The sequence below is a fragment of the Momordica charantia genome, assembly GCF_013281855.1.
Source record: "Momordica charantia cultivar OHB3-1 chromosome 2 unlocalized genomic scaffold, Mcharantia_2.0 BLBB01000002.1, whole genome shotgun sequence".
Lineage (NCBI taxonomy): Eukaryota > Viridiplantae > Streptophyta > Magnoliopsida > Cucurbitales > Cucurbitaceae > Momordica > Momordica charantia.
In genome coordinates this window covers 13648489-13720577 of record NW_028275160.1, presented here as the reverse complement: position 1 = coordinate 13720577, position 72089 = coordinate 13648489, and the positions used below count along the sequence as shown (strand labels likewise).

At 42.0% G+C, this 72089-nt stretch overlaps 4 protein-coding genes across 4 annotated transcripts; all 4 read right to left on the bottom strand.

The window, feature by feature from the left end:
- Positions 1-28420: 28420 nt before the first annotated feature.
- LOC111013456 (Plant invertase/pectin methylesterase inhibitor superfamily) lies at positions 28421-31397 on the bottom strand. The gene is made up of 2 exons (XM_088121296.1): positions 30072-31397; positions 28421-29253 (listed from the first exon to the last, which is right to left on the bottom strand). The coding sequence occupies exons 1-2, from the start codon at positions 31069-31071 to the stop codon at positions 28511-28513; spliced, it is 1743 nt and encodes a 580-aa protein (XP_087977422.1). The 5' UTR covers positions 31072-31397; the 3' UTR covers positions 28421-28510.
- Positions 31398-43342: 11945 nt separating this feature from the next.
- On the bottom strand, positions 43343-47621 carry LOC111025502 (uncharacterized). The gene is made up of 4 exons (XM_088120407.1): positions 47438-47621; positions 44010-44198; positions 43610-43942; positions 43343-43356 (listed from the first exon to the last, which is right to left on the bottom strand). Exons 1-4 carry the CDS (start codon positions 47619-47621, stop codon positions 43343-43345), a joined length of 720 nt encoding a protein of 239 aa, XP_087976533.1.
- A 5191-nt stretch (positions 47622-52812) lies between these two features.
- On the bottom strand, positions 52813-54743 carry LOC148212862 (uncharacterized). The gene is made up of 3 exons (XM_088120406.1): positions 54395-54743; positions 53548-54137; positions 52813-53355 (listed from the first exon to the last, which is right to left on the bottom strand). Exons 1-3 carry the CDS (start codon positions 54741-54743, stop codon positions 52813-52815), a joined length of 1482 nt encoding a protein of 493 aa, XP_087976532.1.
- On the bottom strand, positions 54740-55105 carry LOC148212861 (uncharacterized). The gene has a single exon (XM_088120405.1). The coding sequence runs from the start codon at positions 55103-55105 to the stop codon at positions 54740-54742; it is 366 nt and encodes a 121-aa protein (XP_087976531.1).
- Between the last annotated feature and the right edge of the window lie 16984 nt (positions 55106-72089).

Genomic DNA, 72089 nt, shown 5'->3' with positions numbered 1-72089 from the left:
AATCCGGGACTACGTGAAACAATTCTCTGCCGTGATGCTGGATATTCGCGACATGTCAGAGAAAGACAAGGTGTTCGTCTTTATCGAAGGATTGAAACCGTGGGCCAGAACCAAGCTGTATGAACAAAGGGTACAAGACCTTGCCACCGCCATGGCCTCTGCCGAAAGATTGCTAGACTATAGCAGTGAACCATCCCACCCAAAAAAGAATGCTACAAACCCCACTGGGGGAAACAAGACGTTCAAACCCTTTACCCCAAAGAGTGGGGGAGCTGACAAGAGACCTCAAGGCCCGAATCCCGGTCCTTCCCGAGGACCCTATCCACAAAGTCAAAACGCTCAAAGGCTGATATCATGCTTCTTGTGCAAAGGTCCCCACCGGGTAGCTGAATGCCCACACCGAGCTGCCCTTACTGCCCTTCAAGCATCCGTTCAGTCGTGCAATGAACCTGAAGTTGGAACGGATTGTGAGAAGGAAGAAGACGAAGAAACACCTAGAATGGGGGCGTTAAAATTCCTATCTGCCATTCAAAAGAGGGTCAATGGACCCAAAGGAACGTCCGGAAAGGGGCTTATGTTCGTAGATGCTACGATCAATTGTAACCCTGCAAAGAGCACCATGGTGGATTCGGGTGCAACCCACAACTTCATATCAGAACAGGAAGCCCGCCGACTGAAATTGACTATTGAGAAGGATACGGGTAAGATGAAGGCCGTCAACTCCGAAGCTCTACCCATTGTGGGAGTTTCTAAAAGAGTGATGTTAAAATTGGGGACGTGGACAGGCAGTGTCGATTTCGTAGTAGTTCGCATGGACGACTTCGACGTTGTACTGAGGATGGAGTTCCTCATCGAACATAAAGTCATACCGATGCCTCTGGCCAAGTGTATGATTGTCACTAGTAATAGTCCCATTGTGGTCACAGCTAGCATCAAACAACCTGGTGGCATAAGGATGATATTCGCGTTACAGTTGAAGAAAGGCCTCAACCGGGAGGAACCTACTTTTATGGCCATTCCGATGGTCGAACAGCCGGTGGAGACAAGAGATGTCCCACCTGAAATTCAAGTTGTCATGAGAGAGTATGTTGACATAATGCCAGATAGTTTACCGAAGACCTTACCTCCTCGACGAGGGATTGACCACGAAATCGAGCTCATTCCAGGAGCTAAACCTCCGGCAAAGAATGCTTACCGGATGGCTCCACCGGAGTTAGCCGAACTTCGAAAGTAAATAGATGAGTTGTTAAACGCTGGGTTCATCCGCCCAGCTAAAGCTCCCTTCGGAGCCCCTGTGCTGTTTCAGAAAAAGAATGATGAGACGTTGCGTCTGTGCATTGACTATAGAGCCCTCAACAAAGTCACGGTTCGCAACAAGTATCCCCTCCCAATCATAACCGACCTGTTTGATCAATTACATGGAGCTAAATACTTCACGAAATTGGATCTCAGGTCGGGCTACTACCAAGTGCGTATTGCAGAAGGTGACGAGCCTAAAACTACTTGTGTGACGAGGTATGGGGCTTTTGAATTCCTCGTGATGCCTTTTGGATTAACGAATGCCCCTGTCACGTTCTGTACTATGATGAATCAGGTCTTTCACGAATATCTCGATCAGTTTGTGGTAGTCTATCTAGACGATATAGTGGTATACAGTCCGACGCTGAAAGAACACCAGATCCATCTCAGGTTGGTCTTCGACAAACTAAGGCAGAATCAGCTATACGTAAAGAAGGAAAAGTGTGCGTTCGCACAAAAGCGGATCACGTTCCTTGGCCACGTGATCGAACAAGGGCAAATCAGTATGGACACAGATAAGGTAAAGGCGATCCAAGAATGGAGAGTCCCTACCTCTGTGACCGAGTTGCGCTCCTTTTTAGGGTTGGCCAACTACTACCGACGATTTATCGAAGGATTCTCAAGGAGAGCCACCCCAATGATAGAGTTACTGAAGAAAGGAATGACCTGGATGTGGTCGAAGGAAAGTCAGGATGCCTTCGAAGATCTAAAGGCGGCCATGATGAAAGGCCCAGTATTTGGGCTAGCCGACGTGACGAAGCCGTTTGAAGTAGAAACGGATGCTTCAGACTACGCTTTAGGTGGTGTCCTTCTCCAAGACGGTCACCCGATCGCTTACGAAAGTCGCAAGCTAAATACTGCGGAACGACGTTATACCGTATCAGAGAAAGAAATACTAGCAGTCGTTCACTGCCTCAGGTCTTGGAGGCAGTACTTGTTGGGCTCATATTTTAAGGTAAAGACAAACAACAGTGCAATTTGCCACTTCTTCAATCAGCCTAAGCTAACATCCAAACAGGCCAGGTGGCAGGAATTGTTAGCCGAGTTTGATTTTAAGTTTGAACACAAGGCAGGAAAGTTCAACCAAGCTACCAACGCTCTTAGCCGTAAAGGAGAACATGCGGCCCTGTGCATGTTAGCCCACATTCACGCCAGCAAAGTGGACGGGTCGATCCGTGACCTCATTAGAGAAATCTTCAAAGAGACCCCTCCGCCCGAACTGTGGTCGAGCTGGCTAAGACCGGGAAGACCCGCCAGTTTTGGGTTGAAGGGGACCTATTATTTACAAGAGGAAACAGATTGTACGTGCCAAGAATGGGAGACCTGAGAAAGAAGCACCTACATGAGTGTCACGATACTCTATGGGCTAGTCACCCGGGGTGGCAACGGACTTGCACCTTGCTGAAAAAGGGGTACTTTTGGCCAAATATGCGGGAAGATGTGATGCAATACACGAAGACCTGTCTTATCTGTCAGCAAGATAAGGTAGAAAGGACAAAAATAGCAGGGTTGCTTGAACCCCTACCAACTCCTACGAGACCATGGGAGAGTGTGTCGCTCGACTTCATCTCTCACTTGCCCAAGGTAGGAGAACATGAAGCCATTCTTGTCGTTATCGATCGATTTTCCAAATATGCAACTTTCATTCCGACTCCCAAGACGTGTTCCGCCGAGCTGACGGCGCAGTTGTTCTTTAAACATATAGTAAAGCTATGGGGAGTTCCGACGAGCATCGTTAGCGACAGGGATGGCCGATTTACAAGAACCTTCTGGACGGAACTTTTTTCTATTCTGGGTTCAAGCTTGAACATTTCCTCGAGTTATCACCCACAGACCGATGGTCAGACAGAGAGATTCAACAGCATGCTTGAGGAATACCTGCGTCACTTCATCGATGCCAGACAAAAGAACTGGGTCCAGATGTTAGATGTGGCTCAATTCTGTTTTAACGGCCAGACAAGTTCTTCAACAGGAAAGAGCCCCTTTGAGATTGTGTGCGGAAGACAGCCGTCTATGCCACATATTCTTGACCACCCGTATGCGGGGAAAAGTCCTCAAGCCCACAACTTCACAAAGGAATGGAAGCAGATGACAGAAATTGCTCGAGCATATTTGGAGAAAGCTTCCAAGCATATGAAGAAATGGGCCGACCGCAAGAGACGCCCTCTCGAATTTCGAGTAGGCGACAAAGTTCTTATCAAGCTGAGGCCAGAACAGATTCGTTTCCGAGGACGCAAAGACCAGAGACTCGTGAGAAAGTACGAGGGACCCGTGGAAGTCGTTAAGAAGGTGGGGAGTGTCTCGTATAAGGTGGTGTTACCCGCTTGGATGAAGATTCACCCGGTGATCCATGTGAGCAATTTAAAACCTTACCACCCCGACCTTGAGGATGACGAACGCAATGCTGTTGTGCGGCCCGCCATCGAGTTCAAACGGAAGGAAGACAAAGAAGCAGAAGAGATCCTTGCAGAGAGAACCATAAAGGTGGGGAGACCCGTTCGAAAAGTTTGAGAATTCCTCGTCAAATGGAAGGACCTACCTGATGCAGAGACCAGCTGGGAACGAGAAGAAGACCTTGAAGCCTGGAAGACGAAGATCGAGGACTTCAAGCTGCAGCAGTTGACAGGGACGTCAACCGTTTAAGTGGGGGAGAATGTTGTGGGCATGCTTGTCCAGGTGTTACCCATGGCCGCATGTCCAAACCATCCTCACCACTCGCTTTCCTTTCATGTCTTTAAAGCTTTCTAGTGTAATTTTCTTGTATCGGGTTTTTGGGGTTGTAGGTGGAATTTGGCCGAGCGGCTTTGGAACTAGGTGTGTATTAGTAAGATATGTAAGCACGTCAAATTTCAAGCCAATCGGAGTTCACACGGGCCCTATAGGCCACCGAGTGACTCCTCGCCACTTAGGACGTCTACACCTGCCACACCAAAAATGCCTTATAATGTACCTTAGGGGGGACCAAGTAGTCATCAAACCTCCCCCCGACCAAGTGTTGTATACTTTCTTGCAATCAAAGCTTTTTTGCATCCAATGTCTACAATGCTTGTTTTAAAGATGTTTTCAACTGTTTTTCTCTCTCACGTTTTCTAAAACCAATTTTCTCCTAAAACGTGAGCGGAGGCTAGACCCACGACCGAGATTGTCCGCAACTTACAGTTTTTCCCGGCTGACTTGCTCGTTTGAGCTAGAGCAAGTGCCGCACAATCGCTCGAGTTGCTTGAAAAAGGTGCGATTGTGACACGTTGCATGCGACTTCAATAAAAGGAAGTCGCGTCAATCGTATGCGACTTCCACGTCAACGACAACCCACCCGCCACATAGACAATACACGTTGCACGGAAGTAGCGTCCATTGTATGCGAGTTTTGACTCCTCCTTTGACCTAACCTATTTTTGTCAATAGTTTCAAAAACCTAAGTTACTTTTGTATTTATTTATTTAATTTACATTTATTTAGTTATTATTTTTAAAGTAACATTATTTTTGTAATTTCTTTTTAAAATGTCATTATTTTAAAACTTAATCCCATTTTTTCTTTAATTTTTTTTAATGCAGCGTTATTTTAAAAATAAATTTAAATAAAAAATTATTTTAAAAAAAAAATCTCTTGTGCGAGATCTCGACTATACAAACTTTCTGATTAATTTTCATCCGTTGGATACATAAACAACACCAGCTCACTAAACTTGCAACACCAAATTCACTTCTATTTTTAAATCTCAACCATTGATCCTCCATGATTTGATCTTGACCATTCCAAATTCTGAGCTCACCAAAAATAAAATTGAAGCGGCATGCAGGATGATCTGATTAATAACAAAAACTAATAAAACCTTATTTTACCCATCAGTTACTCAAATTAACTTATATTCGGATGGAAACAAGACCATCGTGCTCATAATTTTAGTCCCTACCACACAACACTAAAATACTAAAATTAGTTACAACTAAGTGTATTTTTTTATCAATAGATTATAATTAATTAACGAGATTACATGTTCAAAAAACCAAGACATATATGTGTGAGAATGACTTGCATACTCATTCAATAAGCCTACTATATATATGACTGAATAGGGACACTGAAAACATAATCTCATGAGATAAAATTTACTTTCTTCTCATTATAGGAAGTGAATGAGTATTTCCCTAAAGTAATAATTTTGAAACTTGAATAATAGGTCTCACCTCTCACTAGCGTGAGACGAACTTTGACTATGATTGGATCATAAACTAAAAATTGATTTAGAGGATTAGTTATACTGAAGGTATGAGATGTAATTATATGGGTAGAGGGGACTTTTTACATGTTTTGGGGAAAAAATGTTGTGGACACGTGGATGACGCTCAGTGGTGCTTAGAAATAAAAGAATATTCCAAGTCCACCTCGAACCTGTCGAGGAGACCAAATTTGTCCATATACAAGGCTAAGTGTAAAAAGCCGGGGTTCGACCTGAACGGGTTCGATCTGCTCAAACCCGACAAGTTCGACATGATAAAAAACAAGGGTAGCCGCCGGTCGTCAGTGCTATCGGACCCACCACCTATAAATAGAGGGTCTCATTTCACACTCAGGTATGGAATCTCACCTCGAACTTAATATTGAGCCCGACCTATACTAACTTGATCGTCGGAGAGTTTGCCCTCTTGTGCAGGTTCACTCCAAGGTTCAGGTTGAGCCAGAGATTGGGCTCGAGCTAGATTCGTGAGTAGTGTTGTGCAACTCTTTGCATAAACATTTGGCGCCGTCTGTGGGGAGGACAATTTAAGTCATCCCGATCTAAGAAATATACACAAAGATGGTTCAACCAGCAAACTCAACCAACACAGCAAACCGAAGAGCACTGGCTGTTAACAATGGCCTACAGAGAGAGGTCAAGGCAAAAGTGGCAAATGATCAAGTTTAGGAAGGCCTAGGGACCGAACAGCTCCGTAGGTCGGCACGCATCACCACACCTGTTCTGCCACCAACACATCCTAAACCAACTAAGGCCAACCGTGGCAGAGGTGGTGCCTCTAGAAGAACCACTCGAGGAACAGCTCCAGCTCCTACTAAGGAGAATTTTGATGCCCTTCAAAAAGAAATAGAGGCAATGCGCACCCAGATGCGCACCATGGAAGAGACGTATAATGAAATGGTGCAAGCTGCTGGTGTCAGGTCTCGATTTGAAGACCAAACGGTCCACGAAGAAGTGCACGAACAAGAGGATCTTCACCTCGACCCAATCGACGAAGAGTACCCCGGAGGTGATGAAAATGTGGAGTATAGTCGCCAGAAGAACGATCTCCGCGACCATCTTAATAGAAAAGAAGCTCGTCCCACCGAGGAGGACGAACTCCAACATGCTCGCACAAGAACTCCAACCAGCAGGTCGAATCCTCTTATAACCCAATAGTTCCTGAAGGAATGATTACGAGGGAGGAGTTCGACCAACTCAAGAGCAAATTTGATGCTCAAGTTGAAGCCTTAAAAGCAAGGTGCGAGGAGAAGGAGAGCGCATTTGATGATGGTGACTTGGGAGAATCGTCATTCACCTCGGATATCTTGGAGGCTCCAATCCCTCCAAAGTTCAAAAATACCACTATGAAGCCATATGATGGGTCTAAGGACCCAAAATATTATGTTGAGGTCTTTGAAGGCCTCATGGATTTTCAAATGGCAACAGACGCCATAAAGTGTCGCGCCTTCCCGGTCGCACTTACCGGCAGCACACGCTTGTGGTACAGGAGATTGCCGGTTAGGTCGATCTCGACCTACTCTCAACTGAGGAAAGAATTTATTAGTCAATTCTCTTCTCGGCACTATGACAGAAAAATAGCAACTCACCTCGCCACCATCAGACAGAAGGAGGGTGAGATGCTTAGAGAATACGTCACCAGGTTCCAAGAGGAGCAGCTGAAAGTCGCGCACTGCTCCGATGACTCGGCCATGTGTTACTTTCTCACCGACTTGGCCGATGAGACCCTTACCGCGAAACTTGGAGAGGAGGCTCCAGCTACCTTCGCCGAGGTCCTGCAAAAAGTGAAAAAAGTTATTGATGGGCAAGAGCTTCTCCGGACCAGGACTGGCCGATCAGAGAAGAAGATCGACCAAAAGAAGTCCGGCCAAGATAAAAGTAAGGCTGATTCCAAGTCCAAGGACAAGGGGTCATCCTCCTCCAACAATCGGACTAATTATCGCAGGTCGGACAGCGGTTCCAGCCGAGGCCAACCTTACGAACGATAGATTCCAACCACAATCCCCATCTCAGAAATACTTTCAAACATTGAAGAGACTGGGATGGAGAAGCTCCTCAAGCGACCTGAGAAGCTCCGAGGAGACCCAGAAAAACGCAACAAAGATAAATACTGTCGTTTTCATCTTGACCACGGCCATAATACATCGAGTTGCTGGGAACTCAAACGCCAGATTGAAGACCTCGTTCAAGATGGCTATTTCAAAAAATTTGTTGGCAAACTGAGGTCCAACTCGGTAGAGAAAAAAGATGAAAGGAAGCGTTCAAGGACGCCACTTTGTCGAGATGACCGACCTGCGGTCATTAATACTATCTTTGGAGGCCCAAGTGGGGGCCAATCTGGAAACAAAAGGAAAGAATTAGCTCGAGAAGCCAGGCTCGAGGTGTGCGTCATTAGGGAGCACAAACCGACCTGCTCCATCACCTTCAATGACTCTGACCTGGAGGGAGTCCACTTGCCCCATAATGATGCACTTATGATCGCCCCTCTCATTGATCACGTCCTGGTCTGAAGAGTATTGGTAGATGGGGGTGCATGTGCCAATATTCTATCTCTTACAACATATCTTGCTCTGTGATGGACCAGGGCACAATTTAAGAAGAGTCCAACACCCTTGGTTGGATTTTCTGGAGAATCACTCTCCCTAGAAGGGTGCATTGACTTGCCAGTTTCGATTGGGCAAGACAATACACAAGTCACGCAGATGGCCGAGTTCGTTGTGATCGACAGCAGGTCGGCCTACAATGTTAGCTTTGGGGGACCTATCATCCACTCATTCCAAGTTGTTTCCTCAACGCTTCACCAAGTTTTGAAGTACTTAACTCCCGATAGAGTGGGCACAGTCCGAGGAGAGCAGAAGACGTCAAGGGAGTGTTATGCCTCTGCACTCAAAGGGTCATCGGTATGCGCCCTCGAAAAAAAAACCAAATGGGCTGAAAAGCAAGAGTCAGAGGCCGACCTACCCAGAGAAGGCAAAAGGGAGTTCTCTGCACCAACAGAGGAGCTCGAGCTTGTTCCTTTACTTAGCCCTGAAAAACAAGTAAGCATAGGAACCAAGCTGGGGGCCACTGATAGGGAAGAACTGGTCAACTTCCTCAACTCAAAGTCGAATGTTTTTGCATGGTCCAACGAGAACATGCCTGGCATAGACCCGAAGATCATGGTGCATCGCCTCAACATAGATCCATGATTCCAAGCTGTAAAGCAAAAGATAAGACCTGTATATAAAGAGAGGAGTGATGCAATTGTTGAGGAAGTAAACAAACTTGTGAAAGCTGAATATATAAGAGAAATTTTGTATCCCGAGTGGCTCTCGAATGTTGTATTAGATAAAAAATCTAACGGGAAGTGGAGAATGTGCGTAGATTTTACAAATTTAAACAAGGCATGCCCAAAAGATTGCTTCCCAATACCGAGGATCGACCAACTCGTAGACGCAATAGTCGGGCACGAGTTGCTCACCTTCATGGATGCCTACTCCGGATACAACCAAATTAAAATGCATGTGCCAGATCAAGATCATATCGCATTCATAACAAACCAAGGTCTGTACTGCTATAGGGTCATGTCCTTCGGCCTAAAGAACACGGGTACGACCTACCAAAGAATGATGAATAAGATGTTCGCCAAGCAGATCGGTCGGAATATAGAAGTGTATATGGACGACATGCTTGTCAAGAGCAAGCAGTCAAAGTAGCATCTTTTCGATCTGACCAAAGCCTTCAAATGAAGCTTAATCCAGCCAAGTGTGCCTTTGGAGTCTCCTCGGGTAAGTTTCTCGGCTTCATGGTAAACAACCGTGGAATCGAAGCCAACCCAGAGAAGATAAAGGTCGTGCTCGAGATGGAAGCACCCAAAACTCTTAAGCAGCTTCAATGCCTCAATGGAAGGATTGCAGCCCTAAATAGATTCGTCTCGAGATCAACTGATAACTGCCTTCCTTTCTTCAAAGTTTTAAGAAAGAATGGACCATTTGAATGGGCGACAGAGTGCGAGCAAGCCATAGATCAATTGAAGACCTATCTCTGCTCGGCACCATTGTTCGCCAAGCCTTTGCCGGGAGACAAGCTCCACTTGTATCTGGCGGTATCTGATAGTGCCCTCAGCTCGGCCCTAATCAAGCAGGAGGGAGTACGCCAAAGTCCAGTTTATTATACAAGTAAGGCCATGACCAAGGCCGAGACCAGGTATCCTCAAATGGAAAAGTTGGCCCTCGCTTTGGTCACCTCGGCCCGAAGACTTAGGCCGTATTTCTAAGCACACTTCATTGTGGTGCTTACTAATTTGCCCCTGACAAACATCTTCCACAAGCCAGAAACATAGGATGCTTGATGAAATGGGCAATGGAGTTGAGCGAGTACGATATCCAGTTCGAGCCTAGAACTGCGTTGAAAGGGCAAGCAGTTGCAGACTTCATCGCGGAGCTCACTCCACCATCTCTGTTCGCCGAATCCGACCTCTCATGGATTATCTATGTAGATGGATCTTCCAACGAGAGAGGGTGTGGAGCAGGAATCCTCTTGCTCGCACCAGATGGCATGCGGTTCGAGTATGCCCTGCGTTTCAACTTCCGAACTTCAAACAACGAGGCCGAGTATGAAGCACTTAAGGCAGGACTCCGCGTTGCCAAAGGACTGAGGGACACTTACATCAAGGTCTTCAGTGACTCCAATTGGTGGTAAATCAAATCTAGGAGGAGTATAAAAAAAAGACTCCAGGATGGAGAAATACTTAAGTAAAGTCATATCGCACCTCGCCCAATTCAAAACTTACGAGGTGAGTCAAGTTGCAAGATCAGAGAATTCAAACGCAGATGCCTTAGCCAAATTGACGTCAGCATACGAGACCGATCTAACGAGATCGGTCCCGGTCGAAATCTTGGATAACCCGTGAATTCTAGAACCGGACATGATGGATATTGACACACCAACACCCTCATGGATGGATCCAATTATGGAGTTTATTAAAGGAAACCCACCGCAAGACTCAAAAGAACATAAGAAGATGGCACGAAGAGCAGTTCGGTTCATACTCTGAGATGGAGCATTGTACCGACGAGGATTCTCCCTGCCTCTCCTCAAGTGTGTAACTCCTCAAGAAGGGGATTACATTCTCAAAGAAATTCATGAAGGAGTATGTGGCAACCATTCAGGAGCCAGGTCGTTATCGGCCAAGGTGGTTCGATGAGGGTATTATTGGTCCACCGTTGATCAGGATGCCAAGCAGTTTGTGAAGACTTGCGTTAACTGTCAAAGCTTCGCAAACATTATTCACCAGCCTCCCGAACTGCTCACCCCCATCTTGGCCCCATGGCCATTCGCACAATGGGGAGTGGACATTATAGGTCCTTTTCCCCTGGGCAAAGGACAAACCAAATTCGCCATTGTCGCTGTGGATTATTTCACAAAGTGGGCCGAGGCTGAGGCGCTGACCCACATCGCAGAGTCCAAAGTCACATCGTTCATATGGACAAACATCGTATGCCGCTTTGGTATACCGAACGCCATCGGGACAGACAATGGGAAGCAGTTTGATAACGCAAAGTTCAAGGACTTTTGTAGGAAGCTGAACATAAGTCCTCTCAGTTCGTCTCATGCCCATCCAAAAGCTAATGGGCAAGTTGAAGCAATAAACAAAATCATAAAGCGTGGACTCAAGCTGAGATTGGATTCCAGAAAGGGAAGATGAGCCGATGAGCTACCCGAAGTACTATGGTCATATCAGACTACCTCAAGAGAGTCAACCAGTGAAACTCCATTCTCACTGGCCTTTGGCTCTGAAGCTATTGTTCCAGTCAAGATCGGCATGGCAACAGACACGGTAGAGCAGTACGAATCAATAAGGAACGAGGAAGAGCTGCTCATCAACCTTGACTTATTAAAAAAAAAAAGGGAAATAGCTCAGCTACGCTTAGCGGAGTATCAAAACAGAATGGCCAGACATTACAACGCCCGAGTTTGACCTTGAAGTTTTCAGGTCGGACATTTGGTCTTAAGGAAGATTCAGAGACATGTGGACACCCTTGACCCAAGTTGGGAGGGACTGTTCGAGGTTAAAGACATAGTCCGACCAGGAACATACATGCTGGCCGATCTGGAAGGAAACGTGCTTGCGCATCCATGGAACGCAGAACACTTAAAGCGCTATTACCCTTGAAATGTCAAAATAGTCCTAAAATGGACTTGTAAAAATTTTCAAGGGGAGGGAACTTTAATAAACCGAGGAGCTATTTAATTTCATGACCCCGAGTTCGATCAGAAATTAAATGGGGGCCAAGGACTCCCATAAGGCTTAAACCTGGCAAAGTAATTATCGCCAAGGTAAATTTCATAAAATTCAATCCTCTAAGCCTACGGATTCGAGGTGCGATGTCAAAATTACTTATGAGTATAAAATTCAATCCTCTGGACTCCCGAGTTAGAGGAGAAATGTGGAAATTATATCGACAGAACTTAAAAATTCAATCCTTTGAACGTCTAAGTAAAAGGTGTGATGTGACAAAGTTCCTCCTAAACTCAATCCTTTAAACTTACGAGTTAGAGATGCAAGATATTTATATGTGATCAATTCTACAAAATTAAGTTCAAAAGCTCAAGTAAAAAGTAAAAGAAGAACAGAGTGCAATATACAAAGTTGGAGAAGTGAAAATTTCATTAATAAAATGATAGAGCCAAGACTTGTGTACCTTGTAGCTCTGTCCAAAGACTTGTACAAAAAATACAAAAGCTGAGAAGCATTCCAGAAAAGGAAGAGAGAAGAAGCATCAGCCACTCCCGAGGTGAGAGGACAACTCACCTTGGGAACCCAGAAGATTGACCTCCTAGGATCCGCCCTGCTGCGAAGGGGCTTCTTCTTGCGTAGTGCCGACCTCAACCTGCTCCTACCTAGGAGCATTTTCCTCTTCCAGGTCAGAGTAGTCAGAGTCCAGCTTTCTGACGTACTTCTCTACCAAGGATTGAGGGCCCGGAGTGCTATTAGGCCCAGAGGCTCATTTCTCAGCATACTTTTTCTTCAGATCGCTGAGGTCGATCTGAAGATAAGGCATATCAGCAGCAATGTCCCTCATCAAAAATTTGAAGCCCGCGTCGCTGAAGTCTTTGGCAAACCCATCAAAGTCTGGATGTTGCCTGAACGCTGCTTCTAAGAGAGCTCCATTGTTAAGGCGTTCCTTCTCCACCTCGAGCTCAGTAGTGAGATGCTTGATTGAAGCGTCCTTCTCTTCAAGGACTTGAAGCATATCATCCTTCTGCTTCAAAAGCTGGAACTTTTCCTTCTCCAGCCCTTTTGTGATGGCATGGGCAGCTCGGACGTGGGCCTTGTGCCTCTCATCCTCTTTTTTCAGCAGTTGAGCCTTGGCCTCCACCTCGGCCTTCAGAGTGTCCACCTCGGAACGAGCCTTCAGTAGCTCGCCCTTCATCGTGGTGGCAGCTTCCAAGGCAGCAGAGGAGTTCTCCTTCTCCTTTGCTGCCATGATTTCCCTTCTGTCCAGCTCGGCCTTCATCATGATTGCTAAGTGAATGGAAGCAATGAATGCTTGCAAAGAGAAATCACACAAGGGTTAGACCGAGCTACAAGTTGTAAAAATAAAAGCAATTACGGAAGCAGGTCTTACCTCAGCGGCGTGGTCAATGGTCCTTTGCAGCACGGACCCAAGGTTGATTCCAAACTTGGATGACCTACTGAGGTAGCGGTTTAAGCATGATGCCGAGATGCGGGACACCTGGTCCTTCACCCTGGAGCTTGAAGGTTCAACTCAAAACCACATCGTCATTCAGACGTCCCCCCCATCCTAGCTTCGGGGTCGTCCATCAGATCAGCATGGCTCATGGGCAGGGGCCCACGAGGTCCAGCCTCCAAGGAGGAGGTGGTTTTTTTCTTCTTCCTTTTCCTCTTCAGATGAGACTCTTCTATCACCTCGCGCAGAGGTGACACGTCCAGCGCCTCGGACTCGCTCCTCGAACGCTTCTCTCTAGAGTGCTCTCCAACAGAGTCCAGCTTTGTCTTGAGTCGAAGGTTGAACAACACAGGAGTCGTTGGCTCCATGCTCTAAACAGTTTTAAGGGTGTGAGCACGACCCTTAGACTTGCGTTTCACGCTGCCTATGAATCCGCTCACATCGCTGCAAAATAAATAAGCAAAAGGTTAGAAACCGAAATTGAAATACAAATTTAAATCGAGGTCGAGCTCAGAATTTGGCCTTGAAGTTTCGACTAGCGTACTAAGGGGTTGTAATCTAACAACCCGGATTCAAGTAACAGTTGGTCAGTCACCAAGGTTCCAACCTTCCTACCGCTTGGGAAGCGATCCTTATAATACTTGAGGGTATACCAGGATGCTTGACTTAGCTCGGGAATTGGTTTGATTGATACTGCACAAGATAGAGAAGAATTGAAGTCAGGTTTAAGAAGCAAAAGAGCTGTAAGATTTAAAGCTACAAAAATAATTAGAACGACTTCGTACCTAAATTCCCAAACCTAACGGGAACGTAAAAGAAGGGGCGACTAGACTCGTTCTTTGCCAGCCATTCTCCAAAGGCAAAGAACCACTTCTTCACCCATTCTTTGATGGAGGTCGGCCCTTTGACTATACTAACTGCGCCCTTCCTTGCGCACATGTATTACAGACCTGGCTTCTTAGCTATTCTTTTGGCTTCGAAGCACTTTAGAAGTTGTTCAACATCTAGCAACTCGACCTCGTCCTCTTCTCGAGCTCGTAACCAGAAAAGGATGGCCAAAGAAAAAATGACACCCCATCAATTGGGGGCCACTTGAGCAGGAGCCAATCCAGTTCGATTTAAGAACTCTTGGACAAAAGGATGAAGGGGAAGTCTGACGTCGTATTCAAACATCTTTAAAGGGTATTCCAGACCCTGGCCCGAGATGGAAGTGTCACTATCTTCCCCGTCATCAGAAAACCTAAAATTATCTATCTCTTCCAGCTCGGACTCTAACCTATGAGCTAAATCCTCCCCAGAGTCATTTGGCTTAAGGGGCGAGCTGCTTATAGTCCAACCTGCACTACCTAGGCTATCACTACTGGAGGAGGATGACATGAAAATTACCATATTTGAAATTAAGATTAAAACGAGGAAAACGACTGACCTATAGAAGATTCGAGCTGATTTCATATCGAACTCCAAGAATTCAGGAAGCGTAAGGTTTAACCTGAAGTCTTGGAACTATTTATAGCCAACCGGGAAAGTCTCTACACCATACACATGTAATGAACAAGCACTAGGATCATCTCAAAATTCGTCACGTCCAAATACTCAAGTGCTCCGGTAGCCTGTCAAGTCGAAACGTTTTCCACCTCCGCAACGGTCATATTTTCTCTACGAACCAGGAGTCGCCACGTGTCCTAATTTGAACCAAGTAACTTCTCTGCCAGATCGAGATCGAACCTGACAGAGAGGGGGCCAATGTTTGGGGGGAAAAATGTTGTGGACATGTGGAGGACGCTCACTGGTGCTTAGAAATAAAAGCATATTCCAGGTCCAACTCGAACCTGCCGAGGAGACCAAATTTATCCATATACAAGGCTAAGTGTAAAAAGTCGGGGTTCGACCTGAACGGGTTCGATCTACTCAAACCCGACAGGTTCGACATGACAAAAAACAAGGGTAGCCGTCGGTCGTGAGTGCTGTCAGACCCACCACCTATAAATAGAGGCTCTCATTTCACACTCAGGTATGGAATCTCACCTCGAACTTAATATTGAGCCCGACCTATACTAACTTGATCGTCGGAGAGTTTGCCCTCTTGTGCAAGTTCACTCCAAGGTTCAGGTCGAGCCGGAACAAGGTTCGAGCTAGATTCGTGAATAGTGTTGTGCAACTCTTTGCATAATTACGGAGATTGGAGGTTAGAGTCCGAGTTGGAAGAGATAAAGAAGAATGAGGTATAGGGACAAGGTATCCCCTTGCCTGATACATCTTGTCTCGTGGGAGAGAAACAGCCTCGAGGCTCCCTATTAATGAGAATAGAGAAACAAGAGCTAGAAAGGCATCGTATGATAAGAGAAATCCATGATTCAGCAAAATCAAGTTGGCGCATCACACGCTCCAAATAAGGTCATTCAACAGTCAAAAGCTTTACTCAAATCTAGCTTCAGGGCTGCCATACCTTGCGTACCTGATTTTTGGTGACGAATAAAGTGAAGATATTCATGACCAATAATTATGTTGTCTGTGATGGCACATTAAGGAACAAAGGCTGATTGAGAATCTGAAATGCAAGAGCCAATAATACTCTTCAAAGGATTTGTAATAGCTTTATTGACGATCTTGTAGGAAACATTACACAGGCTAATAGGGCGGTAATCTGAAACCAACCTTGGTTGTTTAATCTTTGGAATAAGAATTAAGTAGGTAGCATTCCAATCTTTGATGTCATTGTTCTCATTCAATATATGCAAATAAGCCTCAATCGTTTTAGACCTCACAATGTCCCAATAATGTTGATAGAAAAGAGTCGGAAAGCCATCGGGACCAGGGGACTTAGATGGGGACATTTGCTTAACTACAATTTCAACTTCTTCACGGCTAAAGAGGGAAGTTAAGCGAGAGTTCATTGCTGCTGAAACCCGATGATGTGGGATAAGTGTCGAATTTTTGAATAAAATTATTTTTGTTAAAAATGAAAAATCACAACTTGTCATGAACTGGTGTGTCTTTTGTAAAGGTTAAGGTTATGTCCTTTTATCAAAAGACGTAACTTTATATAAAAACATATGACTATTTTAATGGTTACAAATAGTCTATAAATACGTGATTCTTCTCAGTTTTGGAAAATAGAAAAATTATCCCTCAAAGGTCTCTTTTTTTTCTCTGTATGAGTACTTAAATACTGTGAGTTCGTTGAGTCCTGTGTGTGAAGTGATGCATTTACGGTTGGTATATCCATCATATCCTGGGAGACAATTGTTTATGAAACCTTGAGCACCGTAGAGGGAACAAAATTGTCTTAAGGAAACATCGCTACGTTGGGTTCGGATTTTTAATTTTGTGTTTCCTTAAGTTTTCTATGCATATTTCTCCAACAATTTTAAAATAACTTTGGTGTTATATTTTATTTTGTTTCCAATCTTGGCTACGGTTTATGCATTATTGTTTTTTGTGGTTTGAAACAAATGCATTTTTTATTTAAGTTGTCACAATTTCGTTTTCTGGTTATGAAAAGTTGTGATCTCAATTTTGTTAATCACACTTTATTGATATTTTGCAATTTTATACTCATGCTTTGAAATGCATTCATTGATTTGTCATGCGGCATGAGTTTATTGTAAGTTTTTTTTATTGATATGTGCTTTTTAACCAACATTTGTACCCAATAATGTCATTCAATTGATCAATTTTATGCATCGGTTCTTGTGTGTTGGTTATGTTTAATACTCTATTGAGTATGAATCAGATAACACAAGTGTGTTTGTCTAAAAGTCACTCAATTTTGTATCTTGAATCTAGTGTCTTAAAATTGAGATTCGTAAATATTGTGATTTAGTGGGTTATTCCACATCTCAAATTTATTGATTCATGAGAGTTGTGGTTTCATTCTTTTCAATGACTGTGGATGTAATTATGTGTTGAGTAATTACTCTATGATAGTTTCATATTTTTATTAAATTAAGTTTAGCGGCATGGTTAAATGCTTGAACTGGATATATAGTTAAATATCCAAAATTGATTTTGCAATTAGTACATTCTTATTATGAATGATATACTTTAAAGTATGCACATATAGTTTATGAGGAGAGTACAAGACAATATCATATGAAGTTGTGGAGCGATAACTTCATATAAATATTTGAAATTGTGGGGGGTGTCTTACGAAAATGAAAAGTACTCTTAATAAGTCTAACAGACTGTCATTGATATAAACCTCCATTAATCTAAGAGATATTGGTTGTAGTATTTCACAATTGAAATATTGTGTGTGGTTGGCAGTCCAATGATCTCGCAAATTGCTCACGATAGTACTTACCATATGCAATGAGTAAATTTAGAAGATTTGCAAATAATCTTGGAACATATTATTGGGAAGTGACGATAATATGGATATTCAAAAGTATTCAAAATGATGGATTGCAGTCATACTTTGAGGATAAAGTGATGAAAATTGGATTTTTGATACCAATGATGCAAAATCCAAAGGTGGAATTATCATATTCAAATGTAATATTAAATCAAGTGCAATTCTTAATGTATAATGGTAAGTCTCGACATATACGTCGATGACATAATACCATAAGACAATTGCTCTCTAATTGAATTATATTAATTGATTATGTGAAATCAAAGGATAATATTGTGGATCCGCTTACGAAAGCTTTGGCAAGAGAGCAAGTGAAATTGTCTTCAATAAGAATGGGTTTGAAAGCCTATAATATAAGATTTAACATAATGGTAACCCAATCTAGCTGACTAGAGATCCCAAGATTATCTAGGTTCAAAAGGGAAAACAAATTTATGTATACAACTTAGAGGAGCACTAAGAAGAAATTATAAATTCCCAATTGTTCCTATTATAAAAGTTAGTGCTAACCTGGAAACGGATGAGGTTAAGATATGCTTTTAATGACTCTTTAGCTCTTTTATAAGAGTGGGGTATTGTCAGGATACTTTTTAAAGAAGTCACCTATGTGGGTGTGAAGGGACCGCTTCTATGAGAATTTTTAAGGCTGAATTCTCTTAAAACACTCATGAAACCAGGCGGTATTCAAGGCCAAAATGAATACAAACATGAAAACCATTAGTATTTTGAAGAATATCTATGTAATTATTATAGACTTGATTTACTCTCAGTTCAAAGTTCTTTAACTACTGATCGCTATGTAAACTTCATAGTTTTACTAAGGAAAGTTCAAAGTCTTAGACTACTTATCCTGATGTAGCTATTCTTCATGAGTAATTGTACATGTTCTTAAAAATAAATTTTATTCATGTGGGGGATTGTTGGAATTTTTGAATAAAATTATTTTTGTTAAAAGTGAAGAATCACATTTTCATGAACGGGTGCGTTTTTGTAAAGGTTATGTCCTTTTATCAAAAGACATAATCTTACATGAAAACATATGACTATTTGAATGACCACAAATAGTCTATCAATACGTGGTTCTTCTCAGTTTTGCAACACATAAAAACTATCCCTAAAAATTCTCTCTTTTCTCCCCTGTACGAGTACTTAAATACTATGAATTCGTTGAGTCCTGTGTGAAATGTTGCATCCATAGGTTGGTATATCCGTCCTATCTTGGGAGACACTTGTTCATGAAAACCTTGAGAACCGTAGAGGGAATAAAATTGTCTGAAGGAAACAACGCTATGTTGGGTTCGAATTTTTAATTTTTTATTTCGTTTAAGTTTTCTATACATATTATCTCCAAAAATAAGATCAGTAGTCAATGACTTAAATAATTGATTTTGTATCATTTGAATTTATAAGGATTAGATTCATAGGTTTCATGGACAATCTTGGATGGATCAATTAATTATGTATAAAAACTTGAAAGGTTGAAATTTATATTCAACGTATTAGATATATTAAATTTAAAGGGAATAATGTATTTTATTATATTCATGTATATTGGATACACTAAATAAAATAGAGAAAATATATATTTTATTAATATATACAAGGTACATTAATTAATAAAATATTAATTTAAGCATTTGAGTTGGAAACAAATCATTAATGTTTAAATGTATAAGATATATTAAAAGGTAAGCTTAGGGTTGAATATGTTTCAAATTGTGCCCTGTGAAAATATGATCCTTGGATTAAGCTTAATTTATGTTAATTGAGACTTTTCTCAAAGAAATTTTCTTTACATTTTCTCTTCCATTTTGGGAGTAGAGAAAGGAAGAAGATCTTCAATAGGTTACTGACCAGCTTTGATACTTTGATAGAAATAGAGCAAGGGAGGAAGATCCACACTGATGTGAGTACAAGAAGAGTTCTCAAAGGTATGTTATTTTTCTTAGTTCTATGTAAAAATTCAATACTGATCTAGAAATCAAAGTCTTCCGCTACGGGGTGAATTGTTCATTCTTATCAAGATCATAAATAGATTGTTCATTACAGTATCAGTAAATAGACTTTTGACCCAACTGTAATTACAAGCAACTCGTAACACTACAAGAATTCGGAGTTTCGGCGACGCAAATTCTCGTCGCTAAAACATCAAATTTCGTCCCCGAAGATCTTTGGCGACGAAAACAAGTCGTCGCATAAATCGTCACCGTTGCCCGGTCGCCAGAGGGTTTCGGCGACGACTTGTGCTTTTCGTCGCCGAAGGTACCTTCGGTGACGAAATATATGCCGTCGCCGAAGATAAGATATCTTCGCCGACCAAATTTATTTGGTCGTCGACGGTCGTAAACCTTCGGAGACGAAGTAAAATTTGGTCGCCGAAGACCTTCGGCGACCAAGTTCATTTGGTCGCCGAAGGTCAGAGACCTTCGGAGACGAAATAAAATTTGGTCGTCGAAGGTCAAAGACCTTCGGAGACGAAATAAAATTTGGTCGCCGAAGGTCAGCATGTCCTTTTTCGTCTCCGAATGGTTTTTTATGTTTTTTTTTCAACAATATAGCTGTCATACATTGAATTTAATTTAACTTATAATATTAAATAAAATTTAGTTTTACAAAAAATACAAGAAGTTCATACAAACAAAAATTTAAACAAATTCTAAGAAGTCTCAAATAAAAAACCTAAACATATGAAAATGTCCCATATCATCAAATTCTTCACCAGAGATAATCAACTTTTCAGAAGCTTTAGATACAGAAATCGAACGAACCTGAAAAAATAAATAACAAATAAACTTATGTTAATAAATAACACAAGTTAACTCACCACTTCCATTCAAACAAACTTCCAATTCTAACTCATTCCACGTAACAAACTAATTGCACATGTCATGAACTAAAAAACATGCACACAAACTCTATGACGATACACTTAAAATTCAACAACATTATCCAAAGACACTTAATAACTCAACACTTCAAACAAACTCACAACTTCAAACAAACTCACCACTCCCATTCAAACAAACTCACTACTTCCATTCAAACAAACTTCCAATTCTAACTCATTGTCAAACAAAACATTCAAACAAACTTATTAACGCGCCCTCCCCCCCCCCCCCCCCCCCCCCCCCCCCCCCCCCAACCCCCCAACTCTCATATATTTAAAGCCAATAAGAAAATGTACAAAACTTAGTCTGATTATCAAAACACACACAATTATCTCATGTCTATATAACTCTCATTAACTTTAATCCAAATAATACAATGCGCCCTTCCCCCCCCCCCCCCAACACACTCTCATATATTTAAAGTCAATAAGAACTTTCCCAAACAAACTTAAAATGCACAAAACTTAGTCTCATTATCAAAACACACACACAACTCTCTTATGTCCATATAACTCTCATTAACTTTAATCCAAATTATACAAACTAAAGGAAAGGTACGTATAAAATCCCACAAAATTAAGAAAAACTAATCTTCAAACTTCAAATTCTCAAAACTTACTTTTATTATGTAAAGCATCCACAATCACCAATTCATTTCACAGATTCAATAAAATCATCCAAAACCACTTTATACATAAACGTAGCTAAACTATACATGACATCTGTTCTAAATGGCTACCATAACTGCAGGATAGCCACATTTACAGTTATTGGATTCAAACAACACTATACTTGACGTACCAATTCACTTCACAGAAAATTCACTTGCTATTAATATCTAAAACACTTCAAACATGCACTCAAACATAAACATAGTTAAATCATTCATAATACAAGTTCTAAATGGCTACCATAACTGCAGGATAGCCATATTTACGATTATTGAATGCTAACAACACTCTACGTGGACGTACGTTATAACGGGTTGAATTACATGAAATTTTTATATCCATAGACATAACTTTTTCCGTAGCGGATAAGAGAGCAGTTGTAGTATATTAGTGAGAGTAATCTTAAGTTAATAAACCAAAATTGATTAATTAATGAGTTTAATTAATTGATTTTGTATCGCTGGAGCTTATAATCTGTAAAGTCTATAAGATTTCCTTTGCTAGCTCACAAAATCATTGATAAATAATTATATTAAATACTAAAATGAGTATTACGATTTACATTAATATTGTATTGGATGCATCGAATAAAAGAATAAAATTATATTTTATTGATATATTGGATCTATTAATATAAAATACTCATTTAAGAATTGAGCCAAGGACTCCAATAATTTTAACACATAAGATATATATATATATATATATATAGTTTAAATATAAGATTAGGGATTTGAGTAGAACTCAAATAGCTCTACAAATACCATCCTTAAACTAAGCTAATACACACTCTCCTCAATTAAAATGAAATAAATTCTCTTTAAAATTATCTTTTCCTTTTAGGAAGAGCATAATAAAGACTTTCTAGTTTATCTTTCTTTCAAGAAGTCCCTCATCAGCCTTGATCTTTTCATGGAGTGAAAGCTAGAAAGATTTTGTGACAGTGCATATAATTTGTGAATATGGAAAGAAAGTTTTGTAGGCTAATTATATTTAATTATTAAGGCGAATTATTAAGGGGCCTGTTTTTGGTAACCATTTTAGTTTTTAGTTTTTGATTTTTCTTGTTTTTAGTTTTTTGTTTTTGGTTTTCTGTGTTTAAAAAACAAAAAATCATATATGTTTGATAACCATTTTTAGTTTTGTGTTTTTAAAAGGTTAGAAAATTGAAAATAGAGTAGAGATGGTGTGGGTGCAAGTGAGGATGTTCTCCCTCATTCTCGGACTCATGAAAATTTTTAGTCTCCGTCTCATCTTGTTCTTGGTTCCGAGAGATGTCCTCGAGAAAAATTATCGGTTTTATAAATATTTTTAAATTATTTTTAGAATTTAAATGTAGAAAAAGTGTAATATATATTAACTATTTAAAAAATGGAATCGGGGACGGGGTCGGGACGTGCATTTTCTATTTTTGGGACCCAACCCTACCAAAATTTTTGTCTTCTCCTCATGTAGAGACATGAAAACAACAATATATTGTACTATATTAGGAAATGTATGTCCCGACCCTGTCATTGATTCCATTTTTTAAATAATTAATATATATTATTACACTTTTTTTATTTTTTAAATTTTAAAAATAATTAAAAGCAATCATAAAATTGATAATTTTTCTCGAGAACATCTCTCAGACCGAAGAACAAGGTGGATCGAAGACGAAGATTAAAAATTTCATGAGCAAGAGAATGGGGGAGAACATCCTCGCACCCACAACATTGTCAACTCTACCCTATATAGAATTTTCTCTCTCTAATATTATTTTCAATTTTCTAATTTTTTAAAAACAGAAAAATAAAACTGGTTATCAAACCTGTTTGGTTTTCTGTTTTTTAAAAACAAAAGACAAAAAATAGTATGAAACCTATATTGTTTTTGTTTTTTAAAAACATAAAACGAATAAAACCAAAAACCAAAAACCAAAAGCAGAAATGAATTATCGACCCTAAATTGTTAATAAATCAAGGACTTTTGTTGTGAATTTGTAATTCCTACATATAGTTTGACAGTGACAAGGTTAGTTGTGTATTTACCCTCTCTCTATTTTCTAAATTTAGTTGTGTATTTACACTCTATTTTCTAAGTTTTACTTTCTTCCTTGTTCCATTCAAATTTTAAATATTTGAGGGTCAAAATATTTTAGGTTAGCTGCCATATCCTTGACAACTTGACTCGTTTGTTTTAATTTTGTTGGCAACTTGCTCATAATTCTTGATGGTAGATTTTAAAGCATCTCTAATAAATATTTTTTAAATATTTTATTTTAGGTCCTCTACTTTTTTTAACAGCCTACCTTATATAAAAGACTATTTTATTTTTTGTCCCTAATTTTTTATCAATCATTCAATAAAATCTAAAGTAGCTTAACAACTTGACACCTAATTAACATAACACAGTTTTAAAAACTTGTCTAGATGTAAATATTTACTCATCAAATAAATTTATATAAATTGCATATATCATAAATCTAGTTATTAAATAATTTGTTAAAAAGAATTAGAGAATATCAGAAATAAATTTTAAATTCAGAGACAAAAATAGAATTAACATCAAACCCATATAAATCTCATATTTTATTTTTTAATTCACATACTCTTGTACTTGCCTAATCTACCAAAAATTTAATATAGTTCATCAATGGGTTAAAACATCAATCTTCGACCAAAAATTTATGAATTAGAATCTCACCGTAGTGATTAGTCTACTTGCACGCCTTCTTTGAATAAATAATTACTCCCTCTTTAGTCTTGAGTGTCACATATCGATCATAGTATCCATCAATCTGCTTAGTTGTTTATATGTCCATATAATTGTTTAGAATAGAAGATTGTATTGGGGAAAAATGGGAGGCACAATTTCAAGTGTCATTAATACACAGTTGGATGAGCACTTCATGTGGTTAATGGCCATTTGTCAGTGTCATTTTCTTCGATAGTGGTTGTCTGTTGGATCCACTTTATATATTCTTTCTTTTCCCCCACTCCCCAATTTCAAGCATGCTATGCTATAAACATATAAAATTGTTATTTATCATATATGTCCATTATAAAAGTGTGGATTTTTAAATTATCGTTATCCTTTCAAACCTTAAACAAATAGGGTCGGTTTAGTATCGTTTTAAGCATTTAGTAACGGTTCATATTTCTTATTTAATACATAAATTCAAATATTCAAACTAATTACATATATACTTTTTAATGAAAGAAGACTTAAAAGATAAAATTAGGACAAGCCATTAAAATCTCTCAACCAAATAAAGATAAACTACCATGACTAGACTTACAATTATTAATTATAGACAAACACAAAATACGAATTGACTTTTTAGTCAGAGATATGTGCCTTAACCACTTGAGCTATGCTCGATTTTGGCTAACTTGATTCTTTATTAATGAGATTCGGACAAACATTAAAATTGATATCTTCCATTATACATGAATAAGATTTGGCTCAACCTGTTCTATTCGATACGGGTCGGTATTATCAAAAAAAATAGAGAAATTAGAACCCAGTCAAGATGATACAGATCAACCCCTTCTTGTGCCAAAGATCTTACCATTTTCGAAGGAATTGAAGTTACATCTCTTTTCCATTTCCATTCAAGAGTTTTTATGTTAAGTCTGTATTTGGTTGGTGCATGAAATAGGTTTATTAAGTCTGAGCTTGTTAAGTATGCATTTGGTTGGTGTTAAGTTTGAATTTGTTAAGTCTGTGTTTTTATTTTGTTAAACTGGCTTTATTAAAGGTGTGTTGGGTTGGTTGAGTTTTAATTTTCTTTTAAAAAATATAATTTATACACTAATTATTTTACAAAAGTGAATTTTTGTTATGAAATTAGGAAATACTATTTTAAGGATATATAAAAGATTTTTAATACATTTGTCCATCCAATTTTTTTCCAATGATTAATTTTTAAAATAAATATATAATTATCTATGAAAATATTTTTCAAGTATTTATCAAAGTCTAAATAAGAGTATACAAATTCATTCAATATAAATTTTACCGTTGAGAAAACGTTATCAACAATTTATTTAAATTTTCACTATTTACTATCTTAAGTAAATTTGATTACTTATTATTCTAAAAAAATTGATTACTTAATTATCATGAATACTACTAATAAATTTCACTTATTTTTATTTAGCAATAACATTTTATTACAAAGTGAAAAACTTTTAAATAATACTTGTTTAAAAACTATTAACTTCATATAAAATTAAAATAAATAATTATACAAAATTATAACGTCTTTTACAAATGTGAATGTGATAACAAAAAGTAAATAAATGGTAGAAACAAAAAGAACAATTATATAAATGGAAAAAAAAAGCTAAAAATAGATACCAAGAAAAAAAAATATTTTTTTCTTGGATCATTTGGAAAAAAAAATTAGAGAAAAATTCCTCAATATATGAATTAATTATTTATTACATATAATTTTAATTAAATCGATTTATTTATTTATAATTAAAATTATAATTAATTAATTTCCTCATTTATTTAATATATTTAATTAAGAAAATTAATGCATTCTAGAAAGAGAATAAACACAAAATATACGTAATTAGGGAGTACGATAAAGTACCGTAGCAATTTGGGGAGTAGGGAATAAGTATTGTAGCAACCTAAGGAGTGGAATAGTATTTACTGTAGCAAACCTAGGGTGGTGAAATACTATTTACTGTAGCAAACTCGAGTTTATAAAACTGTGAAAGAAATGTGGGTTTGTCTTAACAAACCTAACTCTCCATTTTGAAAATGAGGAACCAAACATCCCCTGAGGGTTTAGTTTATATGAAGTTCCAAATGTAATAACCCTTTTTTTCTTGGGAGGGTTATGAATTTAGAGTATTTTTATGGGGTGCTATCGAGTGGTATATGATGCAACAAGAATTTTTAGCTTTGCCAACGTTTGTTTTCTCAACGGAAAAGAAATTGTCGAGAGTTACCTACTTCTCCCGACACTTTTTAGATGCATAAGGAGAAGTAGACCTCTCCCAACATTTTTCAAAAGTGTCGGGAGATTTTCCCAATGCTTTTGAATTCTTTTCGTCAGCAGTGGGATCTCCCAACGATGTTGTCGACGCATCATTTTAAGATATTATTAGTTGGAGTATGATTTTATATATGTCCATGAATATGTGTTGTGGGGATGAGGAATCGAACTCACAACCTCTTGATTGGAGACATAATGTCAATTACCGTTGAGCTACGCTTACTTTGACTGATAGATATACATTGGGTATTATTGGCCATGTATGATAAAAAAGAGCATACTTACTTCAAGTAATTGTGAGTCTAAATAATGAGAATGAAAATTTATGTCTAGTATTGCACGAATAGGATCAGTGGCGGATCTAGAAATAGAAATTTTGTTGAGGGGGCTTCAATTAATTTACAAATAAGTAATTTTTAGAATTCATAAAAGTTTGATCGTGCGTTGAGGCTCAAACGCTGGCATCTTAGGGGGGACTTGGCCCGTTCTTCCACTATGCCAATCTCAAATTTTATTTTCATTTGGGACATTAGTTTGTATATAATTCAAACATTTCAAAGTTGAGGGGGAACTTGACCTACTGTAGATCCGCCCTTGAATAGGATAGTTTGTGAGCTCATAAAACATGCTTAGTATTAATGTGTTGTTATGACCATATGAGTTTGGGTATACATGATATATATAATATATAATTTAATCAAGAATAGATTAAGTCCAACGAAACCAACAAAAACGAACGTAGCTCAGTGGTAATTAGCATATATCACCAACCAAAAAATTGCGAGTTCGATCTCCACTCCACACGTTGTATTAAAAGAAAAAAGAAAAAAAAAGTCCAACGATACCGTATAATATTGTATATATCTGGATTGATTAATCTTTAAGAAATGGTAAAGATTAAAGCTTTGTCAAACAAGTGACTAATGGAAGTTAAAGAATATTGAAGAGTGCTGGACATATGTGTAATAAATGTCTTGATTTTAAAAAATTTGATCTATAATAAATGTCTCAATTAATTACATTAAATAAAATCAATCACTAGAAAGGAAAGAAAAGTAAACATTTGTCAACTATCTCTTTTGAAACAATCCATTAGCCACAATTTGAAGACTAAATGGTTAATTTTAAACTACATTGAACTAAATCAATTATGAATTTCAAGACATAATTGTTAGTTTTATGAGAGTGGAGTTCAAAAAACCTAAACATAATTGACAATTGTGAACCATTTTGGACCCCTCCAATTCACATCTTTCAAACACCTCAACCAAACACTTGCCAAAGAAAACCAACTCCAACCAATGTTTTTCACATCCTACCTTATCCCTTGGACTTCTTTTTTCTTCTCTCATAATAATATTTATGTGGAGGTTATAAATTAATTGTTTATAATAAGGATATTAGTTTTTACGACTCTTAAGTTGTCCAATGAATCAGTTGATTCAGAATCGCGGGATAGAGAGACAGATGATGGATTGATTTCTTACTTATGCCACAAAATTTGTGTTCGGATCATCTAAGAATAGATGAATAAAAAAATTCCAATTCTTTAAAAAAAAATTTATTGAATTTATTCTTCCAATTGATATTTTTACTTATCCATCGCGTATCTTTCAAAAATTGAAACGTAAGGAAGCACTTTATAAACATAGGGATAACAATAATGTATATCATTTAGCCTCGTCATACTTACTACCACTCTTTATTTCAATTTTTTACTAGCAGCTATAACTAGGTTAAAATACTAGTTTGGTCTTTATATAGTTTCAGTTTTGGAACATTTTAGTACTTATAATTTAAAATGTTTGTTTTAGTCCTTGTACCGTCAATTCTGGTTCATTTTAGTCTCTCTACTTTAAAAATATTAATTTTGGTCATTGTAATTTTAAAAAGTGACTATTTTGGTCATTTGATTTATTTTAAATCTCATTTTTTCTATCACAATTTTAACACCACATTACAATCAATATATTTCTTAAAATGTAAACTTTATTTTATACTAAGTAGTGTATGCTATGTGTAAAATTTGTCTAGCAAAGATAAACTAAAATAATCTCTTTTTAAAATTACAGGGACAAAAATAAACATTTTCAAAGTATAGAAAATAAAATGAACCAAAACTAAAAAGTATGGGAACAAAAATAGTATTTTCGTTTTTAACTATCACCAAGAACCTCTGACTTGTTGGTCGGAGCACGCGAGAGCATTTGAATCAATTTATGCATATTTTTCAACCAAAAGTTACTCCCCAATCCTACAATATATGATAATATCACCCAAATTTGGTAAGAAGAAGATGTGGAGTATTTAATTTGGGTAGTTTTATGTGTTGACTAATAATTTTCAGTTCGACAGACAACTCTGTAATTACAAAGAGCAATCTGTAAATCTAATCTAATTTCACAATTTTGGTTTTTCTGTCCAACATTTTTGGTGGTTCATCAGCAGACCGTGATGAAGGAATCCATTCATCTCCCTGAATGAAATTCTCAACAGAGTAACTGAAAACATGCTGTGCTGGAATCTGGCTACTCCACCCGACTCTTTCCGACGACTTCGCCCCCACCCCCGAGTTCTCAAACTCCCCGTAGTAGAGCGTCTTCAAGGCGAAATCCCCGCTCCACGGCATCCACCCGGGCGCTGAAACAAGCGCCTCGAGATTACAGTGTATGAAAACAGTCCTCGAGTACTCCTTCCACGGCCTCCCGAGGAAGTTCTTGTGGACCTTGGGCTTGCTGTAGTACAGCGACATGTACTCCTCAGTGCCATTTATGAGGCAGTTCTGGAACACGAAACCGGTGGACTGCGCGGGGTCGGTCCTGCCGTGTGCGGTGATGGCGTTGTTCTCTCCCTTCTCGGGCTTGAGCTGGCGGGGGCGGACGAGGATGTTGCAGTCCTGGAAGATGGAAGCAGAGTTGCCAAAGATGAAATCTACATTGCCCTGAATTGTGCAGGATTTGTAGAACTGGCGTAGGGAGTGGGCGTAGAGAGTGTCTTGGTTGCCTATAAACTCACAGTTTTGGATGACTGAGAGATCACTGTCTGATCTAAAGGCCACAGCTTGGTGAGCATCAGGCCCTGCTGTGTTCTGAATTGTGAGGCCACTGGCCATGAATCCATCACCAACAACTCCTGCATAGACATAGCCAACCATAAACAAAAAGGGAGTTTTAACGTTTTCTCTGACTAGGAGATGCCACTATGAGAATGAAATGGGTAGTTTTTAGAATCTTGGTTCTAGTAGTCTCAAATTTCTTTACTTGGCACTAATTTGGATGGCTATTTGCAAAATTTGAACCCAAGAAAAAGATAAAAATTAAAATTAAAATATTAAAATGATCCCTTATTTAAAGTCCCAACACGAGAAAGTATGTTTTGAAAGTACAAGACTTAAAAGAACTAAAAGTCGAAGACGTTTTAAAAGTAAAAAAAAAAAAAAAAAAACCTGTACAAAGGAGTTATTTGGTACCTTTTTTTAATCTTATTTAACTCAAAAAATCTTACACAATTTTATAGATAAAAAAATTAATTTTGTTAAGGCAATTAGTAATTTCTGCTCTAGGCAAATCAATTTTTTACTACATATTATATATAAAATTTTCTTTCATACCCAGAGGCTTTTTTGAGTTAAATCTAAAGATAAGGAAAAAAGGGTACTGGATAATCCCGGTTTATTTTCGAGCAACAAAGTTTGAAAACTACAAAATAGTATTAAAACGTATGATTTGAAATATAATAACCAAACATTAAAGAAATGAAATGAGAAGGATTTTTAACGGTTAAGAAAGGCAATTCTCATGACTCCAAAGCAACATTCAAATCCCACTTACCAAATTCCAAATAGGAAAATATGGAAATCGAAGATAACTAGGTTTCAGCCAAATTTCTTAATTTCCTTAACAGTGAAGAAGACGAAGAAGAAAAAAAAAAAAAAGAAAAAAAAAACTCACCGACTGTAGCCGTGTTGTAAGTGGAAAGCCCAGGCTGTCCCACATTGAGTGACCCTGTAATTACCGTTTTGCCCATGCCATCTCCCAAAAACACCACGTTCTTCTTCTCCAGCGGAACCCTCACGATCTCCTCATAAACGCCTTCCTTAATGTGGATCACAAACCTACGCGCCGCCGCATTCTCCGGCGCCGCGTTTACCGCTTCCTGCACGGTTTTGTAACACCCGCCGCTCCCGTCCTTGCACACCGTCGCGTCCGCCGCCAGCTTCGACGGGAACCCGCCGCTGAATCCCAGCCCAGATCCACCTCCGCCGCCGCCCTCCCAGAACCCGTCGCGCTCCGTCCTCGGCGGGCCCCACGAGGCCGTGTCCTCGCCGGAGCGGTCGTAGGCCACGATCATGCTGAGCGCGTTGCTGGAGAGGCCGATGAGGGAGTCAAGAAACGCCATCGTTTTGTCCACCATGTGGGTGTCGTTGGCGTACTTGAGCGCGGACCAGCAATCGTAGTGGTAGAGCAGCGACGCGCTCATCCACGCGCGCGCGTCCTTGGCACGGCCGCGCCGGAGCGCGTCGTTGGTGAGGGAGATTCGGTAGTCGGAGTTACGGAGCACCTCGAGGCAGTTGTTGGCGGCGGTGGTCCGATTGAGGTTCCGAGCGGAGGCGCCGAGGATGTCCCGGACCATGGATTGGGCCGCCGCGAGGCCGTCGGAGGAGACGGCGACGGCGGAGTGGAGGATCTGGAGAGGGGAGGGATGGGGGGGGAGAGAGGGGTGTTGGGAGAGGGAAGATCCGCATTGGTCGGGGAAGCGGGTGGCCTTGCAGGCGGCGAGGATCTCCGGCGGGGGGACGGCGGAGGCGAAGCGGGAGGGGTGGCGGTGGCGGGCGGCGGCGGAGGAGAGGGAGAGGAAGAAGAAGAGGAGGGAGAGGAAGGAGAGGAGGGAGAGGGAGGCCATGGAGAGGAAAAGGAAAGTGGGATTTGGGGGCTTGGATCGAGTGGGCATGGCGAAATGGCGATGGAGGAATATTTATAATGAATAATGGCCAAAATTGGGAAGGTGGTGGTGAGGGTCACGGGGGAGAAAAAATGGTGACGGGTGGTTGCGGAGGCGGTTAAAGGAATTGGGGAAAAGGGGAGAATGGAAACGGCCGCTGCAGTGTTTCTGTCTGTCGCTCTTTGTTTTTTGTTGTTGTTTCTCTCTCTCGTTTGGATTTTGTGGGTGTGTCCAATTTGGTATTTGGTATTTGGTATTTGGTTTTCGTTTTAGTTCAGGTTGGAGGAAGCAAGGGAAGATTAGATTTGAGAAATGGTCATTTTTGTACCACGAAATTAAATTTGACGACTGAAATTTTTAGAAACAAGTTGTTTTTTTTATCATTTTCATACAAAATGTGGGCTTGAAATTACGTTTTTACCCGTACTTTTATCACTTTCCTTACGGGTCACAAAAATTAATTACGTTTCTTTTTTTAATTTTTGAAACTCTCCTTTCGTTTTGCTTACACACTCCTCTCCATTGCCTTCTTCTTTTCTTACCACCATTCACACTTGTCCTTTCGGTTGCTTGAACTTTCATCTTGCACGCTCTTGATGTAGGATTCTGTCGAGCTACTGTAGTCGGCCACGTGGCAACAAGGGGCGAGTTGATGATGTGCGACTTTAGGCAAGAGGGGCTTGCAAAATGATCAAAATGATTAATAAAAACGTTGGACAAAGATCCCTTCTCCCCACTTTTTTGTAAAAACGTTGGCAGAAAATCACTTATCCCCACGTTTTATTAAAAACATTGGGAAAAGTAACATTTTCCCCCCGTTTTTGTAAAAACATTGGCAGAAGATCACTTATCCCCACGTTTTTAGTAAAACGTAGGGATAATTGATCTCTTGCCAATGTTTCTACAAAAATGTTGGTATAAGATTACTTTTCCTAACGTTTTTTTGTAAAACGTGAGGATAAGTGATTTTCTGCCAACGTTTTTCCTAAAGGCAATAGGATAATAGTAAAACGTTTTGTCAACGTTTAACAAAAAGACAAAAAGTTTCTCCCAAAGAAAATACCTATCTTTGGCACTTAAGATTAGGTCACATTAATCTCAATAGGATAGAAAGGTTGGTTAAGAACGACCTTCTAAGCGAGTTAGAATACGACTCTTTACAACCATGTGAATCTTGTCTTGAAGGCAAGATGACTAAAGGAGACCTTTTACTATAAAATGTTATAGCGCCAAAGAGCCCTTAGAACTTATACATTCAGACCTTTATGGTCCGATGAATATTAAAGCTCGAATAGGGTATGAATACTTCATCTATTCTATAGATGATTATTCAATGTATGGTTATCTATATCTAATGCAACACAAGTCCAAAGCCCTTGAAAAGTTCAAGGAGTACAAAACCGAAGTTGAAAATCAATTAAGTAAAACCATTAAAACACTTTGATCTGATCGGGGTGGAGAGTATATAGACTTGAGATTCCAGGACTATATGATAGAACATGGAATCACGTTCCAACTCTCAACCCCTGGTACATCTCAACAGAACGATGAGTCAGAAAGGAGAAACAAAACCCTGTTAGACAGGGTTCGATCAATGATGAGCTATGCTCAGTTGCCTAACTCGTTTTGGGGTTACGCAGTGGAGATTGCGGTTTATATTTTGAACGCAGTTCCATCGAATAGTATTTCTGAAACACCCTTTTAACTATGGAAGGGTCGTAAAGCTAGTTTACGGCATTTCCGTATTTGGGGATGTCCGGCACACATGATCGTGACTAACCAAAAGAAATTGGAGCATCGTTCAAAAGTATGTCTATTCATAAGTTACCCTAAACAGACGAGAGGTGGTATCTTCTTTGATCCACAAGAAAACAGAGTGTTTGTATCTACAACCGCCACTTTCTTATAAGAAGACCACGTTCGAATCATAAACCACGAAGGTAGTGATAAACAAGATGTCTGAAGAGACTACAAACACGTCAACAAAAGTTGTTGATCAAGCTGACACATGAACAAGAGTTGTTGATGAAGTCAGCACATCACGTCAGTCACATCTACCTCAAGAATTAAGGGTGCCTCGACGTAGTGGGAGGATTGTGTCACAACCCGAACTCTACGTGGGTTTAACTGAAACCCAGATTGTCATACCCGATGACGATGTCGAGGATCCGTTAACCTATAAATAGGCAATAGAATATGTAGACAAGGACAAATGGGTCAAAGCCATGGACCTGAAAATGGAGTCTATGTACTTCAATTTTGTTTGGGAACTTGTAGACCAACCTGATGGGGTAAGACCCATAGGGTGCAAATGGATCTACAAGAGAAAACGAGACGCCGAAGGGAAGGTACAGACCTATAAGACGAGATTTGTGGCGAAAAGCTACACACAAAGGGAAGGGGTGGACTATGAAGAAACCTTCTCCCATATAGCTATGCTCAAGTCCATAAGAATACTTTTGTCCATTGCCATATATTATGACTATGAGATTTGGCAAATGGACATCAATATTGCCTTTCTGAATGACAACCTTGAAGAAAGTATTTATATGTCTTAACTTGAAGGGTTTATAGCACAAGGTCAAAAGCAAACGGTTTGCAAGCTTAAACAGTCCATATATGGATTGAAACAAACATCTCGATCTTAGAACATAAGGTTTGATACTGCGATCAAATCTTATGGTTTTGACTAAAACGTTGATGAGTCCTGTGTGTACAAGAAGATCGTCAACAACACAATAGCATTTTTAGTATTGTATGTGGATGATATCCTACTCACTGGGAATGATGTAGGATACCTCACTGACATAAAGAAGTGGCTAGCTACTGAGTTTCAAGTGAAAGATTTGGGAGAAACTCAGTATGTTCTTGGCATCCAAATTCTAAGGGATCGCAAGAACAAAACGCTAGTCCTATCTCAAGCAACTTATATCGACAAGATGCTTGTTCGATATTCGATGCAGAATTCTAGGAAAGACTTATTGCCTTTTAGGTATGGAATTCATCTGTCTAATGAACAATGTTCTAAGACGCCTCAAGAAGTTGAGGATATGAGACGCATACCCTATGCTTCAGCAGTGGACAGCCTGATGTATGCTATATTGTGCACTAGGCCTGACATGTGCTAGTAGGGATGGTTAGTAGTTATCAATCCAACCAAGGATGTGATCTCTAGACTGCTGTTAAGGGAATCCTAAAATATCTTAGGAGAACGAAAGACTACAAGCTCGTGTATGGCTCTAAGGATTTGATCCTTACAGGATACACTGACTCTGACTTCCAAACAGACAAGAATTCAAGAAAATCCACATCGAAGTTAGTGTTCACTCTTAATGGAGCAGCGATAGTTTGGCGAAGAATCAAACAAAGATGCATCGCAGACTCCACCATGGAGGCTGAGTACGTTGTAGCTTGTGAAGCAGCAAAAGAAGCGATTTGGCTTAGAAAGTACTTGACCGATTTGGAAGTGGTTCCAAACATGAACTTGCTCATCACACTTTATTGTGATAGCAATGGTGTTGTGGCAAATTCTAAAGAACCTCGAAGTCCCAAGAAAGACAACTACATAGAAAGGAAGTATCACTTAACACAGGAGATGGTGCAACGAGGGGATGTGATCATCACAAAGATCACTCGGATCACAACATTGCTGATCTTTTTACGAAGGCACTCATGACTAAAGTGTCTGAGGCCCATCTAGAAAGTCTAGGTCTACGAGCATTGTACAATTAGTCTAGGGCAAGTGAGAGAAATGTAATGGGTATAGTGTATGCCCTAGTTTATTGTATTTGTCCTTTTGCTTTATGATTACACCCCACCCGAGTTTAGTTCAAGTGGGAGTTTGTTGGGTGTGTTGCTCTAAACTCGTAGTTTGTAATTATGTAAAAATAAATCTATATTCAATAAAGTTGTGGTTTCATATTCAATAAATTTGTTGTTGAGTTTATAACATAGCATTGTCTAAATCCCACTATTGTCGTTTCTATTATAGATAGAAGTTTCTCTCTAATATATATTTCCAATTTTCTAACTTTTTAAAAACAGAAAACTAAAAATGGTTATCAAATAAATTTGGTTTTCTGTTTTTTAAAAGGAAAAAAACAAAAACCAGTTATGAAACATATATGGTTTTTATTTTTAAAAACTGAAAACTAAAACCAAAAAACATAAATGGTTATCAAAGGAGCCGTTAGCTTTAGCTAACTAACTTAATACAATCAGAAATTACCAAAATGGGCTTAAGTGATAATTCTAACAGATAATACCTCTTATGGAAATAATCCATTCAAATTTCGATTGTGTGTACGTCAGCACTTATGAGTAAGTTATAAACTATATACTTTAAACTACCAAGGCGAATAAAGGGATGAGTTTAAAAACTGGTTTGAGTAGAGCAGACAACACAACTAGTAGGCTAAGAAATCTGAGCCGTTCCCCTTAATTAGAGGTGCTGTGGTGCAAGCATCATGAATTTCATCGTCTGATGAAGCCCGACAGCTGAAGTCTCTATTCAGAGAGAAGAGGACCAAAGTTTACACACTACTCAACCAGTGGGAGGTAACAACGTCATTGACAGGCTCAACTAAAATACAACCCACATTCTTCTAATCTTTCCGGTGTGGGTCAGCCGTCCATCTTTCTTTTCTTTATATTTTGTTCATCACCAACTTAAGTTAATCACCAATTACTTTTGATAATTATTTATTGTAGATCGAGAAAATGGCAAAGCTTTTCAGCCTTCTTTTTTATTTTATTATTATTAAACAAGTAGGATTTAAATTCCATTGATGCTGTTTGGGGATGAAAATACCCTGGACACGTGGAGGACCCCTATTGGTGCTCCAAGATGGCCCATGAGTCATGCCTAGCTCGGATAGCCGAGATGGCTGCCACCAACGCCGGCGAAAGCTAAGTGTGAGGGCCGAGGTGAACCTGGCCAAGGTCCGACCTACCGGGAAGCTCGGTAGGGGCCGATGTGAGCTGCTGTCAGCGGCGTGATTATCGGGTGTAACCGACGGTCCCGAGATTACCGGGTGTAACCGATGGTCCCGAGATTACCGGGTGTAACCGTCGCGAGATTTGCGGGACTACGACCTATAAGTAGAGGACCTCACTCCACGATCAGGTACGATGATTTCTGACCTCGAACTAAACTAAGAATCCGACCTGTACTGACTTGATCGTCGGAGTGCTCACCTTTTTGTGCAGGTCCGCCACAGGTATTCAGATCGGTCCGGGTTCCGAGTTCGAGCTGCAGTCGGAAATATACTGTTGTGCATATCCTTGCATAAACATTTGGCGCCGTTTGTGGGAACGACTGACAATCTACGTCATCCCAATTCCTTTAAACCAACACGCGAGTGAACATGGTTCAACCAGCGAATTCGACCAATACGACGGATCGAAGGACTCTAGCTGCCAGCGATGCCCACCAGAGGGAGGTCGGAGCAGCGGCGGTAGAGGAGCAAGGTCACGACGGCCTAGCAACGGAACCTCTCCGCAGGTCGGCACGGATCACCGCGCCTGCCCTACCGTCTGCGCACCCGAGGACGTCCAGGGCCACCCGTGGCCGAGGTGGGACCTCTAAGAAGGGCGCCCGAGGTCCAGCCCCGGCTCCAACAAGCGAGAACTTTGATGCGCTCCAGAGAGAGATGGAGGCAATGCGCACACAAATGCGCTCCATGGAGGCAATGTATAACGAAATGGTGCTGGCTGCAGGCGCAGGGTCCCGATCTGAAAATCGAGTGACGCGCATGGACGTACGCGAGCAAAGGGGTTCCCACCTCGGCCCAGCCGAGGAAGAACGTCCCGAAGACAACGAGAGTGAGGGGTACACTCGCCAGATGGGAGACCTCCGTGAGCATCTCAACAGAAAGAGAGGCTCGTCTCTTAGAAAAGGGCAGTCACCATCCCGCTCCCGCAGGAGCTCCAACCAGCTGGCTGAATCCTCTCACAATCCTGCAGGGATAATCACAAGGGAGGAGTTCGACCAGCTGAGGGGGGAGCTCGATGCTCAGGTGGAGGCCTTAAAGGACAAATGTGAGCAGAAAGACGATTCACTGAACGACGGCGACTTGGGAGAATCTCCTTTCACCTCGGACGTTTTGGAAGCATCAATCCCTCCGAAGTTCAAAGCTCCTACCATCAAGCCTTACGACGGGACGAAGGACCCCAAGGACTATGTTGAGGTCTTTGAAGGCCTCATGGACTTCCAAGCGGCATCAGACGCAATCAAATGCCGCGCCTTCCAGATTGCGCTTACTGGCAGCGCGCGATTGTGGTACCGGAGACTGCCAGCCAGGTCGATCTCGACCTACTCTCAGTTGAGAAGGGAGTTCCTCGCCCAGTTCTCTTCTCGGCACTATGACAAAAAGACATCGACCCATCTCGCCACCATCAGACAGAAGGAGGGTGAGACGCTGCGGTAGTATGTCACCAGATTCCAAGAGGAACAGTTGAAGGTTGCACACTACTCCGATGACTCGGCCATGTGCTATTTCCTCACCGGTCTAGCCGACGAAGCCCTCACGGTGAAGCTTGGAGATGAGGCTCCGGCCACCTTCGCCGAGGTACTCCAGAAGGCGAAGAAAGTCATCGACGGACAGGAGCTCCTCCGAACCAAAACCGGCCGACCTGAACGAAAGATCGGCCGGGGCAGAAGTGGAAAAGATGAAAGGGCAGACCCCAAGTCCAAGGACAAGGGATCTTTCTCCAGTGGCCGACCTGAGTATCGAAGGGTGGAGAACGGACCTACCAGGAGCCGACCTTACGAGCGCTTCACCCCAACCACGATTCCAATTTCCGAGATCCTAACGAACATCGAGGATTCTGGAATGGAAAAACTACTCAAGCGTCCGGAGAAACTTCGGGGAGCCCCGGAGAGGCACAGCAAGGACAAGTATTGCCGCTTCCATCGGGAGCACGGCCACAACACGTCGGACTGCTGGGAATTGAAGCGCCAAATTGAGGATCTAATTCAAGACGGCTACCTCAAGAAGTTCGTGGGAAAGCCCAAAACCAGCTCAGCAGAGAAAAAGGAAGAGCGAAAGCGTTCAAGGTCGCCACCCAAGCGCACCGACCGACCTGCGGTCATCAATACCATTTTTGGAGGGCCAAGCGGGGGTCAATCCGGACATAAAAGAAAGGAGTTAGCCCGTGCAGCCAGGCGCGAGGTGTGCATCATCAGGGAGCAGGGGCCGACCTGCCCAATCACCTTCGAAGGTGCAGACTTGGAGGAGGTCCACCTGCCCCACAATGATGCCCTTGTGATTGCTCCGTTGATTGATCATGTGGTGGTCAGGAGAGTGCTGGTAGACGGGGGCGTATCCGCTAACATCCTGTCCTTACCGACCTACCTCGCCTTGGGCTGGACGAGGTCGCAATTGAAGAGAAGCCCGACGCCGCTGGTTGGGTTCTCTGGAGAATCGATCGTCCCAGAGGGTTGCATCGACTTGCCGGTCACGCTTGGGCAGGACCAAACTCGGGTCACCCAAATGGCCGAGTTCGTGGTGATTGACAGGAGATCGGCCTATAACGCCATCTTTGGAAGGCCCATCATCCATTCATTTCGGGCCATTCCCTCGACACTTCATCAAGTTTTGAAGTATTCCACCCCCAATGGCGTGGGCACGGTCCGAGGAGAACAGGCCGCTTCAAGGGAGTGTTATGCCTCCACACTCAAAGGCTCATCGGTCTGCGCCCTCGAATCTCTCAGGGACGGGACGCTCGAGTTCGAGGCCGACCTGCCGAGGAAGAAGTTTGCCGCACCCACTGAGGAGCTCGAGCTTGTTCCTCTGCTTAGTCCCGAGAAGCAGGTAAGCATAGGAACCAAGCTGGGGGCCACCGACAGAGAGGAGCTAATCCACTTCCTCAGATCCAACTCGGACGTCTTTGCATGGTCCCATGAGGACATGCCTGGCATTGACCCGCGAATTATGACGCATCGCCTCAGCATAGATCCATCATTCCGACTTGTGAAACAAAGGAGAAATCCTATAAATAAGGAGAGAAGTGATGTAATTGTTGAGGAAGTTAACAAACTTTTGAAAGCTGAATACATAAGAGAAATTTCGTATCCCGAGTGGCTCTCCAATGTTGTATTAGTTAAAAAATCTAACGGCAAGTGGAGAATGTACGTAGATTTTACGAACTTAAATAAGGCATGTCCGAAAGATTGCTTCCCACTGCCGAGGATTGATCAGCTCGTGGACGCCACAGCCGGGCACGAACTGCTCACCTTCATGGACGCCTACTCTGGGTACAACCAAATCAAGATGCATGTCCCGGATAAGGGTCATACCGCTTTCATAACAGACCAAGGTCTGTACTGCTACAAGGTCATGCCCTTCGGGTTAAAGAACGCAGGAGCGACCTACCAGAGAATGGTGAACAAAATGTTCGCCAAGCAGATCGGCCGGAATATGGAAGTGTATGTGGACGACATGCTTGTCAAGAGCAAGCAGTATAAGTCGCATCTCTCCGACCTGGTCGAAGCCTTCGAGGTTCTGAGGGCGTATCAAATGAAGCTCAACCCTGCTAAATGTGCCTTTGGAGTCACCTCGGGAAAATTCCTTGGCTTCATGGTAAACAACCGGGGAATCGAGGCCAACCCCGAAAAGATTAAAGCCGTGATCGAGATGGAGGCACCTAAAACGCTGAAGCAGCTTCAGTGCCTCAATGGCAGGATTGCGGCCCTGAACCGGTTTGTTTCAAGGTCGACAGATAAGTGCCTCCCTTTCTTCAAGGTCTTACGAAAGAAAGGGCCGTTTGAATGGACAGCGGAGTGCGAGCAAGCGTTTCAGCAATTGAAAAGCTACCTCTGTTCGGCACCCTTGCTTACCAAGCCCATGCCGGGGGACAAGCTCCAATTGTACCTAGCAGTGTCTGACAGTGCCGTCAGCTCGGCCCTAATCAGGCAAGAGGAAGCGCGACAAAACCCGGTCTACTACACAAGCAAGGCTATGACCGAAGCCGAGACTAGATACCCTCAGATGGAGAAGTTGGCTCTCGCTTTGGTCACCTCGGCCCGACGACTTAGACCATACTTCCAAGCCCATACGGTGGTGGTGCTCACTAACTTGCCCCTAAAAAGCATCTTCCATAAGCCATAAGCTTCTGGTCGCCTAATTAAATGGGCAATGGAGCTAAGTGAGTACGACATCCAGTTCGAACCCAGAACTGCGTTGAAAGGACAAGCAGCTGCAGATTTCATAGCCGAGCTCACACCACCTTCCGAGCTGAGCGAGTCCGACCTACCGTGGACAGTCTATGTCGACGGATCCTCCAATGAGAAGGGGTGCGGAGCCGGGGTCCTCTTGCTCAGACTAGGGGGTGAGCGATTTGAGTATGCCTTGCGGTTCAGCTTCCGGACTTCTAACAACGAGGCAGAGTATGAAGCATTTATTGCCGGCCTGCGAATCGCTCGAGCATTGGGGGCCTCTTGTGTTAAGGTCTTCAGTGACTCCCAGCTGGTTGTGAGCCAGATCAAGGACGAGTACCAAGCCAAAGACACCCGAATGGAGAAGTATTTGGGCAAGGTCAGATCATACCTCGCCCAGTTTCGAACTTACGAGGTAAGCCGGATTCCGCGAGCGGAAAATTCTAATGCTGACACCTTGGCCAAGTTAGCATCGGCGTACGAGACCGACCTCGCCAGGTCGGTCCCCGTTGAGATCCTAGATAATCCCTCGATCTTAGAGCCGGATCTGATGGAGATCGGCGCTCCAGAATCCTCATGGATGGACCCGATCACAGACTTCATTAGGGGTAACTCACCACAAGATCCCAAGGAGCGCAGAAAGTTGGCAAGGCGGGCAGCTCGATTCGTGGTCCGAGATGGTGCATTGTACCGACGTGGCTTTTCCCTGCCTCTGTTGAAATGCCTAACCCCTGAAGAGGGCCTGTACGTCCTCAGAGAGATCCACGAAGGAGTGTGCGGCAATCACTCAGGCGCCCGGTCGCTGTCAGCCAAAGTGATCCGGCAAGGATACTATTGGCCGACCCTCAGCCAGGACGCCAAGAAGTTCGTTAGAACTTGCGACAATTGCCAACGCTACGGGGCCTTAATCCACCAACCTCCCGAGCTGCTCACCCCCATCTCGGTCCCGTGGCCATTCGCGCAGTGGGGGTAGATATCATTGGTCCTTTCCCTTTGGGCAAGGGCCAGACCAAGTTCGCTGTGGTTGCTGTGGATTACTTCACCAAGTGGGCCGAGGCCGAGGCGCTCTCCCACATAACGGAATCCAGGGTCACGTCCTTCGTGTGGACGAATATCATATGTCGCTTTGGTATACCGTAGGCCATAGTGACAGACAATGGGAAGCAGTTTGACAACACCAAGTTCAAAGACTTTTGCAGCAAACTTGGCATAAGTCATCTCAGCTCGTCCCCCGTACATCCGCAAGCAAATGGGCAGGTGGAGGCGGTCAACAAGATCATCAAGCGAGGCATCAAACTTAGACTGGACTCCAAGAAAGGCAGGTGGGCCGAGGAGCTACCAGAGGTTCTATGGTCGTACCGGACCACCCAACGAGAGTCGACGGGTGAGACCCCGTTCTCCCTGGCCTTCGGCTCCGAAGCTGTGGTCCCGGTTGAGATCGGCATGCCATCTGACAGAGTAGATCATTATGAGCCTACGACGAATGAGGATGGGCTGCTCTTCAACCTCGACTTGTTGGAAGAAAGAAGAGCAATGGCCCAGCTACGCCTGGCGGAATATCAGGGCAGAATGGCCAGACATTACAATGCCCGCGTCCGACCTCGGGCCTTTCAGGTCGGACATCTGGTCTTAAGGAGGGTCCAAACGCATGTAGGTGCCCTTGACCCGGCCTGGGAGGGCCCGTTTGAGATCAAGGGCATGGTCCGACCTGGGACGTACATATTGGCCGATCTGAAAGGAGACGTCCTCGCGCACCCGTGGAACGCGGAGCACCTGAAGCGTTATTATCCTTGAAATGACAAAAAGATTTTCAATGCACCTGTAAAGGCTGTTCCAAAGGAATTATGATCGGAATAAATGTGATGATTTAATTTCATGCTTCCGAGTTCGACAAGAAATTAAATGGGGGACACGGACTCCCGCGCGATCGCATTCCAGCAGTTGGTTCAAATTCAATCCTTCGAAGCCTAAGGGTACGAGGTGCGATGTCAAAACCACTGACGAACTTAAAATTCAAACCTTCAAGGCAAAGGGGACGGTGTGGAAAGTTCAAAATGATCAAGCCTCCGAACTTGGGGGTACGAGGAACGATATGAAGAATAGCTACGGACTTAGGATTTTAGCCTTTTTACCTTTTTAAATTAAGGGTGAAATGTTAAAAATCCAGAGTTGGAGCAATGTATTGAACATTAAGAGATTCAAACTCAAACTTTCAAATTATGTTAATTAAAGGAAGTAGGAGGTGTGAGGTGACGTTAGCTGCAGTTCAAAGGAGAAGCAAAGAAAAGCGGTTGCCAACAACAAAGTGGAAGCAAATGGGAGTCTCTTTATTGAATGAAGAGCAGAGCCAAGGCTTATAGACCTTGCAGCTCTGCCCTTACACTTACAAACAAAAAACAAAAGGGTGGTCGCCTAAGAGCCTGCTGGGGGAGCGCCCTCCTGAGGAGAGCCGACCTGGTCCTCTTCGGGATCGGAGTAGTCAGAGTCCAGATCCCTGACATACTGATCCACCAATGCTTGGGGGCCAGGGGTGCCGCCAGGACCAGACGCCCACTTCTCTGCATACCTCCTTTTCAGACCGCTGAGATCGATCTGAAGGCCGGGCATGTCGGAAGCAATGCCCTTCATGAGGAACTTGAAGCCCGCGTCGGAAAAATCTTTGGCAAATCCATCGAAGTCAGGATGTTGCCTAAACGATTCCTCCAGTAGGACTCCATTGCTGAGGCGCTCCTTCGCCGTCTCCAGCTCGGCAGTCGCATGCTCCAGCTCCTTATCTTTCGCTTCGAGCGCCTGGAGCATGTCGTCCTTTTCCTTCAGGAGCTGGAACTTCTCCCTCTCCAGGCCCCTGGTAATAGCGTGGGCAGCTCGGAGTTGGGCCTTGCGCCTGTCCTCTTCCTTCTTCAGCAGCTCGGCCTGAGACTCCACCTCGGCCTTCAAAGTCTCCACCTCAGAGTGAGCCTTCAGCAGCTCATCCTTCATGGTGGAAGAAGCAGCCTCCAAGGCAGCGGAGAACTCCTCTTTCTCCCTCGCTGCCAGAACTTCCCTCCCATCCAGCTCGGCCTTGACAGCCAGAGCCGATTGAATGGAAGCAACGAACGCCTGTGAAATGGTACAAGGGAAAAGTTAGATCGAACTACCTGTTGGGCGAAATCAAGCAAAAATGGGGCACTAGTCTGACCTCGGCGGCGTAGTCGATGTTCCTCTGCAGAACGGACCCAGGGGCGCTCACAAATTTGGACGCCCTTCTCAGGCAGCGGTCCAAACTTGCAGCTGAGATGCGGGACACCTGGTCCCTCACCCCGGAACTTGACGGCTCAATTCTGAACCGTGCCGTCACGTCGGACGTCCCGTCCATCCTGGCCGCAGGATCGTCCACCCGATCTGCAAAACTTGCAGGCAAGACCCTGCAAGCTCCGACCTTCGAGGAGGAGATCGCCTTCTTTTTCTTCCTACGCTTCGGAGGGGCTTCCTCCCTCGCCTCCTCGCCCAAAGGCGGGACGTCCGCCGCCTCGGTCTGGGCGTCCACCGCCTCGGTCTGATCCCTGGGGCGCTTCTCCCTCGAGGGACCCCCAGAAGACTCCAGCTCGATCACCAGGGCTGGATCTTCCGAGGCAGGCCCTACCACGGCAGGGGTGGCAGGTTTCGAACTCTGGGCCGCCTCAAGAGCATGGGCTCGGCCCTTAGACTTGCGCTTCACGCCGCTTGCAAATCCGCAAACCATGGCTGCGAAATAAAAACAGGGGTCAACACAAGGTTAGAGGAAAAAGGGGGAGAGGCAAGCTCGGCATACCAAGTTCGGAGTTCGGCCTTGAGGATTCAATGGGACGAACTGCAGGGTTGTAATCTAGCAGCCCGGACTCAAGCAGCAGTTCGTCAGTCACCAGGGTTCCGACCTTCCTACCCCTCGGAAAGCGTTCCTTGTAGTATTTCAGCGTATCGAAGGAGGCTTGCGTAAGCTCGGGAACTGGTCGGATTGAAACTGCACGAGGGCAAGATCCGAGTTAGACCTGAATGACAGAAGAAAATTATGAAAAAGTAAGAACTATTCCGTACCTAGGTTCCCAAACCTAGTGGGGACGTCAAAGAAGGAACGACCTGACTCGTCCTTTGCGAGCCATTCCCCGGAAGCGTAGAACCACTTCCTCACCCATCCCTTGATGGAGGTCGGCCCCTTAACTATACCGCCTGCGCCTTTCCTTGCGCACATATAGAACCGACCAGGCTTCTTAGCTATCCTTTTCGCCTCGAAGCACGCGAGGAGCTGGTCTACGTCAAACAGCTCGGCCTCCTCACTATCCCGAGCTCGTAGCCAAAAGAGGATGGCCAAAGCGAAAATAACACCCCACCCATTGGGGGCCACTTGAGCCGGTGCCAACCCAGTCCGGAAGAGAAATTCTTGGACAAAAGGGTGAAGGGGAAGTCTGAGGCCGTACTCAAACATTTTGAAGTAGAGAGTGACCCATCCCTCTGGAGGATTGTCAGCTCTCTCCCCCTCCTCCGGAAGCCTGAGGAGGATGTTCTCAGGGATAGCGAACCCCCTACGAAGGGATCCGAGGTAGTGCTCAGGTATCCTAGAAGGGTATTCCAAGCCCTGACCTGAAGTGGAGGCGTCACTATCCTCCCCGTCATCGGAGATTCTACAGTTTTCTATCTCCTCGAGCTTGGACTCTAACCTACGAGCTAAATCGGATTCTAGGTTGCTACTAATAGAGGACGACATGGCAATTACGTTCGAAAGAGAGAGGGAAGAGACCGACCTACCAAGGGTTCGAGCTGCCTTCAGATCGAACTCCAAGAATTCAAGGAACGTAAGGTATGAACTGAAGGATTGGGGGCATTTATAGCCCGTCGGAAGAATTCCCCACCGTACACGTGTAATCAGCGAGCGGCTAGGATCCTCTCTGAGATCTGAAACGTCGGAATATTTGAATATTTCGACGATAAATCTTCCGCGACGGTTGTATTTTCCCACGAATAGGAAGTCGCCACGTGTCCAAAGCAAGTCGAATGAACTTCTCTGCCAGGTCGAGATCGGACCAGACAGAGAGGGGGCCAATGTTTGGGGATGAAAATACCCTGGACACGTGGAGGACCCCTATTGGTGCTCCAAGATGGCCCATGAGTCATGCCCAGCTCGGATAGCCGAGATGGCTGCCACCAACGCCGGCGAAAGCTAAGTGTGAGGGCCGAGGTGAACCTGGCCAAGGTCTGACCTACCGGGAAGCTCGGTAGGGGCCGATGTGAGCTGCTGTCAGCGGCGTGATTATCGGGTGTAACCGACGGTCCCGAGATTACCGGGTGTAACCGATGGTCCCGAGATTACCGGGTGTAACCGTCGCGAGATTGGCGGGACTACCACCCATAAGTAGAGGACCTCACTCCACGATCAGGTACGATGATTTCTGACCTCGAACTAAACTAAGAATCCGACCTGTACTGACTTGATCGTCGGAGTGCTCACCTTTTTGTGCAGGTCCGCCACAGGTATTCAGATCGGTCCGGGTTCCGAGTTCGAGCTGCAGTCGGAAATATACTGTTGTGCATATCCTTGCATAAACAGATGCAATTGAGCATATTTTGTTTTTCTCTGCCAAAGCTGAGTCCTTTGTGCTATGGTCTATTATTTTGTTGGGTTTGCTCTTTAGCTTCAGTTTTTGGGACATGGTGAAGGTGATAAATTAAGGTATAAGGTAAGGAATGGTTGAAAAGAATGCGAAAAGTAGCATCTCACTGCTATGGAATTAGATAAAAATTCAGTGTGCTAATGCCATAAATTGTTGACCTGTTGTCTCCTATTAGTGCAGGAATATTGAAGCTCATTTCGTGTTGCTGAGATGGAACCGTGAGGTTTATTGGTACTGCTGAGTTGGTAAATTTTGTTGACTGGATGCACAAGGTTGACTGATTTTACAATATTGTCATAGTTAAAAGATTTTACGGTCATAAAATTACATTACAATAATTTAAATTGTCACTGTACTATTTTCGTGATTGTTAAAAACTTTCATTATTAAATGTTCCGTGACATTTTTAAATAGTCATCATAAATATTTTCGTGAGATTTATAAATATTGTTAAAATACATTTCATGACAATTATAAATTGACATTATTAAATTTTCATGATGCTTAAAAAATATCATTATTAAATGTTCAATGACATTTTTAAATAATCGTTATATATATTTTTGTGACATATATAAAACATTGTTAAAATACATTTCGTGATAATTTTAAACTATTCTCATTAATTTTCTCTTAGTAGAGAACAAAATTTTTGTCTCTTTCGGTGACAATTATAAACTGGAATCAAATGAATTATTTGTTACATTTTTTAATTGTGATAGAAGATTTATTGGTGATAAATTATAACCGTCGTTGTAATGGCATTAAAGACAATTTTTCGAATTCTCATTTTCCTTAATGTCTTAATGGATGAAAGTTATGAACTGTTACGAATTATGTTAATGATAGTTTTTAACTCTAATTGAAGCTCATATTTGTAGTAGTGGCATTGTATTAAATGGAAGATAAAGATGTTTAACCAAACAATCTCGAATACAAGTACCAAGTCGACCAACTTATATTATAAAGTTATTTTATAATTGAAAAAAACTAATTTTAACATTATTTATTTCTAAAATTTAATGCATGGACATAATACCAAAAAATAAACAAATCAATAAATCAATAAAATTCAAAAAAATATCACTAACATGACATAATATTAATATTAAGAATTTGAAAGTTATTTAAAACTTTATGAAAGGTTCATTTGTTATTTTAATATATTTGCTATAACTTTTATATTTTAATAATATTTTTGCAAAAAAATTCATCTACATTGACATTTTATTTATATTTCTATTTGTTTATGCAGAAAATGTGACGGGGTATGACCTGGTCAAGGTCGGCCACGGGGTATGACGTACTCCAAGTATGACTGTCGGGAGAGCATGACCTGCTTTTCAGGTATGACTGCAGGAAGAGCTTGGGTTTCCTTGGAAAGGGATGACCAGCTCAAAGGGTCAAGGTCGGCTGACTGGGATGAGCTGGTGTCAGGAATGAGCTGAAAGGGCACTTGGTGAGGAAAGACCTGCACAAGGAAACAAACACTCTGACACTCAAGTCAGTTTTGAGAACGACCTTAGTATGAAGGCCGAGCTAGAATACGATACCTGACTGAAGAGTGGAGTGCCCTATTTATAGGTTGAGGTACCCGACAAGGAATCCGGCCAGCGGTTGAGCATGTCGGGACCAAGGTCGGCCTGTCGGGAGTAGCTATTCCAGTTCATACTCTTGTCATCTGGAATTTGGCTAAGTATGGAAGGTCGTTCCTCCCATGAATGATCTTCAGGGAAGACCTTCAGATCGGCCTTTAGGGAAGGCCTCAGGTCGGCCATTAGGCAAGGCCTTCAGGTCGGCCCTCAGGGGAGCTCTTCAGGTCGGCCCTAAGTAGAGCTCTTTAGGTCGACCCTCAGTGGAGCTCTTTAGGTCGGCCACTTCAGGTCGGCCACCAAAAGGAAGATCTTCAGGTCAGCCACCAAAGGGAAGACCTCCAAAATTGGACATTTTTTCTGTCCTCCACGTGGCAGTACGATTTTCAACCCCCAAATACTATTGATTTACAGAAGTGACGCTATGTGGACACTGAGCAGAGCACCATCATTGCAGCGTAACTCAAGGATCTCTTCAAAGCTGGCTTCTTACATGAGGTCCACTACCCGTAGTGGCTCTCCAACGTTATCCTTGTAAAAAAAGTCAAGAGTAAGTTAGCATGTGCCGTAATGAGGCCCCTAAGGACATCTTCCCCCCTCCCCAAGATAGACCATATGGTAGATGTGATGGGCCGGCCACGAAATGCTCAGGTTCATGGAATGGATACAACCAAATTAGGATGCATGTGTGCGACATAAGAGTGCACTTTCTCCTTCACCGCCGAAAGACGAGTTTTGCCTATCCAATGGTCACTCTCTTGAAAATAAATTGAGAAAATAAATTATCATGATGGAACGTGGGTGCTAGTACCTTCTGAAGCCCAACAGCTGAAGCCTTTATTCAGAGAGAAGAGCACGAAGGCAATTTTACATGCTACTCAAACCAGTAGGTGGTAACCCATGACGTTCACAGCCTCAACTAAATACAACTCACTAACTTCAAATATTTCCGATGTGGTCATCTTACAACCAACTCCATCGCTCATCATCTTAATTACTAATTCAATTTTCAACTTAATCACCAATTACTCGTGATGATTCTTTATTGTACATCCAGAAAATGACAAAGTTTTTCAGCCTTTTTTTTCTTTTATTATTGTTAAACAAATGTGATTAAAACAATGCAATTGAGCATATTTTGTTTCTCTCCAAGGCTATGGTCTATTGTTTTGTTGGATTTGGTCTTCAGCTTTAGTGGCTGCTCTCTGGTTTCGTAATTTTTTTTTCTCGAGTCATCTGGCTTATTTGATTCACTGTAGGCACTTTTTTTGTTCAGTATTCTATCGGTTAAGGATTCACGTTGAAAAGATAAGAGACCTTATAATACAAGTGGGTTACTCCTCCCATTACCGATTTGTTGTGAGATGTAACCGAATGAATATTAATACTATATTTGAGGATTTTCTTTTTTGTTTTGGTTTCTCATCCTTTGAACTCCTATTCGGAGTTGGTATCGTTCAACTATTTTTTCTCCTTTTTATTTATCAATGAAAATTTTATTTCTTGCTAAAAAAACGTATTGCAACCCTTTCTAGCTCCCAACATCATGGTGAAGACCATTTCAAGTTTGTAATTTTTCTGTGTGTGAGAACTAATATCTTCATGCTTCCTTATACAGCAATAATCATTTGACTGTCCTTTTTGCATTTCCCACCAAAAGTGGGATCCAGAAATTATCTTTCCACCTAACAATTTTTGGGACATAGCTGAAGGTGATAAATTAAACTATAGAGATGGTTGCAGCTATTACTTTATATTAAATAAGAAAAAAAAAATCTGATGTGTTTTGGTTTCTCTCTGTCTCAATTATGGGGATTTGATTTGTTTTTCTAGAGGGTCTGAGGCAAATTTTGTGCTTGTTGTGCAGGTGAAAACAGTTGGAAAGAGCTTGGTTGGTGTGAAGGAACAGACACATGCATTTCTTAGACAATCCTAAGCCATCAACAGACGAACATACAAATCAATCAGACCTCTCAATTCAAATCGGTCATATACTCCTTTTAACCTGTGCTTGTTTAGTCTAAAGTCTGAAATATGCAGAGAATTTATCCGACAACAAAGCAACCCAAAACACTAACTCTAGTGCAAGCAAATTCACTTCGATAACTTCAATCACCAAGAAATCCCAACCATGGCAGACAAATTTTTAGTTGCACTACAAAGATGGAACATATAAACAATATTTGGAGGCTCAGGTCAAAGACTGGTTTAATCAGTGGTCGGAAAATTTCATGAATACCAACGAAAGAACTTGAGATCATCAAATTGCGTTAAAATTTTAATAATATAGTCCAATATATCTATTATGCTCTACGAATATTGTTTGAACCCGAGATTGCTGACCTCGGATAGGTAGTAGATCGGAATGTACAGGATGAGCTATTGGCTGCCGTCCAACACCTTCCCAGAGCACTCACGAGACCTGCAAAACAAAGTTAGCACTCCGACGAGCAAGTTAGTTCTAGTCCGAGCTAACTTGCCGATTTTATCTAGGATTGCGTACCTTGCATTTAAGGCAAGGGTTTCCATTTATAGAAATTGGGCCCGACAGGAACTCTGACAGGCCCTAAAAATACGGCGTGTTGTCGGGTTCAGAAGAGACAACGTTACAGACTTTGCTCAAGGTTGGCTCAGCCTCTCAGGTCCTACCCTGATCGCCGACCTAAGCGTTTTGGAGTCTATTCCTATATTTCGCTTGTGCATTAATTCAACTCACCTCTTCGAGTATGACGCGTGGCAGGCCAGAATTCGTACCCAACATTGGCCGCTACTTCGGCGGGACGGAGGTCGGCCCACCGAAGGACTCCGAGCTAACTGAAGATGGGTCGAATCCACGCGTTCATGTGTGACGTCATGGATGTCGGTAGCCCTAGTTTCTGCTTCGAGAACTCAAACGTCGCCACGGGGATCGCCTGATGTGGGCAAATCTTGTCCGTTGATTCTCCATCGATCGGACGCCTCTCGTGCCTCTGGGCTGTTCTATAAAAGGCAGAGGTTTTACATTTTTTACTTTTCACTTTTCACTTCAAATCTTCTGAGTACCTCGGCCGTTGTCCAAGTCAGGTACTTTCTCCCTCTTCCTTTGAGTAGTTGTCTAGACTCCTCCATTAGGTCTGACGATGAGTAGCTCGTCTAGTGATTCGTCATCTGGATCGTCTAATTCTTCTAGTTTAGATAACGCTTTAGGGGATCCGACGTTAGCTCCCACCTCAAGAAATCCACACCTAGCGTCGGGCTCAGTTGACCCTAACCTAGCTTCCACCTCGGGGAGGACTGCGGCTAACCCGGTTGTCGAGCTTCCTCCCTCAACCTGCTCGGTAGGTAGAATGGCCGAGCTTCGCAAAACGTACCTCATCCCAGACTCCGTAGAGCTTCGGGTTCCTAGGGTAGGTGAATACCTTGAGGACCCCCCTCCGGGATTCGTTAGTTTTTACCCCAAAATGTTTAGTAAGGGGGTTAGGCTTCCACTCCATCCATTCATCCAGTGGTTCCTTAGCGCAGTCAACCTCGCCCCAGCTCAGCTCTCTCTCAATGGGTGGTCTACTGTGCTCGGTACTTACGTGTTGTGGTGGACCATCAGGGACGAGTACGAGGATAGGTAGACAATAGACCAGCTTCTCGCCACCCACACAGTCAAAGCCTCTAACGAGGGGGAGGGTAGGTTTTACCTCTCAACTAGGAGAAACGTAGGTCAGCTTATTAGGAATCCTTCTTCTAACAAGAATTGGAAGAAGTGTTGGTTCCTCGTCTCTAGCCTTTGGCTCGTGAAAAATGAAGAGGGCGAGCCGATCTGCCACGTTCCTGTAGAGTTCAGAGACGTAGGTGAGTGTCTTAGGTATGATCTAGGTTGTTTTTTTTTCATTTTTTTTTTACTTTCATGCCTTTGCTTTCGACGAGGTTTCATGGTACAGCTCTGTCATCCCCTGTTCCATGGATCAACAACAAATACGCGCTGTGGGGTGAAACACTCGTTTCCAACTCCCACCTATTCTCCTGCGGTTTCAGCCTTCACGACCAACCGAACGAGCTCAAAAAGCTACCTAAGCCTCGGCAGCGAAGATCAGAGAAGCGCAAAGCCCCTGAAGGTAAGCTCTGCTTGTTACTTTGGCTCATCATCTGTAACATCTTGACTAACCTCGTCTTTTTTTTCTTCAGAAATGGCTTCCAGATTCCTCGTGCTCAACAGCACGAAGTGGCAGCGAGCTTCAACTTTGGCTGCCCCACCAGCGCCTCCTCAAGTTCGTCGTCGTACGAGCAGCGCCGACGTCCTGACCCTGAAATGGCTAATCTGGCCAAGCTCCAGGCCCTCCAAGCTCAGCCCTTGTAGACCGTCGCAGGGGGCAAAGGGTTGGTTACCACTTTAAAGTAGAAGAGACGAGCGAGGGACGCGCCTCAATCCGAGGAGGCCACCTCCAAGTCTCCGCCTCCCCCCATTTTGGTCGACTCGAAGGAAGCGCCCCCACAAGGCCGGTTATCAGGAGACGAGGTCCGACTCCCCTTCAAGCTCGGCTTCTCTCGTCTGAGCATTCACTCCCTTGCGACGAAGGTGTGGTCCTCAAGCTCCAGCAGGGTGGAAAAATCTGTCCAGGCAACTGAGAACCCTGCAGAGCAGTGAGGAGGACCTTGGCCCTTGCTGCAGAGGTAACTATTTTTTCTCTTTTTTTTCTTTTTAACATCGATCCCTCTCAGATACACTATCATGCCAGCTTCATAGCTTCCATGGTGGGTTTCGAGCTTGAGGGTCTGGACCTGATGGAGGGGGAGACCCGCGCTTTGTATGAGAGGCGGATAGCTGAGCTGGAAGCTGAGGTTGATCAGGTGCGAGCTGAGAAGGAGGTGAAGGTCGATAGGTCCAAAGCTCTGATCGCCCAGGCCCACGCCGACCTACAGAATGCTAGAAGACGAGCCAAGATTGCGAAGAAAGGCTAGAAGGAAGCTCAGCAGAATTTGTCGAGCTGGGCCTACATGGAGAAGAAGATCAAAGAATTCCACAAATTCGATGGCTTGGAGCACGAGATGGCGGACAAGGGCTTCTTCTATGCTATTGACAGGATCGAGACTACTTGCTCGGAGAAAGCTATCGCCGCTGCCGAGCAGGAGTATGAGGCCGTCTGGGCCGATTGTCCTGCTAATGCCGGCGAGGGAGTAGGGACAAACGCCGCCGCTGCTGGAGTCGAGACTACGGGCGCCGACGTAGGAGCTAGCAGGCCTGCCGACCCTCCACAGGAGTAGCTCGTCCCTTCCTTCCTTTCGTTGATCTTTCTCTCTGTTTTTTTTTTTGAAAAATGAAATGGATGACTCGGCAAGTATCTCAACTGGTACTGTTCTTGGTAAACGTTGACGCTAAGCGAGCCAGTGCATCGGCGTTAGAGTTTTCTTACCTCGGCACCTGTCGAATCACATAATCTTCAAACTGGGTGAGGAGCCCTTGAGTCTTGGCCAGATACCTTTCCATACGAGTATCATTCACTTGGTATTCCTCGGTTACCTGGTTGACGATCAGTTGGGAGTCGCCAAGGATTAAAAGACGCTTCACGCACATCCCCCTTGCGACCTTCAGACCATTTATCAAGGCTTCATACTCGGCTTCGTTGTTCAAAGCTCGGAAACTGAACTGGAGCGCGTACTCAAACCGAAGGTCACTGGGGCCGAGGAGCAGCATGTCTGCCCCACAACCCTTCTCATTGGACGAACCATCCACGTAAAGTGTCCACTGGTCGCGAACGTCACCCCCTTGTCTAGGAGAGGTCAGCTCGGCAACAAAGTTTGCGGCGACCTGACCCTTCAGCGCTGTTCTGGGCTCGAAGGCGATGTCATGCTCACTGAGCTCTAGGGCCCATTTCATCAGCCGACCTGACGTTTCGGGCTTGTAGAAAATCTGCCTGAAAGGAAAGTTTGTTGAAACGATTATCTTGTACGCCTGGAAGTATGGTCATAAACGTCGCATCGAGGTCACCAGTGCCAAAGCCAGTTTCTCAATACAGGGGTAACGAGCCTCGGCCTCGGTCATCGACTTGCTCGTGTAGTACACAAAACTCTGCCGCCCTTCTACTTCCCGTACTAGGACTGAGTTCACTGCGTTTTCCGACACGGCTCAGTACAGGTAGAGAACGTTGCCAGGCAGTGGCTTGGACAGCAACGAGGTCGTGCTGAGGTACTGCTTCAACTGCTGCAGTGCTGCTTCGAAATCATTGGTCCATTCGAACCGCCCCTTTTTCCTTAGCGTTTGGAAGAAAGGGTGGCATTTGTCAATGGAGCAAGATACAAAGCGATTCAGAGCTGCCAGACGGCCATTCAACCTTTGTAGTTGCTTAATATTCCTCGGTGCCTCCATCTCGAGGACGACTCTTATCTTGTCCGGATTGGCTTCGATTCCACGCTCGTGGACTATGAACCCGAGGAATTTTCCTGACGAGACCTCAAAGGCACGCTTGCTCGGGTTGAGCTTCATTTGATACTTCCGAAGTACGTTGAAGGCTTTTGCCAGGTCGGCTAAATGCGAGCTCGTCTGCTTGCTCTTCACCAACATGTCGTCCACATACACCTCCATGTTGCGTCCGATCTGCTTGGTGAACATCATGTTGACCATCCGCTGGTAGGTTGCCCCGGTGTTCTTTAGACCAAAAGGCATGACGTTGTAGCAATACAGCCCTTGGTTGGAACGAACGCGGTGTGCTCTTGGTCGGGCGCATGCATCCGAATCTGGTTGTACACGGAGTAGTCGTCCATGAAGGAGAGTAGCTCGTGAACTGCTGTTGCGTCGACGAGCTAATCTATCCGAGGTAGGGGAAAACTGTCTTTCGGACACGCCTTATTGAGGCTCGTAAAGTCGATACAGACACGCCACTTGCCATTAGACTTTTTAACTAAAACAACATTAGATAGCCACGCGGGGTAGTGAACTTCTCTTATGAAATTAGCTTGTAGCAACTGCTCGACTTTTTTACAAATTACATTACTTCGCTCAGCGTCGACAGGCCGACGCTTTTGCCTCACAGGCCTATAGTTAGGATCTACATTAAGCCTATGCACCATTATACTTGGGTCGATGCTTGACATGTCGTCATAAGACCATGCGAACAAGTCGGAATTCGCCCTCAGAAAATCGACGAGCTCTTTCTTCACCTCGGCCCCCAGTCTGCTGCCTATGCTGACCTGCTTATCTGGTCCTATCAAAGGGACAAGTTCTAGCTCTTCTGCTGGGTGCCGCGGCTGGGCTCTGCCTCGTCGGTACATGGTGCCACAGTTGCTTCTAGCACCATGATTGTCGCGCAAGTGGCGGTCCCTTTCATCGCAGCTGTGTATCATTCTCTTGATGGTTTTTGCTCTCCTCGAACTGTTGCGACTCCAGCCGGGGTTGAATACTTCAACATTTTATGGTCAGTAGACGGGACCGCTTTAAGGTCGTGAATCAGAGGCCGACCAAGTATGGCATTGTACGCCGAGCTTCGATCTATTACAACAAACTCTGTGACTTTGGTCACCTGCTGATCTTTCGCAGACGGTGACAGGGAGCGAGATACATCCTTCAAGTGTCTTCTTTCCCACCCCAGAGCCGTGTAGGTTGAGAAAGATAATATATTAGTTGACATCCCACCGTCGACAAGAATTCTTCTGACCTTCACATGGTCTATTAGTGGGGCGATTACTAGAGCCTCGTTATGAGGCATATGTACCCCTTCGTTGTCCTACTCGTTAAATAAGATCGGCATCATGAGCTCCTTGGGGTACGAGGTATAGACCTCATGCGCTGCTTCTCGAGCTAGAGCCTTTCTTTTCTGCCATGACTTTCCCCCGCTCGGACCCCCATGAATGGTGTTTATAATGGCAGGACAATCTTCCTTTCGTATGGGCAGCGGTAACCTTTCTCGCTTCTCCTCCCGAGCTGATCCTTTTGGCTCAGCTCTTTCTCTACTGTCGACGTACTTCTTCAAATAACCTCTTCAGATCAGATCCTCGACCTGCTCCTTCAAATGGAAGCAACGAGAAGTGTCGTGGCCGTGATACTTATGGAATTGACAGTAGAGTCGCTTGTCTCGCTTCCCTGAAGGTCGGCGGAGCTTTTCTGGGGCTGCGAACAACGCTTCCAAGTCGGTGTCCTCAGCTGCCGCGTAGATCTCCGCGATTGAGGCGTTCAACTGAGTGAACCTGTCGAACTTCGGCCCTCGACGATCTGAAGGGGCTCTCTCGTTGCAGCGACCTCTATTCTCATCGTCCCGTCGAGACGAGCTTCGATCATTACAGCGTTGCTTCTTGGGAGGAGGGGACTTCTGGTTCCGACCTTTACCGCAGCCACTCCGTCTATCTCCGTTGGCCTTCCACAGCTCCAGGCCATCAATGTACTGGCGAGCTCGGGCGAGCATCTCGTTCAGGAAGGCCGGCAGACAGCTTTCGAACTCTATCGTCAGATTTCTGTCGTTCAACCTAGTGGTGAAGTACATCAAGGCGATGTCATCGGTGAAACTCACCACATTGACGTGTTGTCCATGAACCGAATGATGTACTCCGTCAGAGGTTCATTATCCCGTTGCTTCACTGTTCCGAGGTGCGAGTGGGACAACTTCAACAACTGCCAAGCTGAGAACTGATTGATGAACAACCTTCTCAGCTCTTCATAACTGTCGATGGACCGGGGCTTCAGTTGTCGGTACCATAACCTCGCCGAGCTCTCTAGAGCTATTTGAAATGCTCGGTACTTCATTGCGTCGCTTGCAGCCAAAAAATCCATCTTCCCTTCGAACACCTCAACATACGAGATTGGATCCCAGGACCCGTCATAGGAGCTCATGACCGAAGCCTTGAACCTCAGCGGGATAGGCACGTCTAGGATTGCTTGGGAGAAAGGTGGCTCCTCTTGCTCGACCACACGATGCGAATCTACGGGCCTGCATTGCCACTTGAGATCTTCTATCTCCTTCTGAAATTGGTTCCGGAGGAGGTCCACATCGAATCGAAATGAGTGATCGCGCTGGGAGAACCTGTCTCGATCGTCGATCTTCGGGCTCGTCTCCCACCGTAAGTCGACCTAGTGCTCCTGATCTTAGGGCGCCACCCCTCGTCATCTTGATGGCCCTTCACCTTGGCCCTAACGGGCGTTGTAGTTACCAACTGACGCCTGAGGGGTCCGGATTGGTCGGACCCTCGGGTGTTGGTCTTCCACCCAGTTGTCCTGTTGAGGATGGCTGCGCACCTGTGCTACCAAGGCACCGCCCCTCTCCAAGTGCTGTGGCCTACGCGAGGGTGCTCTAGCTCGAGCCTCCCTGCAAGGTCGGAACTGATACTCTGTTCTTTGGGTCGAATGCATCAGCCTCTTTCCGCGGGTTGGATCTCTGGAGACAGAAGAGTAGGACACCTCGCTGCCCCTCTCGATTGCTTCAAGCCGCGCCTTGACTTCCGTAAGCTCTACGATTATGTTAGCTACCATGACGGGGTCCACACCCGCGTCGGCGCTTTCCCGGGAATGCGCACCTGTGTTACCCTAGCTGCGGAGACGAGGAACACGGGGCGGCAACCCGTTCCTCTAAGACTGTAGCGGTGGCAACTGTTCTGAGGCCAGGTGGAAGTCCCGGGTCGCTATGGGATCGGACGTGGCGGGTCAACCTCCATTCTCCTTGACAACCTTCACCTGAGGCTGTCGTTTGTGACAGGAGCCTCGGCCACCTAAGAGTATGTAAGGTTAGGATGGGCACGAGAGGTGGCAGCATCCCTCCTTGGGGAGCGGATCGGCAAAGTTGAGATCGTGACTGCTGGGAGCAGGTTTGGGCCATTAGCTCATATTGTAAAAAGCGAGACTGACTTCCAAGTATATCGTCCCTACAGATGGTGCCAAATGTTTGAGCCCAAGATTGCTGAACTCGGATAGGTAGTAGATCGGAACGTATATGATGAGCTATTGGCTGCCATCCAACACCTTCCCGGAGTACTCACGAGACCTACAAAACAAAGTTAGCACTCCAACGAGCAAGTTAGTTCTAGTCCAAGCTAACTTGCCGATTTTATCTAGGATTGCATACCTTTCATTTAAGGCAAGGGTTTCCATTTATAAAATCTGGGCCCGATAGGAACTCTGACACACCCTAAAAATGCGGCGTGTTGTCGGGTTTGGAAGAGACAACGTTACGGACTTCGCTCAAGGTCGGCTTGGCCTCTGTGGTCCTACCCTGACTGCCGACCTAAGCGTTTTGAAGTCTATTCCTATATTTCGCTTGCGCGTTAATTCAACTCACCTCTTCGAGTATGACGCGTGACAGGCCAGAATTCGTACCCAACAAATATAATGAAGCTTCAAGGAATAAAACTTTAATAAGTTATTGAAGTCCCATGAAGAAATTCGTGCTAATTTCATAGTGATTTGGATGAAAGAAAAAATCTTTTTCTGCTTCTAAATAACAAAAATATTAGGTATCAAGTTTCAGTGCAACCACAGCAACAGAAGCTTGACTAAGTCAATCCAACATATTAGAAGTAATCCACTAGTTTTACAAAAATAAAAACAGAGAAACTTCACTAAAAAATATAAGGGAGAAACTGAAAAAATAAATAACAAAAATATGAAGGCGTTGAGAGGCTTACCGACTCTGATGACCACCAATGACGGGTGAGAACGGAGGGGGCTGGTTTAACGTGGATCGAAAAATTGGAGGGGGTTCAAAGCTGATTGAAAAATTGCTAGGGTGTGCAGACTCGTTCCAAGAGGTCTAAAATTCGGAGAGGACGATTTTGGGAGGGTTTACAGCAATCGGAAAATGGAGGGGGAAAGTTAGAGAGGAGCTTTTCCGATGACCACCAGAGACAGATGAGGGGGCGGGTTCAATGTCGATCGAAAAATCGGAGGTGGAGAAGATGCAAAAAAAAAAAAAAAAGAGAAATTAACCCTTAAAAAGTTTTTGAAATTCTTAAATGACCCACCTCTCAGAATGTACTTATTTGTCTCACTTTAACCATTAATGATGTGTTAGAGGAGATGCAAGGACCATAATGCCCTTTTAATTATAAGACATGACCGCTGGAAAAAACCTCAGCCGATGTCATATTAATTCTCGCTTGGAAATCATTTAATTCACAACAACCATCGTACCACTACGTACTTTTAAGTTTTACCCAACCAATCTGTACATTCCATTACTGCCCTTAATTTTGCTCCTTTCGATTTCTTCTTAAGATTGGACTACATTTGAAAAGCAATTTTGTTGTTTTGTTTTGTTTTGCTTTTGAAACAGGTTGTCATTTTTAAATTTAGTTTCGTATTTCGGCATGATTCTGTGAAGGCTGACTATAAACCTCGAGTGGGAGTTATGGTTTCCCGACCGAGTTTCATAAGAAACGATGAACCTCGAGCAGGGTTTCATAGGTTTTGCCCGAGGTCAACGGTTAGTGATAGAAAAAGTTAATGCAACCTCGAGGTTTCTAACTCTCTATCATTTTTCTCGAGTTCGACCTCAGGCGAGGTTCAACCCGAGGTATTTGAAAGAGGCTAAACCTCGAGCAACGTTTGGAAAAAATTTGAAACCTCGCTCGATGTTTCTAAGCTTTTGGAAAAGTCCTCAGTCCCAACCTCGAGTGAGAGGTAGTGCGAATGGTTTTATTTTTTGAACAATGGTAGAACTGTAATTTCGCTACCTTTTAAAATTAATTAAATATTCAAGTTGGTCATTTGGGGCCTTGCGCACGGTGGGTCATTTGAGCATCCCACAAACTTTTGAAGCTCATTTGAGTCAATTTCCCAAAAAAATATTGGGAGAGAAATATGTTTTTTTGTGGGGAAGAGGGAGGGGACAAAATTTAGGGCTGAAAATTTTTTGGGTTTGATGAAAATAATTTTGTTGGGCTCGGTCAAAATCTCGACGAAATTAATGTTTCATCGAGAATTTTTGGGCCTGACGAAAATAATTGGTCGAGCTGAGTTAGTTTTCCGACGAAACTAAATAATTCGTCGCCTAATCAATTTTTGTCGGGACATGTCATTTTCCTGTATAATTCTTCGCAGAATATTTAACCCTGCCGGTTTTATTTTTGTCGGACTTTTAATCCCGATGAAAATAAAACCGTCAGCAAATATTGGGTCGAGAAAACCCTTAATTCTTGGAGTGATGGTAGAATTAATAATTTTGAAGAAAAGAGATTGTATAATTGATTTTTCAAAATCACCATCAAAGTGATCCCTTAATTATCAATTTAAATTGATTTTAAACTTCTATAAAATCAATTTTTTTATTTGCCAAACATGATCTTAATCTGCAATACAAACATTTTCCTTTCAAGTACAAGAGACTCGACTAGGTACGTTTCTATTAAACCGTGTTTTTACCGACTTATAACTTTGTATCGTTACTTATCATTTATCATCTTTTTTTTTCACATAACTTCTAAGTATTTTACACAATTAATATTTAGGTATAGGAATGAAAAACACAATAGATCAAGATACAATTACCCCAATAAAGATGATTTTGATCTCTCCCAATGTCTCTACCAATACTCGAGCCACTGCCACAACAACTGCTGTAAAAAAACCCCAATTCGACTGCCACTAAAATTCTACGGCTACTCCCCACAAAACATAGAACTCAAATATATATATATATATAATGTGAAACCTAAAAATAAAGGTTTGGGCTTTTGGTCCATTATTTGTTTTCACTCTTTAATTTTATTTATTTATTTTATTTTGTATCCAAAAATCCCAACAACCTCACTTGTGTGACCGTTTTTGGTGTTTGAGGTTATTGTTATTAGAGTAGGCTTATCTACAAAATGTACAGTACTTTGTTATTGGAGCCACAATTATTTGCATATTTGCAAAAGAACACGTTGCTTTACTCTATCCTTTCCATACAATTTTTAAAACATTTTAAGAGACATAAGTGTTTGATAAATGACAATTATTTCATTTTTATCGTTTCTCATTTTCAAGAAACGGTTTCTAAATTAGGTAGAAATTTTAGATACAGCAAAATTAAGTTTTTGTTTGTTGTTTCCGTTTTCAACTTCCAATTTTTTCTAACACATAAATAAAAATATTATTTTATAATTATTGACTCATGATAAATATTATAAATAAATATAAGATAAAAAAAATTGAATATTTAATTTAAAAAAATTAATTTTTTAACTTAAAATTTTAGAAAATGAGAAATAAGGAGTGGTTACCAAACTTGTTTCCTTTCTTTTTTTCAATAGAAAGAAACAAAAGGTCAACGTAGTTTTGTTTTGATTTCTTATTTTAAAAGAGTTAAAAAAAAACCAAGGGCGTTACCAGACCTATATTATGTTGCAGATTTTGTTGAATAATTTCACCAAGAATTGCTGATCAGGTGATTAGTTTCTTGCTACTCTACACGTTGAATAGCTAAATTGAGATGATTTTTGTACAACTAGGCAGCTTTATATATGTAGGCTCAAAGCTGCTTAGCACCAAAATAAAATAGGAAAACTCGTTCCAACCACCCGTGTGATCGACACCTAACCAACGAGAAAGTAAAAAATGAAAAATAAATAAAGGCAGTAGGAAAATCCTGGTGTTAACTGTAAACTTCCTCTCGTTCTATTGGCTTGGGGTGGTAAGGGGAGGATTTAGTGTAGTAACGTAGGAAGCCGAGTGTTTTTTGTTTTTTTGTTTTTATATCCGTGAGTGTCCGGGCCAGTTTGTCTGCACCTCGACTAATCTCATTGGTGCAATTCATAGGAAACCGAGGTTAGCCGAGTGTAACCTGCCAATATCTAGGTGTAAAGCAGTAGTTCCTAACACAACTTATCTGTGTACAATTTTCCTTTTATTATAAATGTTCTAATGAAGATGAAAGTGTAGATGAGATTGTTACAACTTAAGATACATAATTTTGAGTATGTTATGGGAATAAAAGAATATTCAATAACTAAACACATTATATGTGGTAAATTGATTGTAAGGATTCATGCAGCTGAACTGGATTTGTGTTTAATCTTGTTTTTACTTTATGTAGTGATAAGACCCTCATCCGAAGAAAAAGGAAAAATTAAGTAGAAAAATATTTGCAATTTTCCCAATTGAAGATATATTTGTTAGAAAAAGGAAGGACAAAATTGGATGTACCGTGGACAGGACCACTGTCTTGAAAGCAAAATCGGCACGAATTCGGTGTTAAATTGTTGTATTATCGGAAAGCTTCTTCACAAGGTTAAAATAACCCTGATTCAGACCTGCACTCGTGGTTGGATTTTGTGCCATAAACTCATTGTAATTTAAACAATTTATTTAGTGAACCAAATCATTGTTATTTTGACTTTCATTATTTTTTAGACTTTCATAACTGATCAAAATAAAATAAAGGAGTATCCAAGGTTATTTAATCTAACTTGAATGATATGTGGTTGACATACGGGGATCATGTTCACGTAATAATCTAGAGGGTCTATAGTATATGGATAATGTTGGGTGTCTTATCCTCGTCACACTATCGATAAGGCTCGCATTGTATTAGATACAATCAGTATGATCCCAATCGTTCGTGTGGAGAATAGCAAGTGGGGGTATCCTATACAATGAGTTTGTATAAGACCGAACCGCAAAAAATAATTAATCTTTCTTTGTGACACCATTGAATGAAGAGATTAATATTTCATAGGATACCATATATAACTCAATCTCAATCTAATCTTGAGCGAGTTATGGACTCTTGCCTATGAGGAATCCTCCTTTAATTTGTATTGGTGAGAGTGGCCTGAGTCGCCGACTCAATAAACCTACCTTTTTGAGGATAAGATCGAGCCTTTTGAGGATGAGATCGAGTGGGGAGCTGGGTAGGGATGGGAAAAACCACGGACGGGGACAAACCAGGGATCCCAATCGGGTTCCCCGATGGGGACGGGGGAGGTCCTCCCGCCCCGTTACTGTCCCCGACCCTGCCCCGTTTAATATTTTATTAGTATTTATATTTTTATATATAATAAATTAATAATAATATATATTAATTTTTATAATTTGTTTTAAAAGAAGCACAATGCCTAATGTCCAATATAAATATTAATAAATAATAAAATAATAATAATAATAAAGTTTGGTTGGGGACGGGTTCCCCGGGGGAATCCCATCCTCGATCGGGGATTCCCCGCCCCATCCCTGCCCCCAAATTTTCGGAGACAGGGAATGGGATGGGGTCAAAATCCCCAATCGGGGGGGAGGGGGGGATACCCCCAGCCCCGCGATCTCTAGAGTTAGGAACATAGCTACACAAGATCAAATTTACTTCATCCCGACTTTAGGGTAAGTAGATGAGTTGTTCCCTTAAGTGCTAATTCTGGGTCATGAACAAGGGGCCCCGTCCTCTCAGTAGCCCGAAAGGGACTTCGTTTTATGGTAGGACGATAAACAGATTGTTCATTAGAGGATTAGAGGGTTAGTGGTACTTAAAGAGCAAAAGGTAATTACAAGGGTAAAACGGTAATTTGACCTACATGTAATTACAAATGACTCGTGAAGGATCAACTTACTTGTAATAGCGATATCTATGGATGCAACATATTCTACAAAGAATAAGAGTGCATGTATTTAGTGGAGTGCTTCATAGTTAATGAATGCTGATTAATGTAATTAATGAGTTTAATTAATTAATCTCGAATCGTTGGAGCTTAAAACTTGTAGTTCCTGTAGGTCTCCCGCTAGCTCACAATGGGTAAAACAAGGACAAAGTATTTTGAAAGAATTTGAAGTATTCAAATTAAATGAGGGAAGGTAAGTTAATTGTATAAAATACAATATAATGTATATAAATATATTATAATATAAAATTAATTTTGAATAAGATTCAAAATTTAAATTGTAGAGGAGGGATATAATATCAATTGGATTCAGATAAAAACTATAAGTTAAAATTAACGTAAATAAGATTTACCTTAAGAGAGAAATGTACATTTGAATAAAGTTGTAATTAAATATATGATATTTAATTCAAACAAAAATATAATTAATTAGTTAAATAATTCATTTATTTTTATTATTTAGTTTAATTAAATTAGTTTTAATTAACTAAGTAACTCATGTCCTGCATAATGTAAGGAAGTGGGATTATGGTGGGGTGAGGAGTTAATTTGCACCCCACCCCTCATCCTTCTTTCAAATGCAAAGAGTTTGCATCATAGAAAGGTTGGTACGTTTTGTTGCAAAATTTCACATTCTCTCTTAAATTAACACTCCCACTCAAACAAAAAATTCTCTCACTTTCAAAAGACTGTTCCCACAAATTGGTCATTTTCAAGAGAATAGTGGGGAAGACTTTTTGGCAGCGTTGGTGCTATTGTTGAAGTAGGGTTGCGCAAATAACTTCACAAAATTGAACCGACCGATCAAAACTGATCGAACCAACGCCGGTCAATCGATTTGATGGAAAAATCAGTTAGAATCGGTTTTTAGATTCCAAAACCGAATTTTGGTCGGTCGGTTTGGTCGAAAAAGTGATTTTTGACCGACTATGTTCCATTTATTAAAAAATAAAATGAAATAAGGGCAGACCTGCCCCAAGCGGCGTGCTGTTAGTACTACGGTTTTGAAAACCAGCGGCCATTAAATGGCCACTCGTTTTCAAGAATTTTTTTTAATCTTTTTAATCTCTTTCCTCTTTATTTTATTTCATTTTATTAAATTTTAGGTCATCTCCTCCACCTCCCATTTGTTTTACATTCTTCTTCTTGTCTTTCCTTTTTTTCCCTCTCCTCTCATCTCTCACTTTTCCCCACCCCATTTTCCCCCATTTCCTTCTTTATTATTTGTCTCCCCTTTCCAAGATCGTCAATTTTCCATCGTTTATTTTCTTCTTCGCTTCGTACAGAAGCCCACCGGCCACCAGAGCTCCGACACCGACATCCTCCAAAAAGATTATTCTAAAACCGACAAAATCGACCGACCGAACCGACTAGTTGGTCGGTTAGCACAAGATGGCATGGAATAGAAGTCGGTTTCCGTGATGGGAAACTGACTAGATTGGTTTTCAGCGTCATGATTAGCCAAAAATGAACCACGACCGACCAATGCTCACCCCTACGTTGAAGAACGGTCTTTAAAGGTAGGTTCTCCTTATTTGTGTTACTTATTTCTTTTCTTTTGTAGTTTTTCCTAAAACAGAATCAAAGTACAAACATTTAAAATAGAATCAAAGTACAAGCATTCAGGTGGGATTCGATCCTTTCAAATTGTATCGGAGCCAAGTTGTGCTTTAGATCTTGTTTTGAATTACAAATTAAATCATGGAAGGTATTTTTCTCTACCTTTGATGTATGGGGTTTGTTAAATATATGTTTTCGATTTTTGGCATTAGATTTACCGTTTTTTCAGTTGATTCGAGCAATGTAAGTGCATGTTGTTTTGAAAATTTAATTTTGTAAATTGAGTCTGTAAGATCGTGTCATTCGTGGCAATTAGTTGCTGTGAAAGAGTACCGAAAAAAGGAAGCAAACTAGAACGACCCGTGAAGCTCGATACAATGGTGCCTAGGCGCAGTCAATTTTGTGGCGGACCCAAGAATGCTGCGGAGGGGTAGCTAGGCGTCGGTCAATGGTGCTTAGGCATTGCCAGTTTGCTGCCAAAACTCGAGAGGAACCCGGGCTTGTGCATATGGGCAGTGTGTAGGCGCTGGGGAAGATTTTTTTTTTTATTTGTTGTAGGATGAAAAAGAAATCTATTTTGCTATTTAATTATTATGCATTGTGAATGTATGATTAATTAAATATAGGTTGTATAATAGTATGCCAAATAATTTAAAATTTCACTCTAGGTTAAACATGTTCATATGAAATATAATTGTTATATAGTATGATTGCATGATAGTACTAATATAAATGTTATATTAATTAATGAGGAGTGTGATGCATGCTTATAAGTTTTATTTTTGATAAAAAGTATAAGTATTAAAGTAAAAGTATAAGTATTATATGTTGGATGAATAGCTTAAAACTTATAATAAAGAGTGGCATTGTTTAATTAGTTTTCTTTTAAAGAGTTTAAAATTGATTAATTAATATTGATGTTAAGGATTTTTTAATATGATTTAGGAATCAATCTTTTATTTTGTTTTAAATAGGTTTAAAATGCGATAGTAAAATATTAGTTATCAAGTGTTGATTATAAGGGAACTTAACTAGGAAAGTTCTGTTTAGAGTTGGGGTACGTAAGCGAATTTTTTGAGGTTATATTAAATTCAAATAACTAAATATTTCAATGGCTTTGGACTACTCATAATTGTTGCTCATTATATAGCTTATTTATAAAGTAGGAGAGCTAGCACTTTTCAAAATAAAAATAAAAATAATTTTTTTATTAAATGGCACTTTGTTGAAGATAATATGAGAAAATAAAGCATGGTTCATGGAGGAGTGTTTTGTGGTGCTAATACCTTCTCCATACATAGAAGGCCATCAAGTTCAAATATAGACTAGGTAACTCCATTTTTTTCCTCAATAAGAAAGACGGCCAATCTACATCTCGCAAGCCCGTAGAAGAGAAAAAAAGATGTCACGAATCTTAAAAAGTGTTATAATTAGTAAGTCTAATTAATTATTGAAATTTTTTGAGATTTAGAAAAATTATATGAGCTGCCAAATATGAGCATAGCTCAAAAAAGGGTTTGAGTAGAGCCAACAACACAACTAGTAGGCTACAAAGTGGTCCGAGCTGTTCCCCTTAATTAGAGGGGCTGTGGTGCAAGCATAGTAAATTTCATCCTCCGATGAAGCCCAACAACTGAAGCCTCTATTCAGAGAGAAGAGCACGAAGGCAATTACACGCTGCTCAAACCAGTAGGTGGTAACCCACGACGTTCACAGCCTCAACTAAATACAACTCACACACTTCAAACATTTCCCATGTGGTCACCTTACAACCGGAACCCGTCCTTACGCTCAACTCCATTGCTCATCATCTTAATTGGTAATTCAATTTTCAAATGTATTATTTTCTTTTATTTCTTTTGCATCCCAACTTAAGTTAATCACCAATTACTCATGTTAATTCTTCATGGGTGTATTTCCGATTGCAGCTCGAACTCGGCCCCCGGACCGATCTGAATACTTGGGCGGACCTGCTCAAAAAGGTGAGCACTCCGACGATCAAGTCAGTACAGGTCGGATTCTTAGTTTAGTTCGAAGTCAGAAATCATCGTACCTGATCGTGGAGTGAGGTCCTCTACTTATGGGTGGTAGTCCCGCTAATCTCGCGACGGTTACACCCGGTAATCTCGGGACCGTCGGTTACACCCGATAATCTCGGGACCGTTGGTTACACCCGATAATCACGCCGCTGACAGCAGCTCACATCGGCCCCTACCGAGCTTCCCGGTAGGTCGGACCTTGGCCAGGTTCACCTCGGCCCTCATACTTAGCATCCATCAACGCTAACGGTGGTGATCTCGGCAGTCCGAGCTGGGCATGACTCATAAGTCATCTTGGAGAACCAATAGGGGTCCTCCACGTGTCCAGGGTATTCTTTCCCCAAACAGTTAAACAAATGTGATTAAAACTTCATTAATGTAATTGAGCATTTGTTGTTTTTCTCTCCCAAAGCTAAGGTCTATTGTTTTGTTGGGTATCGTGATCTTCAGCTTTAGTGGCTCTCTGGTTTCGTATTTTTTTTTTCTCGAGTCATCTGGCTTATTTGATTCTCTGTAGGCACTTTTTTGTTCAATTTTCTATATATTTCAAAGGAAATTTGACTAGATAAGCATTCTGCCTTTTTAGTTTTTTAATCCTTCTTTTCAAAACATAAGTTTTCTAATTATTTGCTGACATCACCCACTTTGTCAAATGATCGTCCATGCCCCTCCTTACTTGGGTAATACGAATAGACGAAAGTTTCAATTTTCCCATCTATTTTCCATCTTTCTCGCACTCACACTCTAGCTATCGCTCGCTTAAAACAACTTGTCTTCATCGATAGCGATTGAAATTGAAATTGATATTTGGAGATTTCTCGTTACACCTCCGTCTTCCGACTGCGACTCCTTAAGGTAACTTTGACTCTGTCTTCAAGCGGTAAGACAAAGCACTTTCGGTTTGAGATAGTCACTCGCGGCGGATTACGACTTAGGACATTTTCATCGACAAATTTCGGGTTAGTAAATGTCATCTCTCGATTGTATTACAGTTAATTTTTTCGTTTTAATCTCCACTATTGTAGCTATTGTTCATCTATTATGTACAACGCTGATGTTTGTCGTCTGTCTCTTTAGCAAAATTTTGTGGATTTTGTACATCTAGGGCTTTTGGAAAAGAGGACAATACATAATCGGCGCCATGGAAATGAAACGATAACGGAAAAAATCGTGTTATTGAAAACCAGTGCTATTGTAAGGGGGCTGATGTGAAATGGCAAGAGCGAAAAACAAGATCGAGAAAAAGCGTGAGCGAGAAATAGCGTGAGCGAGACATAGCGTGATCGAGAAATAGAGTGAGCGAGGTTCAACGTTATCGTTGTTCATCGAGAGCGAGAGAAATTCTAGTGGTTTACAATTATTTTTTTCAACTTGTTACGTGTTTTCTTATGTGCTTAATTTGTGATCATATATCATGTTTAATTTGTTGCAAGTGCACAATGGACTTAATTTGTTGCAAGTGCACAATGGACCATCAAATGATGATTAAAGAGAATGATCGCTTTCCGGCTCAAGCTACCAGCATGTCTCACTTGATCAATGTGAACAGGCTTATCGAGGATAAGCTCACAGCAAAAAAACTTGATACGTTTCGTAGAAAAACAATATTTGGTCGATTTGACTAACTGGAGATGATGTTTTGCAGTGGTGTAGTTCATCACTTTCTATCAAGGGAGATTGCTAGTAGCAGTGAAGATAGCACGAGATTCTTCATTGTTGGCAATGTGTTGACATTCTCGAAGGATCAATTCTTGCTTATAATGAGATTGTGGCGGCTGCCCGGTAAGGTGGTCCAGAAAAAGATTCAAAAGAATAGGTTGCGGAGGAAGTACTTCAACAACGAAGTGTCCATCTTGCGTGAACATTTTATGGAGGTTTACAAGCAGATTGATTTCGAAGAAGATGACGATGTCGTTAAAGTGACATTAATGTTGTACACCAAGCTCGTGATGATGCGAAAGAGCAAGAGCAAGTCCAAAGTTGACATCAACTTGTACAACAAAGTGGATGACTTGGACTACTTCAACCACTTGGACTGCGGTTCTGATGTTTGGAGTAGGACACTTAATGGGCTCAAGCGTGCAATGAATGGCAAAGTTGCGCTATAAAATAATAGAGCCAGGACGAACAAAAAATATCAAGTGAATTATAGCCTAGCTGGATTTCCTCCTGGGTTTCAGGTAATTAATACGTATGCATAATAGTTTCTGTTTGTTGTTTAAAACGTTTTGAGGCGTGAGATTAAACTTCGATTTTATTTTCAGGTGTGGATATATGAGGTTGTCTCATCTCTCATTACTCCTGGTGTTAATCGGTTGAGTAAGACCGCAATTCCCCGTATATTTTGGTATTCATGTAGTAGAGTCGTTGGTACAAAAGATTTGGGGAGGAGGTGTTTAGTTCAGCGGAGGTAAGCAATATAAAATCATGTATGCTGCAAAGTAACGTAGAATATATTTACTGTTGTGTAGTTCTATTGAATTGTATTTACACATCTGTTCTTCAAATATATGTATAGTTGGTCATATCTTATCCACTAGTGCAGACGGAGCTAGAGAGGGACTACTAGAGGTGTCCATTATACGAAAGAGAGGTCGTGGACACAGGTGCGCTCGAGGGTTCTACTTTCGACAGCGAGCATGGACAACATTCTTCCCCCATCAATGACAATGTTGGAGTTGAAGGCGATCTCCCGCTTGACGATGCACATATGTCGATATCGACTGTACTGGCGGTGGTGGAGAAGTCTTCAGACATGCCACATACATAGGCCACGTCCGAAGCTTGACAACTGACACCAGTTGAAATACCAAGTACTTCTATTCGTTCGAATATAGGGCAAAGCATGTTGCAAGCACCTCGATCGACGTCACGCGATTCTTACCCTACACAATGGGACGACACCCGTGGATCGAACAATAGATTTGGGGCAATAGAGAGATGGTTGGATCTTTCAGCTTCAAACATGGCAGAGGTCAAGACGGACATGGCGGAGGTCAAGTCGGATGGTGTGGCTTAGAAATCCAATTGTTTGCTTCTTTAGAATATGAAACATCTTTAATAAGTAAACAGTATGTCAACCTCCTACGAGTCAGATAATTCGTCTTCCGACAGAGCAACTAGTCCTATCTCAAATCAACCCTCCTCGATCCCGGAGAACAATGTTCAAGATCCATGGAATGCTGCTATTCAACAAGCAAGGGAAGAAAACGATCAACTGAGGAGAGAGTTGCATCGAACGCAGCACGAACTGAACAACACGAAGTACAAGTTAGCCAGAGTTGAAGCAACGCAGGACTTACTCGAAGGACTGCTGAAGGAGGAGAAGGAGGATTGACTTCGTCTAGAAGACAAAGTTACCCTATTACTGGCCCGTCTACGTGTTCGATCTCGTAATAATAATGCTTAAAATTATATAGTAGCGTATGATGTTGTTTTTAAGCTACTAAAAAATTAATTAATGGGATGTCGGTTTACTTAAAATTTCTCCCTTTTTATTATCAATGCTTATTGTTTCTCGTTATCGTATGGTTTTGTTTCTCGTTCACGCTATGATATTTAATTAAAATAAAAACATAATTAATTAGTTAAATAATTCAATTATGTGTATTATTTAACTTAATTAAATTAGTTTTAATTAACTAAATAGCACACATCTAAGTGGTATTATGGTGAGCTGGACAGTTAACTTGCTCCCCACTCCTCACTCTACTTTCAATGCAAAGAGTTTACATTATGAAATGGTTGGTGCATTTTGGTGCAAAATTTCACATTCTTTCTCAAATTAGCTCTCTCACTCAAAAAAAATTCTCTCGCTTTCAAAAGACGATTCCCACAAACCAGTCCTTAACAAAAGAATATAGGGGAATGCTTTTTGGTGGTGTTGGTGCTATTGTTGAAGAGTCTTCAAAGGTAGGTTCTCCTTTTTTGTGTTGCTTATTTCTTTTCTTTGTAGTTTTTACTAAAACATAGATGAAGCACAAGCGTTAACGCACTTCCGCTGTGGGATTCGATCCCTTCAAATTGTATCAGAGCCAAGTTGTTCTTTCGATCTTCTTTTGAATTACAAAGAAAAGCATGGTGGGTATTTTTCTCTACATATGATGTATGAGGTTTTCTAAATAGACGTTTTCGGTTTTTGGCATTAGATTTACAGTTTGTTTAGTTGTTTCAAGCAATGTAAGGGCTTTTTGTTTGAAAATTTAATTTTGTAAATGGAGTCTGTAAGTTCGTGTCACTCGTGGCAAGGTGTTGCTGTGAAAGAGTACCATAAAAATGAAGCAAATCAGAACGACCGTGCAGCCCGAGACAACGACACTCAAGCGTTGTCGTTTTCGTGGCGGACTCGAGAGTTCTGCGGAGGGGCAACGCCTAGGTGCTGTGCCTAAGACTTAGGCGCAGGTCAGTGGTGCCTAAGAGCTACCAATTTGCTGCGAAAACTCGAGAGGAACCTGAGGCTGTTATAGAGGGGCAGCACCTAGGCGCCGGGAAAGAATTTTTTTTATTTGTTGTAGGATGCAAAAAAAAAGAAAACAGTTTATTGTGCTATTTAATTATTATGCATTGTAAATGTATGTTTAATTAAATATATGTTTTATAATAGTATGTCATATAGCTTAAAATCTCATCATAGGTAAAGCATGTTTATGCATCATATGAAATATAATTATTATATAGTATTTGTTCTGGGAGGAAAATCACCGTACCACGTAGAGGACAGCGATACGCCCATATGGGCACAAATTTCGAGCTGGTCCACCTCGTACCCTTCGAGGTGGAACACTTAGCCATTTTTTCCTTAAATTCAGTTTGTCTCAAAGGTTCGATCTGCTCATGATCGATATGCCGAATCTGACAAGTTCGATCTGTTATCTGACAGGAATAACCGTCGGTCATGAGTCTCTGTCTGATCTCATACCTATAAATAGAAGGCCTCAGTCCTACATGAGGTATCGAATTTCTCCTCGAACCTACTATTGAGTCCAAGCTGTTTACTAACGTAAGCGTCTAAAAGTTTGCCCTCTTGTGCAGGTCGTACTGTAGCGCATAGAGTCGACAAGCTTCCGAATTCGAACTTGACCAAGTCATACCTTGTCACATTTTTGCATAAATAGCATGATTGAATGATAGTGTTAATACACATGTTATATTAATTAATAAGGGGTGTGCTACATGCTTATAAGTTTTATTTTTCATTAAATATAAGTCGTATACGATTGGATGAATAGCTTAAAACTTATAACAAAGAATTGCATGCTTACATAAGGTTTAACTATTTTTTTTAAAGAGTTTAAAATTGATTAATTAATCATTATGTTAAAGGTTTTTCTAATAAGATTAGAAATCAATTTTTTTTATATTTTAAATATGTTTAAAATGCGATAGTAGAAGATTAATTATAAAGGATTTATTATAAAGTTCCGTTTAAGCTTAGGGTGAGGTAATTAAGCTGATTGTAAGTGAACATCCATGACTTGCAATCGTCTTAGCAACTGAATTGACAAGGAAAAAGGGGAAAAAATTGGTTTGAGTAGAGCCA

Coding starts and splice junctions, on each gene's coding strand:
- LOC148212861 (XM_088120405.1), bottom strand. CDS start 55,105: ATGCCTCATAACGAGGCTCTAGTAATCGCCCCACTAATAGACCATGTG.
- LOC111025502 (XM_088120407.1), bottom strand. CDS start 47,621: ATGGCCGACCTGAGGCCTTCCCTAAAGGCCGATCTGAAGGTCTTCCCT. Junction 44,199..47,437: donor CTGGCCGGATTCCTTGTCGG/GTACCTCAACCT, acceptor GCCCTCGTGCAG/TTTCAATCCGACCAGTTCCC. Junction 43,943..44,009: donor AAGGCCGAACTCCGAACTTG/GTATGCCGAGCT, acceptor TTTATTTCGCAG/CCATGGTTTGCGGATTTGCA.
- LOC111013456 (XM_088121296.1), bottom strand. CDS start 31,071: ATGCCCACTCGATCCAAGCCCCCAAATCCCACTTTCCTTTTCCTCTCC. Junction 29,254..30,071: donor TTACAACACGGCTACAGTCG/GTGAGTTTTTTT, acceptor ATGTCTATGCAG/GAGTTGTTGGTGATGGATTC.
- LOC148212862 (XM_088120406.1), bottom strand. CDS start 54,743: ATGATACACAGCTGCGATGAAAGGGACCGCCACTTGCGCGACAATCAT. Junction 54,138..54,394: donor GCCTGTCGACGCTGAGCGAA/GTAATGTAATTT, acceptor GTGTACAACCAG/ATTCGGATGCATGCGCCCGA. Junction 53,356..53,547: donor CCAAGCCACTGCCTGGCAAC/GTTCTCTACCTG, acceptor CCATACTTCCAG/GCGTACAAGATAATCGTTTC.